This window comes from Hirundo rustica, chromosome 29 (genome assembly GCF_015227805.2).
Source record: "Hirundo rustica isolate bHirRus1 chromosome 29, bHirRus1.pri.v3, whole genome shotgun sequence".
NCBI lineage: Eukaryota > Metazoa > Chordata > Aves > Passeriformes > Hirundinidae > Hirundo > Hirundo rustica.
In genome coordinates this window covers 1,982,605-2,050,758 of record NC_053478.1, presented here as the reverse complement: position 1 = coordinate 2,050,758, position 68,154 = coordinate 1,982,605, and the positions used below count along the sequence as shown (strand labels likewise).

At 55.3% G+C, this 68,154-nt stretch overlaps 6 protein-coding genes across 6 annotated transcripts in view; 3 read left to right on the top strand and 3 right to left on the bottom strand.

Annotated features, from left to right (window-relative positions):
- Positions 1–4,652, top strand: part of LOC120764332 (coatomer subunit alpha-like) — a 13,561-nt gene extending 8,909 nt beyond the window's left edge. The window contains exons 14-20 of the mRNA XM_040088277.2: positions 42–110; positions 304–440; positions 1,071–1,257; positions 1,892–2,002; positions 2,416–2,577; positions 3,007–3,201; positions 4,214–4,652. Of these exons, the coding sequence (XP_039944211.1) occupies positions 42–110; positions 304–440; positions 1,071–1,257; positions 1,892–2,002; positions 2,416–2,577; positions 3,007–3,201; positions 4,214–4,273 (921 nt within the window). The 3' untranslated portion in view covers positions 4,274–4,652. The remainder of the gene's footprint in view (positions 1–41; positions 111–303; positions 441–1,070; positions 1,258–1,891; positions 2,003–2,415; positions 2,578–3,006; positions 3,202–4,213) is intronic.
- Positions 4,653–5,362: 710 nt separating this feature from the next.
- On the bottom strand, positions 5,363–7,914 carry LOC120764301 (protein S100-A11). Its single transcript, XM_040088212.2, has 3 exons — positions 7,616–7,914; positions 6,425–6,562; positions 5,363–5,640 (listed from the first exon to the last, which is right to left on the bottom strand). The coding sequence occupies exons 1-3, from the start codon at positions 7,616–7,618 to the stop codon at positions 5,488–5,490; spliced, it is 294 nt and encodes a 97-aa protein (XP_039944146.1). The 5' UTR covers positions 7,619–7,914; the 3' UTR covers positions 5,363–5,487.
- Positions 7,915–9,490: 1,576 nt separating this feature from the next.
- Positions 9,491–15,505, bottom strand: LOC120764201 (trichohyalin-like). Its single transcript, XM_040088005.1, has 3 exons — positions 15,368–15,505; positions 10,334–14,632; positions 9,491–10,264 (listed from the first exon to the last, which is right to left on the bottom strand). Exons 1-3 carry the CDS (start codon positions 15,503–15,505, stop codon positions 9,491–9,493), a joined length of 5,211 nt encoding a protein of 1,736 aa, XP_039943939.1.
- A 12,068-nt stretch (positions 15,506–27,573) lies between these two features.
- Positions 27,574–31,278, top strand: LOC120764200 (zonadhesin-like). Its single transcript, XM_058423760.1, has one exon. It carries the CDS (start codon positions 27,574–27,576, stop codon positions 31,276–31,278), a length of 3,705 nt encoding a protein of 1,234 aa, XP_058279743.1.
- A 6,448-nt stretch (positions 31,279–37,726) lies between these two features.
- Positions 37,727–38,167, top strand: LOC120764361 (proline-rich protein 9-like). Its single transcript, XM_040088315.1, has one exon. The coding sequence runs from the start codon at positions 37,727–37,729 to the stop codon at positions 38,165–38,167; it is 441 nt and encodes a 146-aa protein (XP_039944249.1).
- An 8,453-nt stretch (positions 38,168–46,620) lies between these two features.
- Positions 46,621–47,780, bottom strand: LOC120764199 (involucrin-like). The gene is made up of 2 exons (XM_040088003.1): positions 47,419–47,780; positions 46,621–47,353 (listed from the first exon to the last, which is right to left on the bottom strand). Exons 1-2 carry the CDS (start codon positions 47,778–47,780, stop codon positions 46,621–46,623), a joined length of 1,095 nt encoding a protein of 364 aa, XP_039943937.1.
- Between the last annotated feature and the right edge of the window lie 20,374 nt (positions 47,781–68,154).

The window sequence follows — 68,154 nt, the reverse complement described above, 5'->3', positions numbered from 1 at the left end:
CCCACCCCAATCCCACCTGGATCCCCTTCCGTCTTTTCCAGGTGTGGTGCAACAACTCCCAGCTCCCCGTGGATCACATCCTGGCCGGATCCTTCGAGACAGCCATGAGGGTGAGCTTCCCGCGGGATTTTCCATGGGAAAACGCCGCCTTTCCCGCTCTGTTCTCCCCACCTTGGCTCCGTGTCCGTTTGGGAACGCTCCATGTCCCGTTTCCCCACGGACACCACCCGGAGCGAGGCCCCGGCGCTGCCTGATCCGGCTTTTCCCGACCCGATCCGTGATTTCCTTTCCCTTTCCCGCCAGCTGCTCCATGACCAGGTGGGGGTGACCAACTTCGGGCCCTACAAGCAGCTCTTCCTGCAGACCTTTTCCCGAGGCCGCACGACATTCCAGGCGCTTCCCAGCCTCCCGGCCTTGTACGGATTCCCGCACCGCAACTGGTGAGCGCCTTCCCCGCCTCCCGGGAGCGCTCATCCCGGAGAGAATTCCCGGATTTGTGAGGCTGGGGATGAGCCTGAGCTGGGGCCGATTCCTGCCTGGGAATTCCTGGGGTGCCTCCGGGGACGGGGAGGAGCCGGAATTCCCAGTTTGTGGAGGGAGCTGGGAATTGCTGGGGGGGGGCAGAGATGGGTTTGGGGCTGAGCTTGGGGCAAAATCCAGGGAAAGTCCAGGGCTCGATCCTCGTGGAATGAGGGGCTGGGAAGTGGGAAGTGTCCAGGGAACGGAGCTGGAGCAGCGGGAGAAGGGAATGGAGAATCCTGAGGGAGCCGGGGGGGGCTCAGCCTGGGGAAAAGGGGGATCCAGGGTGGATTTGGGATCTGATCCCAGGGAACGGGGCCAGCACAAGAGGGAACGGCCTCGAGCTGTGCCGGGTTGGATATTTGGGATGATTTTTCCATGGATAAAAGGGTTGGGAAGCATCGTGAGGGACTCGGGGAGGGCTGCCTCCCATCCCTGGAGGGAATTCCCGGAGCGCTCCGGCCTGGAGCCTGCTCCTGGAATTCCCCCCCTCCCACACACCCCCCCGGATCCCTGGGCGATCCCTAAATCCCGAAACGGCCGGGATGCAGGAAGGAGGCCGGGCCCAGGAGCGCGCTGCCGGCCGTGGGGCTGCGGCTGACGGAGCTGATCCAGCGGCTGCAGCTCTGCTACCAGCTGACCACCGCCGGAAAGTTCGAGGAGGCCGTGGAGAAATTCCGGCTGATCCTGCTCAGCGTGCCCCTGCTGGTGGTGGACAACAAGCAGGAGATCGCCGAGGTGAGAAAACACGGGATTCCCGGGGGGGGAAAAACACGGGATTCCTGAGGGGAAAAACACGGGATTCCTGAGGGGAAAACACGGGATTCCTGAGGGGAAAAACTCGGGATTCCTGAGGGGAAAAACACGGGATTCCCGGGGGGGAAACACGGGATTCCTGAGGGGAAAAACACGGGATTCCTGAGGGGGAAAACACGGGATTCCTGAGGGGAAAAACATGGGATTCCTGAGGGGAAAAACATGGGATTCCTGAGGGGAAAAACATGGGATTCCTGAGGGGAAAACACAGGATTCCTGAGGGGGAAATGTGGGAATTCCTGAGTGGGGGTAAATGTGGGGATCCTGCCCTGGAAAACACGTAATTCATCAAGGGAAAATGTGGGATTTCTGAGGGGAGAAATGTGGGAATTTCTGAGGGGAGAAATGTGGGATTTCTGAGGGGGGAATGTGGGAATTCCTGAGGGGGGAAATGTGGGAATTCCTGAGGGGGGAAATGTGAGAATTCCTGAGGTGAGAATGTGGGATTTCTGAGGGGGAAATGTGGGAATTCCTGAGGGGGGATATGCGGGGATCCCACTCCCGATCCCGGGTGTTCCCAGGGCAGGGTGTGGTGATCCCGGCTTTTGTCCCAAAGGCGCAGCAGCTGATCACCATTTGTCGGGAATACATCGTGGGATTGTCCATGGAGATCGAGAGGAAGAAGCTGCCCAAGGAGACACTGGAGCAGCAGAAGAGGATCTGTGAGGTGAGGGGAACCTGAGGGGGAAAACAGGGAATTCCTGAGGGGAAAAGGTGGGGATTTCTGAGGGGAAAAGGTGGGAATTTCTGAGGGAGGAAATGTGGGGATTTCTGAGGGGAAAAGGTGGGAATTTCTGAGGGGAAAAGGTGGGAATTTCTGAGGGAGGAAATGTGGGAATTTCTGAGGGGAAAACTTAGGATTTTTGAGCAGGGGAAATATGGGGTTTCTGAGGGGGAAAAGGTGGGAATTCCTGAGGGAGGGAATGTGGAATTCCTGAGGTGGGAAAGAACTCACTGCAAGTTTGGAATTCCGCCTTCAACGCAAACCCAGCAGGTGCTGCCTGGGGAAGAGGGATTCCCTGTCACAATTCCCGTTATTCCCAAGGATTTTAACCGGCTTTTCCATGCTTTCCCTGGCAGATGGCCGCCTACTTCACGCACTCCAACCTGCAGCCCGTGCACATGATCCTGGTGCTCCGCACTGCCCTCAACCTCTTCTTCAAGCTCAAGAACTTCAAAACCGCCGCCACCTTCGCCCGGCGCCTGCTCGAGCTCGGCCCCAAGCCCGAGGTGGCCCAGCAGGTGAGACTCCAAATGTTCCTGTCCCAAAATGTCCTGTCCCAAAATGTCCCTGTCCCCAATGTTCCTGTCCCCAAACACAGCAGGTGAGACCCCAAATGTCCCTGTCCCCAAACTCAAGGTGAGGTCCTCAGATGAGGCCCTCAAGTTGGGAAACACCTTTTTTGGGGTGTCCCTGTCCCCAAACCCGACATGAGGCCCTCAGGTGTGAAGCCCCTACCATGATCCCATTTTTTGGGGTGTCCCTGTCCCCAAACCCGGGCCCAGGCTCTCACTATAACCCCATTTTTGGCCCTCACCTGTGGATCCCCTCTGTGACCCCATTTTTGGGGTGTCCCTGTCCCCAAACCCGACACGAGGCCCTCACTGTGACCCCATTTTCGGCCCTCACCTGTGGATCCCCCCTCTTCCCTTCCCGTCCCCGCTCCCCAGACGCGGAAGATCCTGGCGGCGTGCGAGAAGAACCCCAGCGACAGCCACCAGCTCAACTACGACCAGCACAACCCCTTCGACATCTGCGCCGCCTCCTACCGCCCCATCTACCGCGGCAAGGCGCTGGAGCGCTGCCCCCTCAGCGGCGCCTGCTACGGGCCCGAGTTCCGCGGGCAGATCTGCCGCGTCACCACGGTGAGGGCCCCCGGGGGAACTCGGCCTTTGGAGGGGGTTTGTGGGGTCGCTCTCCTCCTCAGGGCGGAAAAATTGGTGTTTCCTGAGGAGATTCGGGGTCTTGCCCACAAGGAAGGCCTGTGGGAGTCGGGCCTGTGTGGTGCGGAGGAGGCTGAGGGGGAATCTCGTGCATCTGTGGAAATGTCTTCAATATCCACAGAAATATTTCCTATATCCACAGAAATATTTCCTGTATCCATGGAAATATTTCCAATATCCATGGAAATAGTTCAAATATCCCCAGAAATCTCTCCTGTGAGAGGGGATTCAGGGTCTTGCCCACACGGAAGGCCTGTGGGAGTTGGGCCTGTGTGGTGCGGAGGAGGCTGAGGGGGAATCTCGTGCATCTGTGGAAATGTCTTCAATATCCACAGAAATATTTCCTATATCCACAGAAATATTTCCTATATCCATGGAAATATTTCCAATGTCCATGGAAACAGCTCAAAAATCCCCAGAAATCTCTCCTGTGGGAGGGGATTCAGGGTCTTGCCCACACGGAAGGCCTGTGGGAGTTGGGCCTGTGTGGTGCGGAGGAGGCTGAGGGGGAATCTTGTGTATCCATGGAAATCTCTTCAATATCCATGGAAATAGCTCAGATATCCATGGAAATAGCTCAGATATCCCCAGAAATCTCTCCTCTGAGAGGGGATTTGGGGTCTTGCCCACACAGAAGGCCTGTGGGAGCTGGGCCCTCTGGAGGAGGCTGAGGGGGAATCTTGTCAATCCATGGAAATATCTTCAATATTCATGGAAATATCTCAAATGTCCCCTCAAATCCCTGAAATTTCCACCCAAATCCCTCAGATTTCCAGGCAAATCCCTCAAATCCACACCCAAATGCCCCCAGGGGATCTCGGGGCGCTCCCAGCGCAGGTCCAGGAGCGACGGCCACAAACCCAACCCCCAAATCCCAAACTTCCACGCCCAAATCCCAGATTCTCATCCCTAAATCCTCTCTTTGTCCCTGCAGGTGACGGAGATTGGGAAGGACGTGCTGGGGCTGCGCATCAGCCCCCTCCAGTTCCGCTAGGAATTCTCCTGGATACGGAAATTCCCGCTCCCCCATCCCAGCTTTCACCCCACTCCCATCCTCTCTTCCCGGTTTTCCCCACCCTGGAATGCCACACTGAGGCTTTTTTCCCCACATTTAGCAGGAATCTTTGTCCCCGTTCCCAGACCCATTTTCCTGCACTTTCATCCCGGGTTTTTTCCGGAGGGGGAAAGGCGGCTCTTCCCAAATCCTGGTTGTGACACAACCACCTCTGCTCCCCTTCAAATCCCATGAGATTCCTCGGAAAACCCTGAATCCGGGGCGATCCTGCTCCCTCTGGAAGCGGCTCCGTGTTCCTTGACTCCATGTGTTGTCTTAATGAGCTGCCCTCGTTAATAAAGCTCGTTAATCGCCTGGATTTTCCTGGTTTGCAGCTCAGGAGACACAAAAAAAAAAATCTGGAGTTGAATCCCTTTTCCCACCTCTGCTTGGAGAGCTGGGAATTTTCCGGAGGGAGGATGGGATCGGCACTCCCGGAATCACTTGGAGCTGGGTGTGTTAATTAGTGGGGTGTAATTAGCGCCTCAATTAACCCCGAGGGCTGGAGTTTTGTCCTTAGGCATTCCCAGGTTTGGCTCCAAGGGCAGGGAAATGGATCCGGGATTCCCAAAGTTGGGTGGATTCCGATCCCGGGAGGGGAGAGGGGTGGGAATAGAAATGGGGGAGGATCCAGGGATGCAATTCCAGGGATTGTCCTGCTGGGAATGTCCAGGACATGGAATGAGGGGCTGGAAGTGTCCAGGGAATGGGGCTCGAAAAGGGAATGGGGGATCCTGAGGGAGCTGGGAATGTTCATCCCAGAAAAAAGGGGGATCCAGGGGGGATTTGGGATCTGATCCCAGGGAACGGGGCCAGGACAAGAGGGAACGGCCTCGAGCTGTGCCAGGGGAGGCTCAGGGTGGGAAATTTGGGAAAATCCCTCCAGGAAAAGGGTTTGGGAACTACTTGAAGGGACTCGGGGGGGGGCTGGATCCCCATCCCTGGAGGGAATTCCTGGAACTGGGAGCGGGTGCCCAGGTGAGGATCACTTTGGAATCCCTCGGGATCAGCGCCGTTTTCCCGCCAAACCTGGGGGTTTAAAACCTTTTATTTATCCACAAAAAGCAGCGGGGGGAAGGAAAAAAGGGAACGCGACCGTTCTGTCACTTCCGGCATTCCATGGGACGTTCCGGGGGGATCCGGAGGCTCTGGAGTCACGGATTGGGGGATTTGAGGAGCAGGGAGTCGTGGCAGGCCACGGCGATGCCCCCGATGAGGTTCAGGAATTCCTGGAAATCCAACTGCCCGTCGCTGTTCAGGTCCAGCTTCTTCATCATCCTGTCCACCACGCCCGGATCCTTCTGGTTCTGCGGGAAAACCGCGGGAATTGGTGCCTGGAGCCAGCGGGAATTCCCTGCCCGGGAGGGAAGGAGCTGAAACATCCCGATCCACGGGCAGGGAGGTTCCCGCTCTGCCGGCTGGGTCCAGGCTGGAATCGGGCACTTCCAGGGATGGGGAATCCATGGAATAACTTGGGGCAGGGAAGGATTGATCCCTAAAATCCCATCTGAGCCAGCCCAGGGAATCCTGGAATGGTTTGGGACGGAAAATCCTGAAATGTCCACACTGAGCGATGTTCCCACAATCCCAGCCTGCTCCAAACCCCATCCCGGCGCATCCGCAGGGCCGGGACCCCCCGGATCATCCCATGGATCCCATTCCACGGATCCCATTGCTTCCGTGGGTCCCATCTTGTGGGTCCCATCTTGTGGATCCCAACCTGTGGATCCTGTTTCTCCCATGGATCCCATGGGTCCCATCCCATTGCTTCCATGGATCCCATTTCTCCCATGGATCCCATTTCTCCCGTGGATCCCATTTCTCCCGTGGATCCCATTTCTCCCATGGATCTCATCCCGTGGATTCCGCTTCTCCTGTGGATCTCATCCTATGGATCCCCTTTCTCCCGTGGATCCCATTGTTTCCATGGATCCCATTTCTCCCGTGGATCCCATTTCTCCCCTGGATCCCATTTCTCCCATGGATCCCATCCCATGGATCCCGTTTCTCCCGTGGATCCCATTTCTCCCATGGATCCCATTTCTCCCGTGGATCCCGTTTCTCCCGCGGGTCCCGGCCCCGTTCCCGCACCTTGGTGAAGGCGGCCAGCTCGGTGTCCATGAAGGCGCGGAATTCCCGCTTGGAGAGGGTGCAGGAATCTCCCTCGCGGCCGGCGTAGCGCTGGAACACGGCCAGCAGCGACTCGATGCAGCGCTCCGTCTCCGTGGGCTGGGAACGGGAACGGCCGGATTTGGGATCGGGAAAAGGCCCCGGGAGCCTCCGGCGCCCGCTCCAGGTGAGCCAGGGACAATCCCGGGATTGTGGGGATGAGGGAAAGGGCTGGGATCGGGAGCACCCTGGGATTTTGGGGAGGAGGGAAAAGGCTGGGATCGGGAGCACCCTGGGATTTTGGGAATGAGGGAAAAGGCTGGAGGAGCCTCCTGCACCCGCTCCACGTGTGCCAGGGAGCTGAATCCTGAATTTCGGGGGAGCAGGGAAGCACCTCCTGCTCCTATCCCAGGTGTTCCAGGACCAATCCCGGTTTTTCTCGGGATGAGGGAAGGGCTCGGCCGGACCCGTTCCGCCGCATTTTTCCCTGGATTTCTCTGGCAGGGCCCGGATCGGGAGCGGCTCCCGGAACATCCCGGGGGAGGGGGAGCGGGAACGGCCGGGGCTGGATCCGCCCTTTGGATCAGGCGGAACTTTGGGGGATAATTCCGTTTCCCCCGGTTTTTCCCTGTTTTTCACCCATTTTCCCCTTTTTTTTTGGTTTTTCCCTGCTTTTCCCCATTTTCCTGACGATTTTTGCCCCTGCTTTTCCCCGTCCCCATTTTTTTTCCCTGTTTCCTCCCTGGTTTTCCCCGGTTTTTTTCCCCCCGCCCCGGTTTTCTGGATTTTTTTCCTCTGATTTTTCCCATTTTCCTCCCGATTTTTGCACCTGTTTTCCCAGTTCCCCCTCCCCATTATTCCCCCTGATTTTCCTCCTGGCTTTTTTCCCAGTTTTTCCCCCCGCCCCGTTTTTCCTTCCCTCGGGCTCATTCCCTGTCCCCTCCCCGCTCCAACTTTGGGGAGTTTTCTGGGAAAATCCCCTTTTCCCTTTCCCCCTCTGGAATCCCCTCTCCCGCACCCTCCGGACCCTTTTTTCCCCCCCTTTTCCCTGGAAAATTCCTTCCCTTGGCACCATCCCCGCCTCCCTCCCGCTCCCACTTTGGGGCGTTTGGTGGGAGAAGTCCTTTCCCCCCGCATTCCCGGGAATCCCCCGCATTCCCGGGAATCCCTCACCATGGCTGGGACGGGACAGGCGGCTCCGCTCGGGCTGGAATTGTCGGATCGGGAAGAAGAAAAGGAAAAGTTCGGGGGAAGTGGCGGGAGCCCCGCCCGGGCTGAGTCAGCGCCGGGCGCGTTGGGCAATTCCCGTTTCCAGCGGCAACCGCGGCTCCTCCCGAGCCTCTGGAATGTGCCCGGCCCCGCCCCGAGGCTCCCCCGGCATTCCCGGATCCCGCTTTGCCCCTCTGGGATAACCCCGGAGTCCTCCTGGGCCGGGGGGTGCGGGGAGAATCCCCCCAAAAAATCCGCAGGGGGAGAAAAGGGGGAAAATGGGGAAAAGGGGGTTTTCCTCCAAGAAAATCTTCCCGGAGAGGCCGGAGCTGGGGCTGTGCTCGTGTCCCTGTCCCTGTCACCGAGCCCTGCTCCGGTTCCTGTTCCTGTCCCTGTTCCTGTTCCTGCTTCTGTTCCTGTTCCTGTCCCTGTTCATCCCTGTCACTGTCACCGAGCCCTGCTCCGGTCACTGAGCCCTGTCCCTGTCCCTGTTCCTGTCCCTGTTCCTGTTCCTGTCACTGTCCCTGTCACCGATCCCTGCTCCTGTTCCTGTTCCTGTTCATCCCTGTCACTGTCACTGATCCCTGCTCCTGTTCCTGTTCCTGTTCCTGCTCCTGCTTCTGCTCCCATCCCTGTTCCTGTTCCTGTTCCTGTCCCTGTTCATCCCTGTCACTGTCACCAATCCCTGTTCCTGTCCCATCCCTGTCCCCGTGTTCCTGTTCCTGTCACTGTCCCTGTCTCTGTCCCCGAGCCCTGCTCCGGTCACCGAGCCCTGTTCCTGTCCCTGTTCCTGTCTCTGTCCATCCCTGTCCCTGTCACCAATCCCTGTTCCTGCTCCTGTTCCTGTCCCATCCCTGTCCCTGTGTCCCTGTCCCTGTGTCCCTGTCCCTGCTCCTATTCCTGTCTGTGTCCCATCCCTGTCCCTGTCCCATCCCTGTGTCCCTGTGTCCCTGTGTCCCTGTGTCCCTGTGTCTCTGTCCCTGCTCCTGTTCCTGTCCCTGTGTCCCTGTCACAAGGTGACAGCTCCGGGACAGAGCCCTGGGAGAGCCTCTGGAGGCTCCAGCGGGATGTGGGAATGGGAATGGAGGAAGTGGGAATGGGAATGGGGATCTGGGGGGATTTGGGATTGGGAGGAGTGTGTGACCTGAACTGGGAATGTGTGACCCAAACTGGGAATGTGTGACCCGAACTGGGAACGTCTGATCTGAACTGGGAATGTGTGACCCGAACTGGGAATGTGTGACCTGAACTGGGAATGTCTGACCCAAACTGGGAACATCTGACCCGAACTGGGAATGTGTGACCCAAACTGGGAATGTGTGACCCGAACTGGGAATGTCTGACCCGAACTGGGAATGTCTGATCCCAGCTGCGCCCCCCTCCCATCCCTCCCATCCCTCCCATCCCTCCGGAACGGGACACACAGAGCTGCTGCAGGAATCAGCCGTTTATTCCCATTTTCCATGCAATAAAAAGGAAGGAAAAGGAAAAGGAGGAGAAGGAGAATCCCCCACCCACCACCAGCACCCTGCGGCCGCCCCAAACTCCGGAGCCTGGAGCTGGAATTCTGCTGGAATCAAGGCTAAAAAGGGGATTTTTTTTTTTTTTCTTTTTCCCAGCCCTGATAATTTCCAGGCCCCAAAATCAGGAATTTTTTTGAGTTTTCATGGCAGAAGCCAAGAGGAGGGGCCAAGGGGACCTGAAGTGACACCCCAGGGTGCAAAAGAGGACAGAGGGACCCAAGGACTCCAATTAGAGCAGGAAAAGTGATTAAATATCGAGGGGCACCCCCGACCCTCCAAAGGACCCGCGGCGGCTCCGGGCAGAGGCAGATTCCCCTCAGGACGTCTTGGATTCATCCCTCGGCGCCTCCGGCTCGGCCTCCTGGCGCTGCTCAGCCTCCCGAGGGATCTGGGAATCGCCGCATTCCCGCCGGCTCCTCTCGCCGGGCTCCTCAGGAGCCTCCTGGGCTCCCTCTCCGGGATCCCTGCGCTCCTCATCCCGACATTCCCGAGGCTCCGGAGCCGCTGGGCAGCTCTTGGCCCAGCCGTCCTCGCGCTCTCTCCGCCGGCAGCCGGATCCGGGCGGGATCTTCTGGGATCCCGCGTCCTGGGGCCGATCCCGCCGCGCCTCGGGGGTCTCCGGGCTCCTCCGCGTCTCCCTGGATTTCACCCGCTCGCCTTTCACCGCCTCCGGCTCGGCGGGATCCCGCGGCGCCGCGTCCTTCCCCTCTTTTCCGGAACTTTCCGGGCGCTGCTCCGGAGCCTCGGGGTTTTCCTGGGATGCGGGCGCGGGGCGGCGGCACACGATCTCGTAGGCGGCGGCGCCGGCGTCGCCCGGGTTCTGCAGCACGTGCACCAGGTAGGCGACGGCCGGAGGCGCCGCGGGATCGGGGAGCAGCCGGAGCTCGGGCCGGAGCTCGGGATCGGCGGGGCGGAACCGGACCCTGAGGTCGCTGACGGCCGCCTCCCGTCCCGGGGGGCAGAGATCGGCCACCTCCAGGGTCTGGAACGGGCAGCGCCCCTGCTCCAGCTCCTCCTCGTCCTCCTCCTCCAGGACCTCCAGCCGGATCTCCTCTCGCTGGTCTCCGGTGGCCGCTTCGGCCGCCCCGGCCTGTGTCCGGCGGCTGCGGCGCTCCGAGACCTCCAGCTCCAGCTCCTGATCGATTCTCCTCTCCCTCACAGCCTCTTCCCTCTCTCTTTTGGTGCAAATTCTTCTGTCCTCCTCACACTCACGAGGTCGTTCTCTCCTTCCCAGATCCTCTCGTGGTTCCCGGATCTCCCGGCGCACTTTGACATCGGCTTCTGCCGCAGCCACTGAGATCTCTCTGTCCCTCTCGTACCTCACGGATTCTCTCTGTCTCCTCCCATCAGCTTCAGCCTCACGAATTTCACGCTCTCGTCTCTCCCGTGTCTCTCTCCGGCCGATGGCAGCCACTTCTACTTCTCTTTCCCTTGTCCGACGCCCTGAGACCTCCAGCTCCTGATCCTGATCCCGATCGATTCTCCTCTCCCTCAGGGACTGTTCCCTCTCTCTGACCCGGGAAATTCTCCTCTCTCCTTCCTCCTCCTCACACTCACGGGGTCGTTCTCTCCTTCCCAGCTCCTCTCGTTGTTCCCGTTCCCGGATCTCCCGTCGCACTTTGACATCAGCTTCTGCTGCAGCCACTGAGGTTTCTCTTCTCCTCTCATAGATTTCTTGTTCTCTCCTTGCATCTACTTCAGCGTCAACCTCACGAATTTCGCGCCCTCGTCTCTCCCATGTCTCTCTCTGGCCGATGGCAGCCACTTCTACTTCTCTTTCCTTTGTGCGGCGCCCTGAGACCTCCAGCTCCCGATCCCGATCGATTCTCCTCTCCCTCAGGGACTGTTTCCTCTCTCTGACCCGGGAAATTCTCCTCTCTCCTTCTTCCTCCTCACACTCACGGGGTCGTTCTCTCCTTCCCAGATCCTCTCGTTGTTCCCGGATCTCCCGGCGCACTTTGACGTCGGCTTCTGCCGCAGCCACTGAGATCTCTCTGTCCCTCTCGTACCTCACGGATTCTCTCTGTCTCCTCCCATCAGCTTCAGCCTCACGAATTTCGCGCTCTCGTCTCTCCCGTGCCTCTCTCTGGATAACAGCAGCCACTTCTTCCTCCCTGTCCCGTGTGCGGCGCTCACAGACCTCCAGCTCCTGATCCCGATCGATTCTCCTCTCCCTCAGGGACTGTTCCCTCTCTCTTTTGGTGCAAATTCTTCTCTCCTCCTCACATTCACGGGGCCGTTCTCTCCTTCCCAGATCCTCTCGTTGTTCCCGTTCCCGGATCTCCCGGCGCACTTTGACGTCGGCTTCCGCTGCAGCCACCGAGGTTTCTCTTCTCCTCTCATAGATTTCTTGTTCTCTCCTTGCATCTACTTCAGCGTCAACCTCACGAATTTCACGCTCTCGTCTCTCCCGTGCCTCTCTCTGGTTGATCACAGCCTCTCGTTCCTCCCTGTCCCTTGTCCGACGCTCTGAGACCTCCAGCTCCAGCTCCTGTTCCTGATCCCGATCGATTCTCCTCTCCCTCAGGGACTGTTCCCTCTCCCTGACCCGGGAAATTCTCCTCTCCGGTTCTTCCTCCTCACACTCACGGGGTCGTTCTCTCCTTCCCAGATCCTCTCGTTGTTCCCGTTCCCGGATCTCTCGGCGCACTTTGACGTCGGCTTCTGCCGCAGCCACTGAGATCTCTCTGTCCCTCTCGTACCTCACGGATTCTCTCTGTCTCCTCCCATCAGCTTCAGCCTCACGAATTTCACGCTCTCGTCTCTCCCGTGTCTCTCTCTGGATAACAGCAGCCACTTCTTCCTCCCTGTCCCGTGTGCGGCGCTCACAGACCTCCAGCTCCTGATCCCGATCGATTCTCCTCTCCCTCAGGGACTGTTCCCTCTCTCTTTTGGTGCAAATTCTTCTCTCCTCCTCACATTCACGGGGCCGTTCTCTCCTTCCCAGATCCTCTCGTTGTTCCCGTTCCCGGATCTCCCGTCGCACTTTGACGTCAGCTTCTGCTGCAGCCACCGAGGTTTCTCTTCTCCTCTCATAGATTTCCTGTCCTCTCCTTGCATCTACTTCAGCTTCGACCTCACGAATTTCACGCCCTCGTCTCTCCCGTGTCTCTCTCTGGTTGATCACAGCCTCTCGTTCCTCCCTGTCCCGTGTGCGGCGCTCACAGACCTCCAGCTCCTGTTCCCGATCCCGATCGATTCTCCTCTCCCTCAGGGACTGTTCCCTCTCCCTGACCCGGGAAATTCTCCTCTCCGGTTCCTCCTCCTCACACTCACGGGGTCGTTCTCTCCTTCCCAGCTCCTCTCGTTGTTCCCGGATCTCCCGGCGCACTTTGACATCGGCTTCTGCCGCAGCCACTGAGATCTCTCTGTCCCTCTCGTACCTCACGGATTCTCTCTGTCTCCTCCCATCAGCTTCAGCCTCACGAATTTCACGCCCTCGTCTCTCCCGTGCCTCTCTCTGGATAACAGCAGCCACTTCTTCCTCCCTGTCCCGTGTGCGGCGCTCACAGACCTCCTGTTCCCGATCCCGATCGATTCTCCTCTCCCTCACAGCCTCTTCCCTCTCTCTTTTGGTGCAAATTCTTCTCTCCTCCTCACACTCACGGGGCCGTTCTCTCCTTCCCAGATCCTCTCGTGGTTCCCGTTCCCGGATCTCCCGGCGCACTTTGACGTCGGCTTCCGCTGCAGCCACCGAGGTTTCTCTTCTCCTCTCATAGATTTCTTGTTCTCTCCTTGCATCTACTTCAGCTTCGACCTCACGAATTTCGCGCCCTCGTCTCTCCCGCGTCTCTCTCCGGCCGATGGCGGCCACTTCTACTTCTCTTTCCTTTGTGCGGCGCCCTGAGACCTCCAGCTCCTGATCCTGTTCCCGATCCCGATCGATTCTCCTCTCCCTCACGGCCTCTTCCCTCTCCCTGACCCGGGAAATTCTCCTCTCCGGTTCCTCCTCCTCACACTCACGGGGTCGTTCTCTCCTTCCCAGATCCTCTCGTTGTTCCCGTTCCCGGATCTCCCGGCGCACTTTGACATCGGCTTCTGCCGCAGCCACTGAGGTTTCTCTTCTCCTCTCATAGATTTCTTGTCCTCTCCTTGCATCTATTTCAGCTTCAACCTCACGAATTTCACGCCCTCGTCTCTCCCGTGTCTCTCTCTGGTTGATCACAGCCTCTCGTTCCTCCCTGTCCCGTGTGCGGCGCTCACAGACCTCCAGCTCCTGATCCCGATCCGGATCCCGATCGATTCTCCTCTCCCTCAGGGACTGTTCCCTCTCTCTGACCCGGGAAATTCTCCTCTCTCCTTCTTCCTCCTCACACTCACGGGGTCGTTCTCTCCTTCCCAGATCCTCTCGTGGTTCCCGGATCTCCCGGCGCACTTTGACATCAGCTTCTGCTGCAGCCACTGAGATCTCTCTGTCCCTCTCGTACCTCACGGATTCTCTCTGTCTCCTCCCATCAGCTTCAACCTCACAAATTTCACGCCCTCGTCTCTCCCGTGCCTCTCTCTGGATAACAGCAGCCACTTCTTCCTCCCTGTCCCGTGTGCGGCGCTCACAGACCTCCAGCTCCAGCTCCCGATCCACCCTCCTCTCTCTCACTCTCCCTCTTCTTCTGGGATCATCTCTTTCCCCCCTCTCCTGCTCGTACCGGATCTCCCTTTCCCTTTCCACAGATTCCAGCTCCCTCCTCGTCCTCCCGCATTCCCCGAGGTCGATCTCTAACGGTTCCTCCAGGTACGCCTGGTGCGGCCGCCTGCACTCCGGGCGTTCCTGCTCCTCCGCCCGGCAGCTTCTCCCTCCCAGCGCTGCCTCTTCCAGCTCCCTCCGGCGGTGCCGGTTCCTCTCCTCCCGGAGCTCTCCGGCTCCCCGCGGCCGCTGGGATCTCTCATCCCGCTCCGGCCGCGGTTCCCAGCCCATCCTCACGTCTGCCGCTTCCTCCTGCCGGAGCCGCTCCCGCTCCTCTCCTCGTCCGTCCGGCTCCGGGAGCTGCCGCCGCCTCCGGCTCTCCTGCCGCTCGCACGGGTCCCGGCCCGCTTCCCGGTATTCCCGGGGGATCGGCTCCCCCGGCTCCCCGCGCGGTCCCGCGTCCCTCCCGCTCCGCCTGCGGCATTCCTGATGATCCCTCCTCCTCTCCTCCAAGATTTCCACCTCCCCTGAGACCCTCAGGTCTCGCTGCAGCTCAGCTTCACGCTTCCTCTCCCACGTTTGTTCCTCCTCCTCCTCCTCCTCCTGGAGCTGCCGGCGGCTCCCTCTGCTCCTCAACTCCGGCTCCCGGAGGGATTTTCCGCAGGTCGGGAGCTTTGTCCTCTGCACCAGGAACGGCGCCCTGGGCTGGAAGCAGAAGCAGCACTTGGCCACGCGGAACACCAGGAGGAGGAACTCGTTGAAGTCGATGTCCCCGTCGCCGTCCCACTCCAGGAACTGCAGGATCTTCTCGACGGTCTGGGGGTCGTGGGGTTTCTGCAGGGAAAAAACGCGGGGCGGGGGGAAAAGGGGATTTTTGTCTCCCTGCTCCTTGGGGGAGAAATGCAAGGAATGGGAGGAGCTGCAGGAATTCTCCTTCCACCTCTCATAATTTCCCTTTCTGGGCTCAGCACCAGCTCTGGGAATTCATCCCCGTTTTCCCGGCTGTTCCCCGGCGGCCGCTGAGCAGCTTCTTGTTTCTGGGATTTCTCCTTCCATAGGATAAATTCCCACGAAGGAAAACCAAACTTCCCCCGGTTCATTCTCAAGCTTTTGCCCTTTTTTGGTGGCAAAGCGCGTCAGAAGAGTCGTGGGAGCAGTCGCAGAATCCCAGGATTGGGAAAGAACTCCAAAATCAATGAGTCCAGCCTGGAATCCAACACCCAAACCAACATCCCTGGACAATTCCCTGGACAGGAATTCCCTGGACACCTCCAGGGATGGGGATCCAAACCTCCCTGAGCCCCTTCTGAGGCCTGGCCGCCCTTTTCCAGGAGGGATTTTCCCAAATTTCCCACCCTGAGCCTCCCCTGGCCCAGCTCGAGGCCGTTCCCTCTTGTGCTGGCGCCATTCCCTGGGATCAGATCCCAGATCCCCCTTTTCTCAGGATCCTCCATCCCCTCCATCCCCTTTTCCCCGGCGGTGAAGGACCCCAACCCTTGGTGGATCCCTGCCCGTTCCCTTCCCAGGGGAGATTTCCCATTCCCACGTCCCAAACCCCTTCCCGCTCACCGCGAGGGCGTCGGCGAATTCCCGGAGGATGAGCTCCCTCAGGGTCCCGCGGCTCAGCCCGGAGCCGCTCCCGGCGCCGCGGGCGTGCCGCTGGAAGACGCCGACGATGGTGGCGATGCTGTCCAAGAGCGGGGACATCCTCGGATCCGAGCGAGCCTGGACGGAAACGGGATCCAGCGTTATCCTCACCGGAATTCCCTGCGGGAAAGGCGCATCCGGGCCCGAGCCTTGGATGGAGGTGCAGCGGGGAGAGGGAGGAGGCGGGGACAGAGCGTGAGCAGAAAGGTGATTGGATGGAAGGATGGATGGACAGTGAGCAGAAAGGTGATTGGATGGAAGGATGGATGGACAGAGCATGAGCAGAAAGGTGATTGGATGGAAGGAGCCAGGGACAGTGAGCAGAAAGGTGATTGGATGGAAGGATGGATGGACAGAGCATGAGCAGAAAGGTGATTGGATGGAAGGATGGATGGACAGTGAGCAGAAAGGTGATTGGATGGAAGGATGGATGGACAACGTGTGAGAAGAAAGGTGATTGGATGGAAGGAGCCAGGGACAGTGAGCAGAAAGGTGATTGGATGGAAGGAGCCATGGACAGTGTGTGAGAAGAAAGGTGATTGGATGGAAGGACGCGTGGACAGTGTAGGAGCAGGAAGGTGATTGGATGGTAGAAGGCATGGACAGCGTGTGAGCAGAAAGGTGATTGGATGGAAGGACGAGTGCGCAGAATAGGAGCAGAAAGGTGATTGGATGGAAGGAGCCATGGACAGTGAGCAGAAAGGTGATTGGATGGAAGGACGCGTGCACCCCAGCCCTGAGCTGGGCCAGCCAATGGGTGCCCTCTTTCTGTTGAGGAGAATTCCCGGCTCCACGCTCCCCACCAGGAGCGCATTCCAGGGTTTCAGTGGGATGGGGAGCGGCCTCTGGCCTGGCCACGGACGCGTCAGGGTGACGTTGGAGCGGGGATGGTGACGCGGATGGGGCCGTGGACGGCGGGGACGGATCCTGCTCCGTGGGGTTGTCCCGTGGGATATTTCCTTGGAATGGACCCTAAAGATGACCCAATCCAAGCCCTCTGCTCTCCAGGGAGGTTCTCCTCTCCAGGTGAACCCCTCCAGCTCTCCCAACCTTTCCTTGGAGCATCTCCATGGCCTCATTCCGGGAGCTCCTGGTGTTTCCAAGGATCCGTCCCTGTGAGCCCGGAGCTTTAACCCGACCCAAGACAAGATCTGGGGCCGAGACCTCAAAAGCTGCGCCCGGAAACCTCGGAGGCCTCCTCCTTCCCTCCTTCCTTCCTTGTGGGATCCCTCCGTGCCCGATCTGATCCCGGGGAGCCGCGCCGTGCCCGATTCCCGCCTCCGGAACGTGCCCGGGCTCACGAGCACTCCCTGCCCCTCAGAAATCCCGGGATTTCCGTGGGAAAGGAGCCGTTTCTCCAACGGCTTCCCCAGCTCCAGCCGGGAGCTGACCCCACACCGGAGCAAATCCCTGAACCTCTCCCAGACTCCCATCCCTCACCGCCAACCCAACCCAACAACTCCAAACGGGAGATTCCCAAAAAAAACCCCCGCTCCTGTCCACGGCAGAGAAACGGCGATATTCCTGGCAAAGGGAACATTCCCGGCAAAGGGAACGTTCCCGGCAAAGGGAATGTTCTTGGCAAAGGGAACGTTCCCGGCAAAGGGAAGATTCCCGGCAAAGGGAACGATCCCGGCAAAGGGAACATTCCCAGCAAAGGGAACATTCCCGGCAAAGGGAGCGTTCCCGGGGGAGCCACTCACCCAAGTCACCGGCGGGATCAAGCGGATTCCTGGGAAGCCGTGCGGGGCCTGGGGAGCGCGGCGCTGCTTTTATCGGGTCCCGAAGGGCCGGGAGCGGAGCCGCCCCTTGTGGACGTTGTCCTGATTCATCCCGGGCCCAGCCCGGCCCCAAACGGGTTATTTGGCTTTATCAACCCTTCCCTATCATTTTCACCCCGAAATAGCAGCGGCTCTTCGGGGCCGGTTCCGCCTAATCCTGGAAAATCCTGGCTGTAAAATCCTTTTACGGTCGCATTTCGGGGTTTTGTTTTGTTTTGTTTTGTTTGATGGGGGGGAAACATCTGGGCGTAGATGGGAGGGAGGGTGGATTTCAAGGTAAATATTTGTGTTGTGGGTGGGAGTTTGTGCCTTTAACGCACGCGGGAAAAACCACATCAAAATAGGAATTAATATTTAAATTGAATTAATTAAACCCATTAAATTAATTTAATTAAATTAATTAAATTAATTAAAGAGAAAATCCAGGTGCTGACGGCGACAGAGCTCAGGACGAGCAGATCGGGGACAACCAGGATCTTTACGAGCCACAAAAATGGTCCCGCAGTTCCAGGGGGGAATTTTGTCTCTTTGTTTTTGGTGCTTTTCCTTCAGAATTCCAATCCCGAGGTCGCTGAGGTTCGGATCGGGCAAAGGGAAGAAGATTTAATCCCTAAAACCTGGGCGAGATCCCCAATTCCCGCTGATTTCGGCCCGTGGGTCGGGTTTTATTCCTTGTTGGGTTTTATTCCTATTTTTACTCCCTATTAATGAGCATTTGGCCGCATTATCCAATTAAAAAAAAAAAAAGATAAATCAACCAGAACCATTTTTAAATGATTAAATGAATTTTTATACAAATTTCTGAACGAGGAAATTTGAACCCACTGACGACTTCTCACTGAGGAAAAACCACGGCAAAACTTCTGATATTAATTGGAGGGTTTTAATTTCAGCTTCGCTCGATTTTAATTAAAAACAAAAGCAGAAACCTCTGCCGTGAGGTCGATTAATGCCGAATTCTCTCCGGCTGCCCTCGGGCCGTCATCACCTCACAATCTCCTCATTTTTAATTTTTTTAATTTAAACCTCCGAACGGCGAATTAATGAACTATTCCTTTATCCCCCCAGGAGCTCTCCCAGCGCTTGGAGGGAATCAGGAAAATTCCAGAGCCTGGATCTGGGGTTTGGAAGGGGGGGGGACGAGGTGACGGGGACATCCCGGGGAGCAGGAACTCGTCCCGCAGCCTCGCCCCTGGGCGTAGGAGCCCAATTAATTACCGCCGGGTAATTAATAACCTCAGGGACACTCAGCCCGGGGATTGTCCCCAACCTTCATTTTTGGGCTTTTTTTTTCCCCCCCGGATTGAAATTATCCCGGTTCAAAGGAGGCCCCGCCTGGGCGCTAATGACACCCTTGGGAGGCCGTAATTCCCGGGTGGATTTGGGGCTCATTATGCAAACGAGGGGGGGTTGGTGGCCTCTAACTGTCGGGGATCCCCACCCCAGGGGCCGCCGCCTCGGGAACCCGCCCTGGAAGAGGCCCCCGGCCTCGGGAAGCGCTTTCCTGGGATTTGGTGACGTCCCTGGGAGGAGGCAACGAGGATCCAGGCACGTCCTGGCTGTGCTGAATCCCATTGTCCTGATGGAGTTTTCCCAAAATTGCTTTTCCTGAGGTTCCAGGCACATCCTGGTGCTGCTGAATCCCATTGTCCTGATGGAGTTTTCCCAAAATTGCTTTTCCTAAAGCTCCAGGCACATCCTGGTGCTGCTGAATCCCATTTTCCTGCTGGAGTTTTCCCAAAATTGCTTTTCCTGAGGCTCCAGGCACATCCTGGTGCTGCTGAATCCCCTTTCCCTGATGGAATTCTCCCAAAAATGCTTTTCCTGAGGCTCCAGGCATGTCCTGGCTGTGCTGAATCCCCTTTTTCTGCTGGCTTTTCCCAAAAATTGCTTTTCCTGAAGCTCCAGGCACATCCTGGCTGTGCTGAATCCCCATTTCCTGCTGGAGTTTTCCCAAAATTGCTTTTCCTGAGGCTCCAGGCACATCCTGGTGCTGCTGAATCCCCGTTCCCTGATGGAATTGTCCCAAAAATGCTTTTCCTGAGGCTCCAGACTCGTCCTGGCTGTGCTGAATCCCATTTTCCTGATGGCTTTTCCCAAAAATTGCTTTTCCTGAAGCTCCAGGCACATCCTGGCTGTGCTGACCCCCCTTTTCCTGCTGGAGTTTTCCCAAAAATGCTTTTCCTGACCCACCAGCAGCAGAATCCGCGCCATGCCTTGGGCTGGATCCAGAGGAATTCGGGCAGGAGGGTGAGGAAGGGGATTCTCCCTCCCAGCTGGGCTCTGGTGGGATCCCACCGGGAATTCTGTGCCGGGTTCTGGTGTCCCCAACAGAAAAGGGTTCCAGACCTGGAATTGTTGGAGCGAGCCCAGAGGAGGCCATGAAGTGGATCCAGGGGGCTGGAGAAGCTTCCCTGTGGATCCAGGCTGGGAATGTTGGGAATGTTGGAGCCTGTGGAGAGCTCAGAGCCGCTCCCAGGATCTGCAGGGGCTCCCGGGAACCGCGGGGACAGGGCACAGGGAAAATGGGGTCGGGGGGACAGAGGGGGAATTGGGAGAAATCCCCAAATGGGAACACAGAACGAAATCCAGAAATCCCAGAGCAGGAACCCAGAAATCCCAAAATGGGAACCCAAAAATCCCCAAAACTCCCAAAACCTCTGTCAGGAACTGCGCAGGAACGGAGCAGCAGGAAAAGGTATTTTTGTGATTTTTGTGATTTTTGTGATTTTGGTGATTTTTGGTGATTTTGGTTATTTTGGTGATTTTGGTTATTTTTGGTGATTTTTGTGATTTTGGTTATTTTTGGTGATTTGGGTTATTTTTTGTGATTTTGGTGATTTTGGTGATTTTGGTAATTTTTGTGATTTTTGTGATTTTTGTGATTTTGGTTATTTTTGGTGAATTTGGTGATTTTTTGTTATTTTTACCACTCCGGGGTTGGGGCGATGCCGGAGCCGCGCCCGGGGCTGGGAACGGGTTTGGTGGGAAGGGAGGGGAAACAAAGGAATGAGGAACGAGGAAGATGATGAGGAAGATGAGGAAGATGAGGACGTTGGGATGGGAATTGTGCCGGCTCCGGGGGGCTGGAGCGGGGCCAGGGATGGGAACAGGGAATGGAGAATCCTGAGGGAGCTGGGAATGTTCATCCCAGAGAAAAAGGGGGATCCAGGGGGGATTTGGGATCTGATCCAGGGGGATTTGGGATCCTCCAGGGGGGATTTGGGATCCTCCGGGGGGGATTTGGGATCTGATCCAGGGGGATTTGGGATCCTCCGGGGGGATTTGGGATCTGATCCAGGGGGATTTGGGATCCTCCAGGGGGATTTGGGATCTGATCCCAGGGAACGGGGCCAGCACAAGAGGGAATGGCCTCGAGCCGCGCCAGGGGAGGCTCAGGGTGGGAAATTTGGGAAAATCCCTCCTGGAAAAGGGAAAAGGTCTCGGGAGGGGCTCGGGGAGGGCTGGATCCCCATCCCTGGAGTGCCCCGGGAATTCCTGGAGACTCCTCTGGATGACCAAGGCGGGATCGAGCCCAGGCTGGACTCGGTGATCCCGGGAATTCTCTTGGAAATCTTCTCCCGCAGCGCCCCCAAGCGGCTCCGGGAGCGCGGATTCCCGGGGATTCCCGGGAATGTTCCCGATGCGGGATCCCGGTTCCGCGGGAAGTTTTCATCCCCTCCTTAGGGATGTTTTCACCCAGTTCCTCAGGAGGTTTTCATCCCATTTTTTTGGGATGATTTCCTCCCATTCCTTGGGATGTTTTAATCCAATTCCTCAGGACAATTTCATCCCATTCCTTGGGATGTTTTGATCCCATTCTCAGGACATTTTCACCCAGTTCCTTGGGATAAATTCATCCATTCCCCGGGATGTTTCCATCCCCTTCCCCGGGATCTTTTCACCCAATCCCCCAGCTGGAATTCTTTCCATCCTTAGCCCGGATTTCCCACGGAATTACGGACTCCGCGCTCCTGCTTTCAAACCCCGGGTTATTTATTGATTTATTTGAAAATTTGGAAGCCGATTTTTTTTTTCCCGGAGGTTCAGAAGGAGGCGGAATCCCTGCTAATTCCATGGAAACCGGGGAGGGAGCCGCCGGGGCGGGGAGCGGGGAGCAGCTCAGCCCTGCTGGACGCGGAGGAATCCGGCCCGGACCAGTTCTCCCAGTGGCCTGCCCGGTTTTCCAGCGGCATTTCTGGCTGCTGACTCCGGGCACGGAGCTGGGACGGGCCCCGGAACATTCCCAAACATTCCCAGGAGTTCCTTATCCTGGATTTTGGAGCTCCCGGGCCAAACCCACCCCGCCAGGGGGTTCTGAGGGGTCCCTGGGCAAACTGGGAGCTGCTGGTTTAACTGGGATTCTCCGTGCCTGGAGGAGCCTCTGGGGCTGGGGGCTCATCCCAGGAAAACGTGGATTCCAGGCTGGATTCCAGCTCCAGGGATTTGCTTCCCCCCAAAAAAACAAACCCCAAAACCAACCCAAGAGCAGCCGCAGCCCTGGGGTGCTGCTGGTGGTCCCCAAAGGCAGATCCAGCCCAGAATTCCCTAAAAAAAAATGTTCTGATCCGTGGGGAAGGAGCTGCTCGGGTTCTATTTCCCAGGAAAATTTGCTTTCCTCAGGATTCCCGTGACTTTAGTGGGAAAAGCCATCGGGAAAGAGGATTAAAAATGCAAAGACGGATCCACAAATGAATTAAGGCGGGATCCGAACGTCCTCGTTCCTCCGTGGGAAGCGAAAAGGCGCCGGGTGGCGAAACAGGACCCCGGCTGCAATTCCCACCTGGATCACTTTCCCAATTACTTATTGCGCTCCTGGTTGGGCAATCAAAATGAGAGACTAATGAAGAGACGATTGAAAAGCAGCTTTTTTTTTTGGTTTGTTTGTTTGTTTTTAATCTCACGTGAAGCAATTTGGGAAAATTCCTCCTGGAGAAGGGAAAAGGCCTCGGAAGAGGCTCAGGGGAAGCTCGGAGTCACGGGAGCCGGGCCGGGATCCCCTTCCCTCATCCCCCCAATCCCAATCCTATTTCTTGCCCCGGAACCAGCTCTGGCAGCGGGAAAGGCAGCGCTCCACGATGCTGGAAGTGCAGGAGTCGAGGCGGAACGGGCTCCGAGGGGACGTTTGGGATCCTCCGTCCTTGGCGGGATCCTCGATTCCCTGGGACTGGGAAATCCCGCTTTGGGAAGAGCAGGGATCCACGGAAATCCCGCTTTGGGAAGCGCAGGGATCCACGGAAATCCCGCTTTGGGAAGCGCAGGGATCCACGGAAATCCCGCTTTGGGACACACAGGGATCCACGGAAATCCCGCTTTGGGAAGCGCAGGGATCCACGGAAATCCCGCTTTGGGACACACAGGGATCCACGGAAATCCCACTTTGGGAAGCGCAGGGATCCACGGAAATCCCGCTTTGGGAAGCGCAGGGATCCACGGAAATCCCGCTTTGGGAAGCGCAGGGATCCACGGAAATCCCGCTTTGGGAAGCGCAGGGATCCACGGAAATCCCGCTTTGGGAAGCGCAGGGATCCCCCGGGATCGTGCCCTGGGCCCGGCAGAGCTCCTCCGCTCCCAGATCCAGCACCTCGAGGGTGCAGGGCTCCGGAGCCGCCAGCGGGAGCTCCGGGGGGAGCTTTTCCAGGGAAATCTTTTCCATGTTGTCCAGGCAGGCGTCAGCGGGACACAGCTCCACGGTCAGGATGGATTTCTGGAGCGGGAACGTCATCACGCACATCCCGGGAGTCTCGAAGGTGAAGGGTTCCTCTCCGGAGCTCGGGATTCCCGCGGGATCCGCGCAGGATTTCCCGGAGGGAATCGGGGGGGGACAGGAGGGACAAACGTCCTGGCACGGGCAGGGATCCACCCGGGAATTCTGCTCCGGGGCCACCGCGGCAGCGCTGGGATTGCTCTGGGCAGCCACTTCCAGGCAGGAGCAGGGCGAGCGCTGGGAATTCATCTCCCTACGGAGAGCTGGAAGGTAAAAGAACGGCTTCACACCCAATCCCGCGGGAAAACCGGGAAAAATTCCGCGTTTTTTCCAGCTTTTCAAACCCCCACACTCAGCTTTTCTCACTAAAATCTGCTCCCAGCCAAACAATTCCCAAAAATTTGCCAGATTTTGGGGGGGGGTTAACAAAGGATTTGGTTCCCGTTTTCAGGTTTGTAAATTTCAAGGGACTCCCTTCTCCCGTTGTTTTTCCCTTCTCCCGTTGTTTTTCCCTTCTCCGGTGGTTTGGAATGGATCCTGGATCTGTCAGGACGGGGTTTTATCCCTCTAAACCCAGTGCTGGAGCAACAGGAATTTCCCAGAGCATCCCCGGGAATTCCGGAATTCCAGCCAAGCCAGGGCCAGGGGAAGACCTTTGCCCTTCCAAGCATTAATCCCAGAGGAAATCGAGCACCACAAATCCCCTCTTCCAGCTTTCCCAGGAATCTAATCCGGAAAATCATCTGTAAGGATCCCAAGGAGACTCACCTGGGTCAGGAATGGCAGGGCAGGGGCGGCCGCGTTATCCCGGGATATTCCTGGGGTATTCCTGGGATATTCCTGGGGAGTTCCTGATGTGTTCCCGATGTGTTCCTGGGGTGTTCCTGGGATACTCCTGGTGTGTTCCTGGGGTATTCCTGGTGTGTTCCTGGGATATTCCCGATGTGTTCCCGGGATGTTCCCGATGTGTTCCCGAGCCTCCGGAGCCGGGGAGCCCCAGGCACCCCGGAGCTCCACGGCCTCGCTCCGCCTCTGCCCCGCCAGGGATGATTTGCCTAATTATTTTTAATGGAAAACGCCGGAGCCGGACCCGGAGCTCGGGAATTCACGTGGGGCCGCAGACGCCAGGGAGGAATTTGGGAAATGAGAGGATTCCCATAATCAGCCGGTGACGGGGCAGGATTTCGGGATGCTCCCGCAGCCTCCAGCCCGGCGCCGCGTGAGGTCCATTAGGGGCCGGGATGGGATGTGGGATTTGGGGAATTCCTTCATTTTGAGCCACGTCCGACCCCCTTTTCCAGCCTGTTTTTTCCACGGAGCCACTGGAAGCTCTTCGCTCGCCGCTCTCCTCGTGGTGTTTTCCGCCTGCTCCCGAAGTTCTGACTCAAATCCTGTCTCCGTGAGGAGCAGGCAGGTGACCGGAGGAGTGACCGCCGCCCTTTCCCCCTTCATTTCATCCCGAACCAGCTGAATTCCACCCAGCCGGAAATGCAGGAACCCCCAAAAATCCTGAATCAAATCTGTTCCCGTCCCCACCTCCCGGAAAAACCTTGGCAAACCATTGGAATTGTTTGGCTGAGGACAGATTTGGGCAAAGGAGAACTCCTTTCTGGGGAGAGGCGGAACAGAAAAGCCAAAAAAAAAAAAGCAGGAATTTTTTCCTGCGGTCAGCAGCGAACTCCCAACCCTTGGAGGGAGCTCACGAACCCCAAATTTATTTACTTCCAGGAAATTAAAAAAACAAATCAAAGCCCCATCCCACACTGGACACCCGAATCTGGAGGGAGAAGAGCCAAGGCCCGTTTCGGGGGGAGCGGCCCCGGCCCTGGCGCGATCCCTGCTGGCCCCGGCCGCGTCACCGGTGGAATTCCGGAGCCTGGGATGTCTCGGGGGAGCTGCTTGGGGCTCTCCTGCTTCTTTTCCAGGATTCTCCGTGGGGGACAAAGCGGCGGCTGCGAGCTGCCACGGCAGCGTGGAGTTTGTCACCTCCTAGAGCTGGGTGTCACCTCCTAGAGCTGGCTGTCACCTCCTAGAGCTGGCTGTCACCTCTTAGAGCTGGGTGTCACCTCTGGAGCTGGGTGTCACCTCTGGAGCTGGGTGTCACCTCCTAGAGCTGGGTGTCACCTCTTAGAGCTGGGTGTCACCTCTGGAGCTGGGTGTCACCTCTGGAGCTGGCTGTCACCTCTGGAGCTGGCTGTCACCTCCTAGAGCTGGGTGTCACCTCAGGCTGGCTGTCACCTCTGGAGCTGGGTGTCACCTCCTAGAGCTGGGTGTCACCTCTGGAGTTCGGTGTCACATCAGGCTGGCTGTCACCTCTTAGAGCTGGCTGTCACCTCCTAGAGCTGGCTGTCACCTCCTAGAGCTCGGTGTCACCTCCTGGCACCAGCAACGGGCACAAGGATGGGCCCAAAGGCCACCGAGGCCGAAGGCTTCCTCCTCTTCCTCGCCCCGGCTGTGCCCTGGGGCCGGGAGAGGCCCTGGAAGATCCCGGAGATCCTCGGAATGTGAAGAATTCCCTGGAGGCCGAGGCGGCCAAAACCCCGACCAGATCAAATTTGTGTTAAGGAAGAAAATCAGAGAATTGTGGCAGAAAAATGTCCGGAGGGGCCCAGGGCAGGGATGGGAATGGGAATGACCGGGGCTGTGTCCAGGTCTGGACAATCATGGAAAGATGGGAACGGGGCTGGAAAAGGGAATGGGGGATCCTGAGGGAGCTGGGGGGGGGCTCAGCCTGGAGAAAAGGGGGATCCAGGGGGGATTTGGGATCTTCTGGGAGGGATTTGGGATACTCAGGGGGGATTTCAGGATCCTCCAGGTGGGATTTGGGATCCTCCAGGGGGGATTTTGGGATCCTCCAGGAGGAATCTGGGATCTGATCCAGGGAACGGGGCCAGCACAAGAGGGAACGGCCTCGAGCTGTGCCAGGGGAGGCTCAGGGTGGGAAATTTGGGAAAATCCCTCCTGGAAAAGGGAAAAGGCCTCGGGAGGGGCTCGGGGAGGGTTGGATCCCCATCCCTGGAGTGTCCAAGGAATCCCTGGAGCACATCTGGAGCTGTGCCCTGTTTGGGTCCCACGGCTGGAGACCGACCAAGGCCACCAGACATTCCAGGGACCTGCAGGAAAAGGCTGAAGGATTTTCCCACCCCAGAAAGGACTTGGGGACAATCCCGGGGCCTCTTGGAGCTGCCCAAAATATCCGTGGAGGGGCTCTTCCCACTGAGGGATGGAGGGAGAACTGTGATTATCGGGAACAGCATTCCCAGAAGGAATACTGTGAGCGAGCCCAGCTCCTTCCAGAGCCCCGTCCCAGCTCTGCGAGGAAATGCACCAGAACAGCTTTGGTTTGTTTTGATCGTTTTGTTTGTTTTATTTTGGTGTTTTTTGTTTGTTTTGTTTGTTTTGATCGTTTTGTTTGTTTTATTTTGGTTTTTTTGTTTGTTTGTTTTGTTTGTTTTGATAGTTTTGTTTGTTTTGTTTTGTGGGGGTTTTTTGTTTGTTTTGTTGTTGTTTTCTTTCCAGGAGTTTAATCCCGAGGGTGATTTTTTCCAGGCTGTCTCACCCCCTCCGCATTTCCCAGTCCCTAGGAAATACCTGGACTGGGAATTCCTCGGGAGCCTCATGTCCCACCTCGGCGACATCCAAAAAATTACAGCATGGAGCGAAGTAATTGAAGGATTGGAGCCGAGCAGGTCTGGATTATTAAATATTTGATTCCCATACCCCTGAGGTGTCTCACTTCCGGAGCCACGGACACCCAAATCCTATAAAAGGATTTCTATTTTCCTGCTCCTCAAGCCAGTTTTGGTTTCATTTGGCGCTCGCCGGTGGAGAATCGGGTGAGTCCGGCCCGGTGTCACCTCCTGGCCGGGGTTGGGTTTCTTGGTTTGGTTTTTTTTTCATTTTGGAGCAGAGCAGAAGGAAATTAAAAAGCTTTTAAAGCGTTTCTGCTCAGGGACGCCGGGGTTGGGATTCCCGAGGGTTTTTAATTCCGTCCTCCCCGGGGTTTGGTTTGCTTGCTGCGGGTTTTGCTCCTTCTCCATCCAGGAGGACAGAATTCCCTCTCCTCCTCTCTCCTGGTTTCACCCGGGGAATTGTGGCGCTGGGAGAGATCAAAAGGCCGAGCTGGGACTTCAAAGGGCAGCCGTGGGAGGGCCGGGAAGGAGCGGAGGCTCCGGGGGACGCCCGGCAGGAAAAACCCGGGTGGGAAGAGCCGGGCGGATCCTGCGGGGAACCCTGAGCCTCTCCTTGGGGAGCTTTTCCCGCACGGAGCCTCCGGATCAGGGATCCGAATCCTTCTGGGTGGGATTAGGGAGGGAATGGTGCAGATTCCTCCCGGAGCCAGGGGAGGTGCGGGCAGCTGGAGGCTTCAGACCTTCCAAAAACCCCGAGGAGCCCAAAGGATTTTTGCTTCCCGCCTTGAGAGGAAGTTGGCGGAAAACAGCCACAAATTTATCCGAAATGCTTCCACGCGGAGCCACTCCCTCGCCACGGCTGTTTTCCCGGTTCAGGATCCCCTGGAAAAAAAAACAAGGAAATTTAACTTAGCGTACCAAACTGCCCGGAACCTTTTCACACCTCCTAAATTTTATCCCTTTCCTGCTTCCAGCCTCCCGCCTTCCTTCCTTCCTTCCTCCCCAAAAATGCGTCGCGCCACCGGCTGCCCGCTGAGCCAGATCTGCCTCCCGCCTCCCGCCGTGCTGGTACGGAGCTTCCCGGTGGCTTCCAGCGCGGATCCCTGCGGCTTCCAGCGCTTCCCGGCCCTCGGGAGCTCCCGCTGCCGCCCCGGCACCGCCGCCTTCGTGGGCCTGGGCTCCGGCGGCGCGGGTCCCTGCGGCCTGGCGGCCACGGTGCGCGTCCCCGCGTGCTGCCAGGGCCCGGGCGGGTGCTGCGGCAGCGCCGCGCGCCGCAGGCCCTGCTGCTGCTGCTGCTGCTGCTGCGTGACCGAGAGCGGCACCGCCAGCCGGGAATACTGCCGGGAGCTGGGCCAGAGAGCCACGGCCGCCTGCCGGGAGCCGTGTCGTCAGGAGGTCACCAAATGCACAACCACGTGTCAGGATCAGTGTCGTCAGGGGGTGACCGCGTGTGGCACCGCGTGTGTGGATCCCTGCTGCCAGGAGGTCACCAAGTGCACAACCACGTGCCAGGAGCCGTGTGGTAAAGAAGTCACCAAGTGTGTCACCACGTGCCAGGATCAGTGTCGTCAGGAGGTCACCAAATGCACAACCGTGTGCCAGGATCAGTGTCGTCAGGAGGTCACCAAGTGTGTCACCACGTGTGTGGATCCGTGTTGTAAAGAGGTCACCAAGTGTGTCACCACGTGTGTGGATCCGTGTCGTCAGGAGGTCACCAAATGCACTACCACGTGTCAGGATCCGTGCTGTCAAGAGGTCACCAAGTGTGTCACCACGTGCCAGGAGCCGTGTCGTCAGGAGGTCACCAAGTGTGTCACCACGTGTGTGGATCCGTGCTGTCAGGAGGTCACCAAATGCACTACCACGTGTCAGGATCCGTGTTGTAAAGAAGTCACCAAGTGTGTCACCACGTGTGTGGATCCATGTTGTCAGGAGGTCACCAAATGCACTACCACGTGTCAGGATCCGTGCTGTCAAGAGGTCACCAAGTGTGTCACCACGTGCCAGGAGCCGTGTCGTCAGGAGGTCACCAAATGCACTACCACGTGTCAGGATCCGTGCTGTCAAGAGGTCACCAAGTGTGTCACCACGTGCCAGGAGCCGTGTCGTCAGGAGGTCACCAAGTGTGTCACCACGTGTGTGGATCCATGTTGTCAGGAGGTCACCAAATGCACTACAGTGTGTCAGGATCTGTGTTGTAAAGAGGTCACCAAGTGTGTCACCACGTGTCAGGATCCGTGCTGCAAGGAGGTCACAAAATGCACTACAACGTGTGTGGATCCGTGTTGTAAAGAGGTCACCAAGTGTGTCACCACGTGTCAGGATCCGTGTCATCAGGAAGTCACCAAGTGTGTCACCACGTGTCAGGATCCCTGCTGCCAGGAGGTCACCACATGCGTCACCACGTGCCAGGATCCGTGTTGTAAAGATGTCACCAAGTGCGTCACCACGTATCAAGATCCGTGCTGCCAGGAGGTCACCAAGTGTGTCACCACAACGTGCCAGGACCCCTGTTGCAAAGAAGTGACCAAGTGTGTCACCACGTGCCAGGATCCGTGTTGTAAGGAAGTCACCAAGTGCGTCACCACCTGCCAGGACCCCTGTTGTAAGGAGGTGACCAAGTGCACCACCACGTGCCAGGATCCGTGCTGCAAAGAAGTGACCAAGTGTGTCACCACGTGTCAGGATCTGTGTCGTCAGGATGTCACGTGCACAACCACGTGTCAAGATCCATGTTGCAAGGAAGTCACCAAGTGTGTCACCACGTGTCAGGATCCCTGCTGCCAGGAGGTCACCAAGTGTGTCACCACAACGTGCCAGGACCCCTGTTGCAAAGAAGTGACCAAGTGTGTCACCACGTGTCAGGATCCGTGCTGCCAGGAGGTCACCAAGTGTGTCACCACGTGTCAGGATCCGTGTTGTAAGGAAGTGACCGAGTGTGTCACCACGTGCCAGGACCCCTGCTGCCAGGAGGTCACCAAATGTGTCACCACGTGTGTGGATCCGTGCTGCCAGGAGGTCACCAAGGGCGTCACCACGTGTGTGGAGCCGTGCCATCAGGATGTCCCCGCGTGTGTGGAGCCGTGTGGCACGAAGGTCCCCGGGGGCCTGACGCCGTGTTACGAGCCGTGCTGCAAGAAGGTGACCAAGTGGAGCAGCCCCTGGGTGTTCCCGTGGTGCCGGAAAGCGGCCAAGGCCAGCGCCAGAGGCGCGGACCCCTGCTCCAAGAAGGGGGCCAAGTGCAGCTCCAGATGTGCGGATCCCTGTCACAGGAAGGTGCCCAAGGGCTCCAGCCCGTGCCAGGATCCGCGCTGTGTGACCGGGTGTGACCCCGCGTGTGTGGTGGATCCCTGCTGCCAGGAGGTCACCAAGTGTGTCACCACGTGTCAGGATCCCTGCTGCCAGGAGGTCACCAAGTGCGTCACCACCTGCCAGGATCCCTGCTGCCAGGAGGTCACCAAGTGTGTCACCACGTGTCAAGATCCCTGCTGCCAGGAGGTCACCAAGTGTGTCACCACCTGCCAGGATCCCTGCTGCCAGAAGGTCACCAAGTGTGTCACCACCTGCCAGGATCCCTGCTGCCAGGAGGTCACCAAGTGTGTCACCACGTGTGTGGATCCCTGCTGCCAGGAGGTCACCAAGTGTGTCACCACCTGCCAGGATCCCTGCTGCCAGGAGGTCACCAAGTGTGTCACCACGTGTGTGGATCCCTGCTGCCAGGAGGTCACCAAGTATGTCACCAGGTGTGTGGATCCGTGTTTCAAGGAGGTCACCAAGTGCAGAACCAGATGTGTGGATCCGTGCTGCCAGGAAGTCACCAAATGTGTCACCAGGCGCCAGGATCCCTGCTGCCAGGAGGTCACCAAGTACAAAACCAGGTGTGTGGATCCCTGCTGCCAGGAGGTCACCAAATGTGTCACCAGGCGCCAGGATCCGTGTTGCAAGGAGGTCACCAAGTGCAGAACCAGGCGTGTGGATCCGTGTTGCAAGGAGGTCACCAAATATGTCACCAGGTGCCAGGATCCGTGTTGCAAGGAGGTCACCAAGTACAAAACCAGATGTGTGGATCCACGCTGCAAGGAGGTCACCAAGTGCAGAACCAGATGTGTGGATCCGTGCTGTCAGGAGGTCACCAAATGTGTCACCAGGTGCCGGGATCCGTGTTGCAAGGAGGTCACCAAGTGCAGAACCAGGTGCCGGGATCCCTGCTGCCAGGAGGTCACCAAATATGTCACCAGGTGCCGGGACCCCTGTTGTGTCACCAGCTGTGTGGACCCGTGCTGCGGCAGAGTCACCCAGTGTGTCACCACCAGGTGTGTGGACCCCTGCTGCCAGGGGGTGACCACGTGCCCGGGAGTGACCACCTGCCAGGGAGTGACCACCTGCCAGGGAGTGACCGCGTGCCAGGGAGTGACCACATGCCAGGACCCCTGCTGCCAGGACGTCACCCAGTGTGTCACCACGTGCCAGGACCGCTGCTGCCAAGGAGTGACCACGTGCCAGGGAGTGACCACGTGCCAGGGAGTGACCCCGTGCCCGGGAGTGACCCCGTGCCCGGCGCCCTGCCGTGTCCCCAGCTGTGCCACCCCTCAGGGCGCCCAGGTTGTCACCAGGTGCGCCGACTCCTGTCCCACCACCTGCGTCACGCAGACGTGCCCGCTGTGCGGCCAGCTCCGCTCCGTCTCCTGCTGCCCCAAATCCGGGGCTCCCTGAGGGGGGCTCCGGGCTGGGATCCCAAGGAGACCCCGCTGCCCGTGGGGGGATTCCCGGTGGGATCTCCCAAGGAAGAGGAAGTCCTCGTTTTCCCGGCGTTCTGCCCCGTTCCTGCCGTTTTTAACCCCAAGAGAAGCGCCTTTCCTCGCGGGATGTAACCGAGCGATTTTTGTGCCCCCGGGGTTTTTCCCCCCCGCCCCGGGAGAGAGAAATCCGCAGCTCCCCCTCGCACCGAGTGCGGCTGCAGGGATTTCCCTTTTCCAGGAATTCCCCTCTTCCAGGGAGGATTTGGAGTCCCTCCTCATTCTTCCTTATAAACCTCTTCCTTTCCGTGTCTGAAACAATAAAAGAAACGATCTCGGCATCAGCCTCGCCCTTTATCCTTTCAACTCCTTTCCTAAAATCCCCATTTTTATTAAAAGAAAAAAAAAAAAAGTGCTTGGGAAAATCTCACTGGGATCGTGGAAAGCCCTGGGATGGAAGGAGCACGCTGGGATAATCGAACCCAGCTCCCGGCCCTGCCCAGGACACCCCAAAATCCCTGGGAGCGTTGTCCCGGAGCTCTGGTGGGTTTGGGATCGTGACCTTTCCCCGGGGTCGGCGCTCTCGAGTTCCGATGGGATGAAACTTTTCCCGAAATCCGCCCCAATTCCCACCCCCGGCACAGCTCTGGCCCTTCCCTCAATCCTGACACCGGCCTGACATCCCAGATCAGTGTCCGATATTCCAGATACACCAATGTCCAATATCCCACATCAATGTCTGATATCCCAGATCAATGTCCGATATCCCACATAAATGTCCGATATCCCAGATCAGTGCCTGACATCCCAGATCAGTGTCTTATATTCCAGATAAATCAATGTCTGATACCCTGGATCAGTGTCTGATATCCCACATAAATGTCTGATATTCCAGATAAACCAATGTCCAATATCCCACATAAATGTCCGATATCCCAGATCAGTGCCTGACATCCCAGATCAGTGTCCAATATTCCAGATACACCAATGTCCAATATCCCAGATCAATGTCTGATATCCCAGATCAATGCCCGATATCCCACATAAATGTCCGATATCCCAGATCAATGTCCGATATCCCAGACCAATGTCGGATATCCCAGATCAATGTCGGATATCCCAGATCAATGTCCGATATCCCAGATAAATGTCTGATATCCCGGCTCAATGTCTGATATCCCAGATCAATGTCCGATATCCCAGATCAATGTCTGATATCCCAGATAAATGTCCGATATCCCAGATCAGTGTCCAATTTCCCACATAAATGCCCGATATCCCACATAAATGCCTGAAATCCCAGCTCATTCCCAGGGGCTGGACAAACCCCTGGAAACCCCAAGCCCGAGAATTTTCCAAGCTCTCCTCCGTCCCCCCCCGGCTCCCTCCCGATCCCAGATCCCCGGGCTGAGCCCGGGCCCATCCCGGGAGATTCCCGAGGCTGAGCTCGGCCTGTTCCCGGCCCGGGGAGGGTTCGGGGAGCAAATCCCGCCTGGAATGCGGGCGGGGGCGGCGGCAGACGGGGCGGGAGCGTCTGGGAGCAGCCGCCGGCTCCTCCAAGGATTCCCCAAGGCTCGGGAACAACCCGCGAGCTCCTCCGCTCCCCCAAAACTCCTCTAAAATTCCTTGAAATTCCTGCTCTCCTTCTCCCGAACCTGGGAGGTAAAATGTAGGTGGGAACAACAAAAAAAAAGAAATAATGGGTTTTGTGTTTGTTTTTCCCTTCTGGCGGGGTGTTTAATCCTTCACGCGTCCCTAAAATCAGGATATAAATCATCTCGGAAGCAGCAGAGAGCAGGAAAATAATTTCCAGGGGAAAAAAATCCAAACCAGGTGGGAATTCTTCCTGCGCGAGCACCTGGATGTTAAAGCAGGCAGGAAATCGCTGCTCCTTGCAGGAAAATGTCGCGGAATCCTCCAGCTTCCTCCGTCAGGTGGAGTGCTCCGAGCCCTAAAGTTTCTAAAAATAATTTTATCCAATAAAATAAAATAAAATAAAATAAAATAAAATAAAATAAAATAAAATAAAACAAAACCACCAAAAAAACCCAGAAAAACAAAAACACACCCCCCCCCCCCCAAAATACCCCGAACAAACAAACAAACAAAACCACCAAAAAACAAAAACCAAAAAACCACCTGGAGGAAATCCAGAGATTTTTTTTTTCCTGGGAAAAAAAAAAAAATTTGAGGAAATCAAAGAAGACAAAGAGATAAAAGAGGTGAGGATTTTTTTTATTATTATTTTTTTTTTCCATAACCACATCCAGTTCCTCCTGCCCAGATTTAATTACTCGGGTGCTAATTGTCATTCTTCCCCGAGCACTCACCTTCCGGAGTAAACAGGAAAAGAGGCCGGAGCAGTGGGATTTGGGTTCCTCCGGGAATGGCTGGATCCAAATTGTCCCTGGGGCACCGACTCAAGTCCATGTGAGCCTCAGTGTCCTCTCCTCTCATCCTCCCGGCATCCCAAAAATTCCAGGATTCCCGGAGCCGCCTGGACACTGCCCCGGAGCCGGGTCGGATGCTCCCAACTTCCCTTGGGAATGAGGAGAGGGGAAAGTTGGATCTAATTGTGCCGGGGTGTGGAGGGTCTGGGCAGGAAAACGGGGAGAATCCCGGATTTCTGTGAGGATCGATGGAAAAGGCGGGAAAAAAAAATCTCGGGAAAATGGGAATTCTGCCCAGGGTTGGAGGGGTTGGACCTCGACCCCGTGTCCAGGTCTGGACAATCATGGAAAGAGGGAAATGGAGGAGCTGGAGAATGTCCAGAGATGGGAACGGGGCTGGAAAAGGGAATGGAGAATCCTGAGGGAGCTGGGAATGTTCATCCCAGAGAAAAGGGGGATCCAGGGGGGATCTGGGATCCTCCAGGAGGGATTTGGGATCTGATCCCAGGGAACGGGGCCAGGACAAGAGGGAACGGCCTCGAGCTGTGCCAGGGGAGGCTCAGGGTGGGAAATTTGGGGAAATTCCTCCTGGAAAAGGCGGCCAGGCCTCGGAAGGGGCTCGGGCAGGGTGGTCCGGGGAATCCCTGGAATTCTGGGCGAGCAGCTGGGGATCAGGATTCGAAGCTCTGGGAGATCTTTCCCAGCCTCCGGGATTCTGGGATCCTGGAAAACCTTTGTCCCTTCAGCTCAAGATGGGACTGGACCCTTGGAGCTGGGTGGAATTCCCTCGTGGAATTCCCTCCGGACGCGCTCCGGGAGGAGTCACCGGAGCCACCGGAGGCTGTGGGGTCCTGACTCACCCGCCCCGTGACGACTCCGGTGACTCCGGCTCCCCACAAACGCGATGGAGATTCCCAAAACAAGCGCCAATTAGGGATAACGATCCCAGCCCCGTGACGCTCCCGGGAGCGCGGATCCGCTTACGTCCCCCGAAACAATTCCGCTGGAATTTCTCGCTAATCCGAGTTAACGACAGGGCGTAAAACCACTCGGGGTGGAAAGGACCGGCCCTCGGAGATGGCTTCGAGGTGAGCCCGGAGCATGAGGGGATAATGAGGAGCTGTTCCAGCCGGGATGTGGGATATTCCTCGGGAAGGCGCCGGCTGGGAGCTGCTCCGGGGGGGAACATTTCCACACCCGGCAGCTCCAGGGGGAGAAAACGAGGAGGGATTCCGTCTGCCGAAAAAAATTCCGGCTCCCAGATCCGAGCTCTGCCGGGAGCGGTTTCTCCTCCCGAGGAGGTGTTCAAGCAATCCGCACTCCGGGAATCCCGATTTATCCCCAGGGAAGCCTCCGGGCCAGCGGAGCCTCCGGAGACGAGGGGAGCTGAGTGGGTGGAAAAGCTGAGACACCCCTGAGGTGGCAAAATCCGTGAGGATCCGTCAGCTCCGCGCGGAATTCCTGGCTCCCGGAAGGAACCGGAGCTGACGCCCGGAATTCTCCGGAATTCTCCGTGTTTTGGGCGTGAGCAGGACGTGATGCTCGTGCCGGGCTGGTTGGTTTTGGGGTGGGTTTTTTCCCCCCTTTTTGGGATTTTTGTGATGGTCACGTTCCCACCTCCGTGTTGGGAATATCTGGGAGAAAAATTTCCGTAATCAGCAAAAGTTTAATAAAAGATTGTGTCCCTAATTCCCGCCTAAACCGGAGCCTTTTGCACTTTTCTGGGAGGGAAAAAGCATCTTTACAATGCCGATAATTCCGCCTTGGACGGCTCAAAATGCTCCTCAAAGGGCCTGGAGCTGTGTCCCCGTTGGAATTCCCAAGCACGGGGGGTGTTAATCCATGGAAAGGAATGGATTGGATGGATGAAATAGTTTATTCGGCAAACCCAGTAAATGATTCCCTCAAGGTTTTGTGGGAGTGCTGGAGGACTGGTTGTGCCTTTCCGTGAGAATCGGGACGGGCAATTCCTCATAGCAAATCCAATTAATTATCCACCTTCCCTAATAACAGCCATCCCGCCTCGGAAAAACCCCAGCCATCAAAAACCCGACGTTTATGGAAATAAGGCCCTGGAAATAAGCGAATTAAATCTGAAAACCAATTAATCCAGCGCCCGCCGCTTTCTGTTGCTGTCGGTGTTGATTTTTTTCTCATGACTCCGTTGGGAATGACCGGGGTGGGAGCGGGGCTGGCTCAGCATCACCTGCTTTCCTGGAAGAGGGCTTCCACCAAAAATTAGGATGCAAACAAACATGCAAAGCACGTGGAGGTGGAGCCTGCCGGGGCGGTTTGTGGTCAGCGCTCCATCCCCCTGGGCTCCCGCGCTTCCGGAGCTGACGCCACTCCGGCCGGGATAAAAGGTTTGGATTCGGAGGCTCCCGCCAGTTCCTTTGGCTCCTCCGTCGCTCGCCAGGACCGGTGACCCGGTGAGTCCACCTCGGCTTTATCAGGGGATTTTTCTATCGGGATATCTCGTGGAACAGAGAGTTCAATCCGGGGTCGCGGGAGAGCTTCGGTCCCGCCTGGCTCTTCCGGGATTTCTCCTGGAATTGGGGATTTCATTTGGGGTTTGCTCTGCCTGGAGGAGCTGGGAGAAGTCACCTCCTCCAAAACCGTGGCTGCCTCTCCTCCTCCCTCCTGGTTAATTCGTTCCTGCCTCGTTAAGGCCGGGAGTTAAATAAATTAATGGATCTTGTGGAGCAGCTCCTGGGACTTCAAAGAGGATGGGTGGGAAGGAGGGAGCTGCAGGATTCCTGCGGGAGGAGCCGGGGACACCTCTGGGAGAAGCCAAGAGGAGGAAATGGGCTGGAAATGGGCGCTGCAGCCGCTGGGCCAACCCTTCCCTCACGGAAGGATGAGCCCCATCAATCCCCCCCCCCCAAAAATATTCCAGTGACATCCCAGGAGCTGGAGGATCATCGGGATGGGAGAGCTGGGAATGTTCAGCCTGTGGAGACCTCGGAGCCCTTCCCAGGATGTGCCGGGGCTCCAGGGAAGCTGGAGAGGGATTTCTCCTCAGGAACTGGAGAGACAGGGAACGGGGGAATGGGTTTACACCGAAATCCGGGAAATTAAGTTGGATATTGGGAAGAAACTGAGGGCGGTGAAGCCCTGGCCCAGGTTATTCCGGGGATTCCCCATCCCTGGAAGTGTCCGGGGCCAGGCTGGACAGGTCTTGCAGGAATTTGGCCTGGGCTGGAACGAGATGATCTTTGAGATCCCTCCCAGCCCAAACCATCCCGTGATTCCATGGGATAATGGCGGGATTCGTGGCCTCTGGCCTCTGTGGTTGGGAATTCCCAGCACGGGAGGATCTGATGAGGAAGAGGAAATCCCGGGAGCGTCTGCTGATGGAGCTGACTACAGAGGGAGTTGAAGTATTTTTGGGTTATGGCTTCTGCAGAGTTGGACTCTGGACAATCCCATAAAATTCAGGATTTACGGGGCGAGGCCTCCTAAAGGGAAGGGAGGAAGGGATTCCCCAGCGGCGTTAATTCCATAAATTCCTGTAGTGGCTTGAGTGTTTGTGGAAATAATATCAAAACTTTCAACGATTCAAACTAATTTCAACAACTGTTAATTCGTTTTGCTATAACCTTCCTAAAAAAATCACTTCCTTCCCAAACGACCACAATTCCATAATTCTGTGAACACCCCGGGATTAGCCCGGAGCTGACGCCGAGCTCATGGATCCGATCCCTGCCAGGGCCATTCCCTGAGGATCTGGACTTGGCGATCCTTGTGGGTCCCTCCCAACTCCAGAACCCAGGAATCCTGGGCACAGGCGGCTTTTCCTTAAATTCCTTAAATTACCTTAAATTCCTTAAACTCCTCAAATTCCCTCAAATTCCTTAAAATCCCTCAGATTCCTTAAATTCCCTCAAATTCCTTCCCTCAGCCCAACACGAGGCCTCGCACCGCGAGTCGCGCTTCGGTACTCGCAGGCCGATACCCTGATAATTTTATTTTTTTGTCTCTCTCCCAGCTTTTTTCCCAGTTTTTTCCCAGCTTTTTCCCCAGCTCTCCCCAAGGATGTCCTACTACTACGAGCAGTGCAAGCAGCCCTGCCTGCCGCCCGCCTTCCTGGCGCAGAAATGCGCCAAGTGCCCGCAGCCATGCGCCGCAAAATGCGTCGAGGTCTGCCAGGCCCCATGCGCCTCCCAATGCGTCGAGGTCTGCCAGACGCCATGCGCCTCCCAATGCGTCGAGGTCTGCCAGGCCCCGTGCGCCTCCCAATGCGTCGAGGTCTGCCAGACGCCATGCGCCACCCAATGCGCCACCAGCTGCGTCACCCAGTGCCCGGAGCCCTGCGCCACCCAATGCGCCAGCTCCTGCGCCCCGCAATGCGTCGACGTCTGTCCCGCCCAGTGCCCCGAGCCCTGCGTCACCAAATGCGTGGAGCAGTGCCAGGACCAGGTTTGCACCACCAAGTGCGTGGAGTCCTGCGAGACCGTGTGCCTGAAGCCCTGCTGATCCCAATCCCGATCCCGATCCCGATCCCGGCGCCCCGCGGCTCCGGTGACCGGCGACCCGACGAGGCTTCTCCCGCTCCGATCGTCCCGCGTTTTCTTCCTGGAAAAATGTCTCCTCTCTGAGTGCTCCCCGCGTTTCCACTCCCGCTCCTGCCCCGCCGGGGTTTTTTCCCGATGTTTTCGCGTCGAGGATCTCGGGAAGAGCTGCCGGCGGCGGGTGGCGGGAGACGCCGACGCTTTTCCCCTTCCCTTCTCCTCTTGTCTCTTCTCAGCCTCGTGAATTCCCCGTGCAGCAATAAAAAAATACGGCCGTCGATGGCACCCAGGCGTCTTTTGTCTTTCTTCTCCCCGTTTCCACCTCCCCCCTCCACAAAAAATCTCCCTCAATTTCCTCTCTCCAAAGTGGCTGGGGAGGAGTTTGTGCCTGAAGTTAAAAAAAAAAATATTAATACAGAGAAATTCCTTCTAATCCCACAAGGAAATCATCGTCTGGTCAGCTCCTGTCTGAGGGTCGCTTGAAAAAAATTATCAATTTTTAAAAATTATTAAGTTATTAAAAACCAACAGGAATTTGATTTTCAGATGGAATTCCGCTCTCCACTGCTTGGGATTTTGCGGGCAAATCCTGGGAATGGCTGGGAGGGGAATTTAAGGGGGAGAAAGCCTTAAGTTAATGAAGAGGAAACTGAACATCGGGAAGGCGCAATTTTAAATAAATATAAATGCCCCTTTATTCTGGATAAGCTTGAGGCTGTCCGGAGGGAGTTAAACCCATAAAAAACCCAAAATTCATAAGTAGGAGGGAATTAAACCCAAAAAACCCCCAAATTTCGGAGGTCAGAGGGAGTTAAACCCATGAAAAAAACCCCAAATTTGCGATGTAGCAAGGAATTAAACCCACAAAAGCCCCAAAAATTCGGAGGTAGGAAGGAGTTAAACCTATTAAAAAAAAAAAAAAAACAAAATTTCAGAGGTAGGAGGGAGTTAAACCCATAAAACCCCCCAAATTTCGGAGGTAGGAGGGAGTTAAGCCCATTAAAAAATCCAAATTTCAAAGGTAGGAAGGAGTTAAACCCATAAAAACGCCCCCAAATTTGCGATGTAGCAGGGAATTAAACCCATGAAAAAAACCCAAATTTCAGAGGTAGGAGGGAGTTAAACCCATTAAAAAACCCCAAATTTGTGATGTAGCAGGGAATTAAACCCATGAAAAAACCCCAAATTTCAGAGGTAGGAAGGAGTTAAACCCATAAAAACGCCCCCAAATTTGCGATGTAGCAGGGAATTAAACCCATAAAAAAACCCCCAAATTTCAGAGGTAGGAAGGAATTAAACCCATGAAAAAACCCCAAATTTCAGAGGTAGGAAGGAGTTAAACCCATTAAAAAAACCCCAAATTTCAGAGGTAGGAGGGAGTTAAACCCATTAAAAACCCCCAAATTTGTGATGTAGCAGGGAATTAAACCCATTAAAAAACCCCATTTCCAGGAGGTAGGAGGGAATTAAACCCATGAAAAAACCCCAAATTTCAGAGGTAAGAGGGAGTTAAACCCATGAAACCCCCCAAATTTCGAAGCTAAGAGGGAGTTAAACCCATGAAAAAACCCCGAATTTGGGAGGCGGCGCTCCCCCGTGTCCCGGCTTTGCCTTTCCCCGCCCCTGGCTCGGCGCCGGCCGCGCCATTCCCGTGTCTGGGAATGCCGAAATCCTCGGCTCCTACCCCCTCATTAGGGGAAGGGTGCGAGGAGAGATTCGCGTTCGGGGCGTGCCGGCGGCGGCGTTTCCACATCGCCTTTCCCGAGGGTGGGGAGCGCAGCGGCAGGTGACACCCACAGAGAGGTGACACCCGCAGAGAGGTGACACCCAGAGCGAGGTGACACCCAGAGGTGACGGCAAAAGGGGGCACGGAGAGGTGACACCCTCAGACCGGGATGACGGGAGGGAGGAAAAAAATCCCAAAAATGTGTCCGGGGAAGGCACCTGGGCACAGCTGGGCACACCTGAGCACACCTGAGTACACCTGAGCACACCTGAGCAAAGCAAGGAGCACACCTGAGCACAGCTGAGCACACCTGAGCAAAGCAAAGAGCACACCTGGGCAAAGCAAGGAGCACACCTGAGCACACCTGAGCACACCTGAACACATCCGAGCACAGCTGAGCAAAGCAAGGAGCACAGCTGGGCACACCTGAGCACACCTGAGCACACCTGAGCAAAGCAAAGAGCACAGCTGAGCAAAGCAAGGAGCACATCTGAGCACATCTGAACAGGCCTGAACACACCTGAGCACACCTGAGCACACCTGAGCAAAGCAAGGAGCACACCTGAGCATGTCTGAACATGCCTGAGCACATCTGAGCAAAGCAAAGAGCACACCTGAGCAGAGCTGAACACATCTGAGCACACCTGAGCACACCTGAGCAAAGCAAAGAGCACAGCTGAGCAAAGCAAGGAGCACATCTGAGCACATCTGAACAGGCCTGAACACATCTGAGCACACCTGAGCACACCTGAGCACACCTGAGCAAAGCAAGGAGCACACCTGAGCACACCTGAGCAAAGCAAAAAGCACAGCTGAGCAAAGCAAGGAGCACACCTGAGCACATCTGAGCAGGCCTGAACACACCTGAGCACACCTGAGCACACCTGAGCACACCTGAGCAAAGCAAGGAGCACACCTGAGCATGTCTGAACATGCCTGAGCACACCTGAGCAAAGCAAAGAGCACACCTGAGCAGGCCTGAACACACCTGAGCACACCTGAGCAAAGCAAAGAGCACACCTGAGCACACCTGAGCACACCTGAGCAGAGCAAGGAGCACACCTGAGCACACCTGAGTACACCTGAACACACCTGAGCACACCTGAGCACACCTGAGCACACCTGAGTACACCTGAACACACCTGAGCACACCTGAGCACACCTGAGCAGAGCAAGGAGCACACCTGAGCACAGCTGAGCACACCTGAGCACACCTGAGCAGAGCAAGGAGCACACCTGAGCACACCTGAGCACACCTGAGCACACCTGAGCAGAGCAAGGAGCACACCTGAGCACACCTGAGCACACCTGAGCAAAGCAAGGAGCAGGAATTCCCTCCCCAAAAAAGATGGATGGGGAGAGGAGGAATTCTCCGGGGCCCAGAATTCCGTGAAAACGGATGTGGGGAAATGAGGAATTTGCACCTGAAATTCCCCGCCAGGAACACCGATCTCCGAGGAGCCGAGCTCTGCCTCCGAGGCGCCGCTGCTGGGGCGGAATTTCGGGGGCACGGAAAAGGTTTTAGTGGGGAATCTGGGAAAATCCACGAGCCCTGCACTCGGACACACCCGGGCTGGGCATTCCCGGGAAAACGGACAGGGAAATGAGGAATTTGCGCCCCAAATCCCTCCGAACCTTCGGGGATCCGGGCTCTGGAATTGCCGCCTCTGTGGGGCCTGGGGAAGGTTCCGGCCGCGAATCCTGGGAAAAGCAAGGTTTAAACCGGGAATCACGTGGAGCTCCTCCGTGAGCCGCCCGGTTCCAGAGCGTCCTCATCCCGCCCGCGTCAGCCACTGGAATTTTTCCATTTTCCCTGGGAACAGGGATCACGGGAGCGCCCGGGAAATCCGGAGGCCAAGGCCTGACGCGCCGGCTGTGGTCAGCGCCGGGAATTGCTGGGATTCCCGGGATATTTGCAATAAATTGGGGATATTTCATCAGGGTGGAGGAGGAGGAGCCTGGAACATCCTCCTGATTCCTTATGGGTGGGGAGGGAAAAGCTTCATCCCTGTTTTGGGGGTGGGAAACGGCAAAATCCCGTTCCCAACCGGGATCCCAGGAGCTGGGGGAGATTCCCAATCCCACTGGGAATTCTGGAGATCGCTCCGAGCGCTCTGCAGCCAAAATTCCCCCTAAAACTCACTCCCGAGTGGATGCGAGCGATCCCAGCTCCTGGTTTTTTGTGGGATCTCTGCCCGGGATGGGGCAAAATACTAATAAATTGATAATAAATTGTTAATAAATTTTCAACAAATTATTAGTGAATTGCTAGAAAATTATTAATCAGATATATAAAAATTATTACTAATTAAATGAATAAATAATAAATTAAATAAACAATAAATTCTATTTAAAAAAGAAAATATTTCTATATTTTATTATATAATACTATAAAATACTAGACTAGACTATAATGTAATGTAATGTAATGTAATGTATTATATTATATTATATTATTTTATTTTATATCATTTTATATCATTTTATATCATTTTATATCATTTTATAATGTTATGTTTGTCATGTTATGTTATATTATATTATTAAAATATATTTATAAATTATATATGTAATTTAAATAAACAATAAAATACTAAAATGGATTCATTTATATTTATTATTAATATAAAAATAGTAAAAATTTTATATTGCTATAGGAGCACATTATCAGCAATCTATTTAAAACAAGGGATAAAATACCAGCCGGTCATTAATGAAATATTCCCGAGGGAATTATCCCGGCTGTGCCGCGCCCCGATCCCCCGGGGCCGGGACGGGATGGAAATCTCTCCCGGGTTTTGACCCGGCTCCAGGAGGTGGGAGCGGAGCCGGTTCCGGTTGTGAAAGATTCTGGTCACCGAGTTTATTCCGGAGCGGTTGGGATATAAAACGCGCTCCGCCGGGAGCTCCGCGCCCGCTCCTGAGCTCGCTCCTCCAGCAGGACGCTCCCGGTGAGTCCTCCCCTGCCCGGCCCCGGGGCTGCGCCCGGGAAACTCGGGGTTTGGCGCCCTGGCCTTTCCCAGCCCGGGGCTGCCTCCCCCAAAAATTCCGCCTGCAGCAGGTGGAAATGATGGAATTCCGGGCCAGAGGTTTGGGATTCTTCCGGTCCTAGAACGGGGATCAGGGGTAAAACCCAGCCTAGCAAAGCGAGGAAGCTGCCGGGATTAAATCCCCGAGGGTGCTGCAGCTCAGAGCGGGTTTTTGGGGAGCTCAGCTTCCCGCCCCTTGTAGGGTTTGTTTTTTTGGGATCCCAGCCCATTCCCTGTGGGATCGGGGAATAGCTGTGCCTAGAACGGGGATCAGGGGTGAAACCCAGCCTAGCAAAGCCGGGAGGGGGCTGCAGAGCCGGGGGGGAGACAAACGGCGCCGCGCGTTTTCCTTCCCTCCTTCCCTCCGCTCCTTCTCCTCCTGGGAATCGCGACTTTAAAAAGATCGGGGGGAAAAAATACGTGGGTTTGGAGGAAAGCTGAGCTCGAGGAGAAGCTCCAAGAAAAGCAGCCAAAGAGGAGAGGAAAAGCGGGAAAATCTTGGGATTGGGAGCTTTGACAGGGAAAAATCCTTTGGTAACGATCCCAGCGTTGGACACCAAGCCCAATATTTGATAATGTTCCCATATTTGATAACATTCCCAGTATTTGATAACATTCCCAATATTTGATAACATTCCCAATATTTGGTAACATTCCCAGTATCTGATAATATCTCCCAGACCGATAAGGATCCCATGGATAACCCAAGGTTGGCATCCGTGGGCAGGGGGTGGAAGATCCTGGATCCACCTGAATTCCCAGGCCCCAGGCCTGGCTCCTGCTCTGGGGGTCTCAGGGAGATGAGGAGAGACGTGGTGGCTCCAAAAATTGGTGTCAGATACAGGGAAAGTTATCAAATACTGGGAATGTTATCAAATACTGGGAATATTATCAAATATTGGGAATATTATCAAATATTGGGCTTGGTGCCCAACGCCAGGATCGTTACCAAAGGATTTTTCCCTGTCAAAGCTCCCAATCCCAAGATTTTCCCGCTTTTCCTCTCCTCTTTGGCTGCTTTTCTTGGAGCTTCTCCTCGAGCTCAGCTTTCCTCCAAACCCACGTATTTTTTCCCCCGATCTTTTTAAAGTCGCGATTCCCAGGAGGAGAAGGAGCGGAGGGAAGGAGGGAAGGAAAACGCGAGGCGCCGTTTGTCTCCCCCCCAGCTCTGCAGCCCCCTCCCGGCTTTGCTAGGCTGGGTTTCACCCCTGATCCCCGTTCTAGGCACAGCTATTCCCCGATCCCACAGGGAATGGGCTGGGATCCCAAAAAAAACAAACCCTACAAGGGGCGGGAAGCTGAGCTCCCCAAAAACCCGCTCTGAGCTGCAGCACCCTCGGGGATTTAATCCCGGCAGCTTCCTCGCTTTGGGCCCGGGATTAAATCTAAATCCGCGGTGGGGAAAACTGGGGCACGGCCGGGGGCAACCTCGACGCCCCCGAGGAGGCGAATCCCGAGTGAAAACCCCGGCGGATTGTGAATTCCAGGCGGATCCAGGATGTCCCAGCAGCAGAAGCAGCCGCAGCAGATCCCAGCGCAGTGCCTGCAGAAATGCGGAGCCGTGCCCAAGGGGGCCAAGGAAAGCCCGGCCTCCAAAGGCCAGGCCAAGGCGGGCGTGAAGAGCCCCCGCAGCAGCAGCAGCAGCAGCAGCAGCAGCAGCAGCAGCAGCAGCAGCAGCAGCAGCAGCAGCAGCAGCAGCAGCAGTGCTCCAAGTAGAAGCAGGAGCCACCCCAAATCCGCCCCCCAAAAAAATTCCCGCTTTTCCCCGGGAGCATCTCCCGACCTGCAGCCGCCTGCTTTGCCTTTGCCTGCCAGCAGAAATTACCTCGTGGAGAGACGGGTTTAATTAGGCTTTAAAAAAATTAAATAAATAAATTTATTAAATGATGAATGCATCAGCGTCGTTAAGGACGGATGGCTTGGCGGGGCCGCTCGTAATTCCGAGTTTAATTTGGGATGTGGTGCAATAAAACGATGGAATGATCACGCGGCTGCTTCCTGGTGCTTTGTTTTGTCTCTCGTCTTTCCTCCTCCTTCTCTTTTATTTCGGTCCACCCCCCAAAAAAAAATCAGCTTTAAGCACACAGAGAGCCCGGCTTTTGCAAGCTGAGCCTCCTCTCCGTCTTTTCCGGGAGAAGCCATAGTAAATCCCCGAAACTTTGAACAAAAATCCCCAAAACTTGATAAAAAAATTTCCCACTCTTTGGTATAAAAATCCCCAAAACTCAGTAGAAAACTTCCCAGAACCTGCTATAAAAATTCCCACAACTTGATTTTAAAAAAAAATCCCCAAAACTTGGTATATAACCGCCCCAAACTTGGTACAAAACCCCCCAAAATTTGGTATAAAACCCCACCAAACTTGGTAAGAGAATCCCCAAAAATTAGTATAAAACCCCCAAAATTTGGTATAACCCCACCCAAACTTGGTATAAAAGCCCCCAAAAATTGCTATAAAACCCCCAAAACTTGGCAAAAGGATCCCCAAAATTTGGTGTAGAACCCTCAAAACTTGGTATAAAATCCCCCAAAACTTGGTACAACCCCCCCCCCCCAAATTTGGCATAACCCCCCCCCCCCCAAACTTGGTATAAACCCCCCAAAATCTGGTATAACCCCCCCCCAAAACTCGGTACAAAATTTCCCAAAATCTGTCACAAAAATTCCCCAGAACCGGGAAGAAAACCTCCCCAAACTCAGTACTCAAATTCTCTTTTATTGTGGGATTTCCACAGTGAAATAAATCCTGGATCCAACAGCAGCCGAAAAGAATCCCGAGGCAAAAGTCCCAAACACCGACGGGTGGCGAAACATTCCCGGCTGGAATTGCTCCTTTATCCCGTCTGCGCCACGCCCGGAGTTAATCCCTTCCGAGACATGTCTGGAGTGGAGTTAATTATCCATCAATCCGGATAATTAGGGAATATTCTCGGCCCGAGCTGTTCTTTGACACCTCCGAGGAAATTCAAGGGGAGAGCGAGCTCGGATCTATCCTAAAAATTTTCCTTTTCCCCCCCTGGATCCCAAAGGATTCTCTTTAATTCCACCAAAATCAGGTCTATCCTAAAAATTTTCCTTTCCCCCCAGCCTCGATCCCAAAGGATTCTCTTTAATTCCACCAAAATCAGATCTATCCTAAAAATTTTCCTTTCTTCCCGCTGGATCCCAAAGGATTCTCTTTAATTCCACCAAAATCAGACCTATCCTAAAAATTTTCCTTTCCCCCCAGCCTCGATCCCAAAGGATTTCTTTTTAAACTCCACCAAATATTCAAATATTCGGGAAGTTTTGGGGGCAGATTTTTAATAATCTGATTATTTCTTGGGGGGAAAACTTCCAAAATTCCAGGTGGGAGCTGGAATCCAGGGGAGAAAGGCAGGAAAAGTGGGATGACGGTTTTTATTTTATTTTATTTTATTTTTTTTCTGTTCCTGGGCATTCCAAAACCGCGGGATTGGGGAGAAGGGCAGGAATTTTGGGAACTACAACCCTGCTGGGATTCCCGGCGGGAATTCCCCTGCTGTTAGTAAAAGGAGGACGCGTTAGGCTGGAAGGAATTCCCGACAAAAGCTCTGCAAGGGTTAAAAAAAACGGGGAGGGGAAAAAAGGTTTGGAAAAACCTCTGGATGCGGGGTGGGAATCTCCGGGATCGGGATTTTCCCTCTACTTCTGCCACGGGCCGGGCTGCTCCAGCTGCTGCTCCAGGGGAGGGAATTTCTCGGGAAGGGAGCGCTGCTCCGGGATCTCCTGGAATTCCTGCTTTTCCTGGGAGCACGGGGCGGGCACCGGGATCTCCTGGAATTCCTGCTTCTCCTGGGAAGACGGGACGGGGTCTGGGAGTGGGATGGGGACAGGGGTGTCCTGGAATTCCTGCTGTTTTTCTGGGACGGACACCGGGATTTCCTGGAATTCCTGCTTTTCCTGGGAACACTGGGCGGGTTCGGGGCACGAAACTGGGGTCGGGACTGGGGTGTCCTGGCATTCCTGCTTTTCTGGGATGGACACCGGGATTTGTTCGCATTCCTGCTTTTCTGGGATGGACACCGGGATTTCCCGGCACTGCTGCTTCTCCTGGGAACACGGGACGGGGTCAGGGAGTGGATCAGGGACGGACACCGGGATTTCTTGGCATTCCTGCTGTTTTTCTGGGATGGACACCGGGATTTCCTGGCATTCCTGCTGTTTTTCTGGGACGGACACCGGGATTTCCTGGCATTCCTGCTGTTTTTCTGGGATGGACACCGGGATTTCCTTGCATTCCTGCTGTTTTTCTGGGATGGACACCGGGATTTCCTTGCATTCCTGCTGTTTTTCTGGGATGGACACCGGGATTTCCTTGCATTCCTGCTGTTTTTCTGGGATGGACACCGGGATTTCCTTGCATTCCTGCTGTTTTCTGGGATGGACACCGGGATTTCTTTGCATTCCTGCTGTTTTTCAGGGATTTGTTTGCATTCCTGCTGTTTTTCCGGGATGGACACCGGGATCTCCTTGGACTGCTGTTTTTCTGGGACAGACACCGGGATCTCCTGGCATTCCTGCTGTTTTTCCTGGACCGGGATCTCCTTGGCCTCCCTCTCCTCCAGGATCCCTTCCCGGCCGGATTTCTCCTCCTCGGCCTGGAATGTCGGAGGGAATTGGATTTGCTGCTGCTGCTGCTGCTGCTGCTGTGCCAGCGGAGCTTCCCCTTTCCCGGTCTCTGGGATCTCTTTTCCCGGGATTTGGGGGTGCGGCGGGCACGGGCCGGGTTCAGCCAGGCCGGGTTTGGCCAGGCCCGGGGGCAGCGTCAGCTCCTGCTTGATCTGCGCCTGGTCCAGGGACATCTCTGCGGGACAGCGGGATCGCCTGGGGAATGGGGAAAACGGGAACACGGCGTTACCGGGACGGGGGGACTCAGTTATGGATTATATTGTGTTGTGTTGTGTTGTGTTGTATTGTATTGTAATATATTGTATTGTACTGTATTGTATTGTATTGTGTTGTATTGTATTGTATTGTATTGTATTGTAATATATTGTATTGTATTGTGTTGTATTGTAGTATATTGTATTGTAATATATTGTATTGTACTGTATTGTATTATATTGTGTTGTATTGTATTATATTGTATTGTACTGTATTGTATTGTATTATATTGTATTGTATTGTATTGTACCGCATTGTATTGTATTGTGTTGTGTTGTGTTGTATTGTATTGCATTGCATTATATTATATTATATTATATTATACTCTTCTATACTATACTATACTATACTATACTATACTATACTATACTATACTATACTATACTATACTATACTATACTATACTATACTATACTATACCATACTATATTATACTACATTATATTATATTTATGATATAATATATAATATATAGTACACAGTACATAGTACATAGTATATAGTATATAGTATATAGTATATAGTATATAGTATATAGTATATAGTATATAGTATATAGTATATTGTAAATAGTATATAGTATATAGTATATAGTATATAGTATATAGTATATATCTATATATAGAAAGATGAAAAGAAAGAAAGAAAGAAGAAAGAAAGAAAGAAAGAAAGAAAAGAAAAGAATATAAAAGTGGTGGGGCCAAGGGGGTTTTGGGACTGCAAAATCCCAAATAATTCCGGCTTTTTTCCCCTGGATTTTCGGGTTTTCCTTGGCGCGAGGCTGCGGCGAGCTGAGGGTTAAATCCAGACACAGCCGCTCCTCCCGCTGCGCTCCCAGCGCGGCTCCTCCCTGGGAGGGAATTCCCTGAGAATTCCTCGGGATGAAACCTCCCCGAGCTCGGCCATTGGGAATTCCCTGGGACGAAACCTCCCCGAGCTCGGCCATTGGGAATTCCTCGGGACGAAACCTCCCCGAGCTCGGCCATTGGGAATTCCCTGGGATGAAACCTCCCCGAGCTCCGCGATTGTCGCCTTTGTCGCCTCCCCGAAAATTTGGGGACAAATTTTGGCCCCGGACCTGAGAATTCCCGAGCCAAGGTGAGAATTCCCGATCCAAGGTGAGAATTCCCAAAGTGGGACCGGGAGGGATTTGAGCTCCTCCTCCCTTCCCCGGGGGTTTCCCAGCTCCTCTCGCGGCCGATTCCTTCCTCTCTTCCCTTTTTTTTTTTTTTTTTTTTAAATTCTGATAAGATCTTAATTAATATTAATTAATTAATCAGGATTCTCGCTCCTGTCACGGAGCAGGGGGCACACGGGGAATATTTGGGGAATATTCTCATCCCTTGTCTGCAGCGCCCTCGTGCTCCCAAATTTCCTTTTTTTTTTTTTTTTTTTTTTCTTTCTTTTTAAATTTTCCCTCCCCGAGGAATTCCCGGGTGATTAAAAATAAATTGCTGGGTGAAAAATGGAATTTAAAATAAAAATATTTCTGTTATAAAATCACAGGAGAACGGATTGGGCAGGAGAGGGTTCGGAGTCCTTCCCCTGCAGGGAGGAGACTCGTCCTTAAACCAACGGAATTCCATCTGATCCCTGCCTCTGGAAAGGTCTAATTTAGGATTTAATTACCCCCAGATTTAGACTCGGCCTTAATTTGCCTCCCAGAGCCGTTCCCAGGCCGCCCCAACGCCCACAAATTCCCTCCTTTCCAGGAACCCTCCGCGTATCCCGGGGCACAAATCCAACCTTTCCTGAAAGGCTGTGCCCAGGGCGGAGCAGAACCCCAAATATCCCCCCAAAATCCCGGGATTCTCAATCCCAAATATCCCCCAGAAATCCGGGGATCCTCAGCCACAAATATTCACAGAAATCTCAGGATTCTGAATCCCAAATCTCCCCAAAATATCAGAATTCTCAGTCCCAAATATCCCTCAAAAATCTCAGGATTCTGAATCCCAAACCTCCCCAAAACCCTCAGGATTCTCAATCCCGAAGCTCCCTGAGGAACCTCTGGATTCCCAACCCCAAACCAGCCCAGAAATCTCTGTATCCTCAATCCCAAATATTCACAAAAATCTCGGGATCCTGAATCCCAAACCTCCCCCAAAAACACCTCAGGATCCTCAGTCTCAAACATCCCCACAAAAATCTCGTGATCCTGAATCCCAAATCTCCCCGAGGAGGCTCCGGGATTCCGGGACTCACCCAGCCGGCGCCGAGGGAGCAGCGGGAGCGGAGCGGTGCCGGAGCCGGGGGATTTGGGATCTTTTATAGGGTTTGGGAGCCCTGCCCTGCCAGTCCTCGGGCCGATGAGCTCACTCTTTCACAAGAGCCCTGCCCGGCCGGCTTTCACACGTAGGCACTTCCAGAGACGATCCCGAGTTCATTCCCAGGGCTAATCCCGTGGAATTCCTCCCTGGATAAAGCTCGGGGGATTTCTCCCTGGATAAAGCTCGGACCCTCGCGTTCGTGGAGCTGCTGAAAATCCCGTGGGAGGTTTGGGGGGATTGGTGGGGTTTGGTGCTACCTGAACTCATCCCAGGGTAATTCCACAGCTAAACCCCCCCGAAATTCCTGGGATTTATTGGGAATTCTCACCTCAACTCATCCCGGGGTCACTCCACAGCTAAATCCCCCCTGATATCTGAAATTCCTGGGATTTATTGGGAATTCCCACCTGAACTCATCCTGGGGTCATTCCACAGTTAACACCCCTCTGGTGTTCCTGGGATTTATTGGGAATTCTCACCTCAACTCATCCCAGGGTATTTCCACAGTTAAAACCCCCCCGATATCTGAAATTCCTGTGATTTATTGGGAATTCCCACCTGAACCCATCCTGGGATCACTCCACAGCTAAAACCCCCCTGATATTCCTGGGATTTATTGAGAATTCTCACCTGAACTCATCCCGGGGTCACTCCAAGGCTAAATCCCCCCTGATATCTGAAATTCCTGGGATTTATTGGGAATTCCCACCTGAACCCATCCCGGGATCACTCCACAGCTAAAACCCCCCCTGATGTCTGAAATTCCTGGGATTTATTGGGAATTTGGGATAATTTGTGCCTCTCTGCTCTTCATCAGTGAATCCTCTAAAGCGGCTTTATTGGGATTGTAGAAAGCAGGGAGGAGTTTTCCTGGGAAGAACTTCCTGGATTTCCTTCAACTTTCATCTCAGCTTGGAATCACCGGGAGGGATTTCCTGGAAATTCCAGGAATTTCCTCCTGGAAAGGGCCGTCAGGGGCTGCCCAGGGAGGTTTTCCAAGGAATTCCTGGACACACCTCAGGGCTCTGGAAGGGTGTTGATCCATTGGAAGTTGGACTCGATGATCTTGGAGGGTTTTTCCAACCTCAGTAATCCTGGAATTCTCTGGATAAATCTCATTTTCCATGGAGATGCAGCTCTCACCCGCCCAAATGCGATTTTTAAAAATATCCAAGGTTTTCCCCACCTAAAATGGAGTTTGGGGAAATTCTGGCCCGACGGAATTCCTGAACGGAATTAAAAAATGCGTTCCAGCCTAGGTGTGAAATAAAGGGAATTTTGTTCTCAGGATTCCCAATCCCAAAGCTCCCTGAGGAATCTCTGGATTCTCAACCCCAAACCTCCCCAGAAATCTCAGAACTCTGAATCCCAAACCCTCCCCCAAAAAAATCTCGGGATTCTCAATCCCAAATCTCCCCGAGGAATCTTGTGTGCCGTGCATTCCCTGAGGATTATTCCAGGAAAAAACACACAAACATTTCTGGAGGTGGGAAAAACCGATCCCAATCCCCCAGATCTGCGGGATCCATCGGGAGCTGCCAGGGGAGGGCGAATTCCCGCCCTGGAGACGCCGTGTCCCAGCCCAGACGGGAATTTCATCACCTTTGGTCACCCCGGGGCCGCTCCCGGCCTCGTCTCCGCGGCTTTTCCGCGGATTTTATCGGATCGGGATCGCGGCGCCGCCGCTTCCAGCCGCCTGAGCTGCTCCCACCTCTCCTCCCGCAATTCCTGGGCAGCGCCTGGAAGCGCGGAGCAGCTTCCCCCTCTCAGCCACCCTCCGGCAGCTCCAGGCCGGAAAATTCCGGGATTTTCTCCCGCCCGTTTTCCGCTTGCTGTTCCCGCTGGGATAGGCTCGGGTTTAATCTCCGGCTTTGGAGAGCTCCGGCGCTGCCGGCTGCTGGGATTCCCGGCTGGAATGAGGGCGCTCCCCAGACCCGCCCGGCCGCTTTCCAGGCAGGGCTGGGAGCGCAGATTAGCTCCTGGAGTCGTTCCCTTCCCGCCGGGAGGAGCAGGGAGGGAGATCGGAGCGCTAAAACCCTGGAGCTCGCTCCTGGAGGTGTCCGGGGAAAGGTGGGATGGGGCTTGGAGAAAGCTGGGGTGGTGGGAATTGTCCCCGGCCGTGGCAGGGGCTGGGAACGGGACGATCCCGAGGGTCCTTCCCAACCCAAACCGCCCCGTGATCCCTGATTCCCTGATCCTGTTATCCCGTGATTATTTTGTGCTTCTGCAATTCCGCGATCCTCTGATCCTCTTATTCCGTGACTTTAGGATTCCGTGATCCTCTGATTCCACGGTTTTCTGATTTTCTGATTCCACAGTTCCAGGATTCTCTGTTACCCCACGATTCCGTGACTCTGCAATTCCACGACTTTACAATTCCCTGGTACTCCACGATTCCCTGATTCCATTGTTCCACCATTTGCTCATTCCCTCATCCTGGTTCTTGCCCCGCCGGGGCCGGAGCAGCCGAGGACGGGGAATTTCACCACCTCCAACCTTCCACCCGGATTTTTGTGCAATATTCCCGCGGGAATTCTCCTCCTCAGGTCGGAGCTGGGAGCGGGGAGGGCGCAGGACTCCTCCGCCCGCTCGGGACGTTTTAATTTCAGCAATAAATAAAAGATTTCTGGAATATTTCGGTGCAAAATTTAAACCCTGAACTCGCAACAGCCGGGAATTAAACACCGGCGCTTCCCATGGGCGGGAGAGACCTAAACCTAATCCTAAACCCAATCCTAAACCCAATCCTAAACCCAATCCTAAACCCAATCCTAAACCATGTCTGGAGATCAAGGAGATGCAGCCTGACCTTAAACTGGTTTGGATCCAGTCTGGAAATGCTCCGGAGGTCACAGGGCAGCAACCTCAGCACAAAAACTGCGGATATTCCCTAAATCCTGACCTTAAACTGGTTTGGATCCAGTCTGGAAATGCTCCGGAGGTCACAGGGCAGCAACCTCAGCACAAAAATTACGGATATTGCCCCAGGAGGCTCCGGAGTCAGCCCCTGGAAAGGGAGGGAACGTTTTTCCCGGAGGAGACAGAGGTGGAATTGCTTCTCCCATCCCCGGGAATTGCACAAAAATCTATTTTTAGCGGCCGGAGCGAAACCTTCGGGAGAACGACGGGAGAAACGTGAGGGAACGGAGGGAACGTGGAGCTCCCAGTTCATCCCAAACCAATCCCAGGGGGAAGGGAATTCCCAGCCCCAGCATTCCCGATGGGAATCACTGCTCCAGATCCCACAAACCCCCAGTTTATCGGGGACCTCCCGGGTGATTCCCAGGAGTTACGACATTTTTTCCATCCAGGATTTGGGGAAAGGATCAGAATTCTGCGGGAAGCGAGGAGCCCTCCCTCAAGACTCCACAGATTCTCCCTGGTTTTTACCACCAGGATTTGGGGACCTTTGTCCAGGGATCCGATTTTTTAGGGGGGAAGAGAGGAGCCTTCCCTCATGATTTCAAGGATTCTCCTGGATTTTTTTTCCCCCTGGGATTCAGGATCTCTGTGCACAGAGGGGAGGATCCCCGGGACCTTTTTCCCAGCTGGATTTCAGCTTTTCCTCATGATTTCATGGATTCTCCCAGATTTTTTTCCCCCGGGATTCGGGATCTCTGTGCACAGAGGGGAGGATCCTTGAGAAGTTTTTCCCTGCTGGATTTCAGCCTTCCCTCATGATTTCATGGATTCTCCCAGATTTTTTTCCCCCTGGATTCGGGATCTCTGTGCACGGAGGGGAGGATCCCCGGGACCTTTTTCCCTGATGGATTTCAGCTTTTCCTCATGATTTCATGGATTCTCCCGGATTTTTTTCCCCCCTGGATTCGGGATCTCTGTGCACGGAGGGGAGGATCCCCGGGACCTTTTTCCCTGCTGGATTTCAGCTTTTCCTCATGATTTCATGGATTCTCCCCGATTTTTTTTCCCCCTGGATTCGGGATCTCTGTGCACAGAGGGGAGGATCCTCGGGACCTTTTTCCCGGCTGGATTCCAGCCGTGACTCAGGAGCCGCCGAACCGGCCCGGCCTCTCCCGGGGCTCCCCAGGGCTCGGCTCACGCCCATCCCATTGTTGTGTCCAGCCCCATCCCATTGTTGTGTCCAGCTCCGGGCTGGACGTGGCGTGAACTCATCAAACAAAAGGCGTAATTAGCACCTGCAGGATGGGCTAATTAACACCTCCGGCATCTCCCGGTATCGGTCTGGGGCCGTCCTGGAGCAGCTCCGCTGCTGGACGCTGCCGGGACCCTGGAAGTGTCCAAGGCCAGGCCGGATGGAATTCTGGAGTGGGTTGGAAGGGAACTTAAAGCTGGGCTTTGGAATTCTGGTTGGGAATTCTGGAATGGTCTGGGTGGGAAGGGACCTTAAAGCTCATCCAGTTCCAGTTTGCACCTTGACCTTTTTTTTCCAAATCCAGGGTTTGGGGAAAGGATCAGGATTTTGGGGAGTTTGGAACCGGATGAGCTTTAAGGTTTGGGATTCTGGTTCGGAATTCTGGAACGGTCCGGGTGGGAGGGGACCCTAAAGCTCATCCAGCTCCGCTCCAGGGGCAGGGACACCTCCCACCATCCCAGGTCACTCCAGGGCCTTGGATCCACCTGGGAGGGTGGGAATTGTGGCACGGGATGGGAATTGTGGCACGGGATGGGAATTGTGGCACGGGATGGGAATTGTGGCACGGGATTGGAATCGTGGCACGGGATGGGAATTGTGGCACGGGATTGGAATCGTGGCACGGGATGGGAATTGTGGCACGGGATGGGAATTGTGGCACGGGATGGGAATTGTGGCACAGGATTGGAATTGTGGCACGGGATGGGAATTGTGGCACAGGATGGGAATTGTGGCACGGGATTGGAATTGTGGCACAGGGTGGGAATTGTGGCACGGGATGGGAATTGTGGCACGGGATGGGAATTGTGGCACGGGATGGGAATTGTGGCACGGGATGGGAATTGTGGCACGGGATGGGAATTGTGGCACAGGATGGGAATTGTGGCACGGGATGGGAATCGTGGCACAGGGTGGGAATTGTGGCACAGGGTGGGAATTGTGGCACAGGATGGGAATTGTGGCACGGGATGGGAATTGTGGCACGGGATTGGAATTGTGGCACGGGATGGGATTTAAACACCAGCCCCCCCCCCCAAAATAAAAAACCTGGACACCCCCAAATGCTGCAGGATCCAGGGCTTGGATCGGGAGGTTCCCACGGTTTTTTTCTGGGAATGTTGGAGCCTGTGGAGAGCCCAGAGCCGCTTCCAGGATCTGCAGGGGCTCCAGGGAAGCTGCAGAGGGATTTTTCCTCAGGAACTGCAGGGACAGGGCACAGGGAATGGGGTCAGGGGGACAGAGGGGGAATTGGGGTGGGATTTTGGGAGGGAGTTGTTCCCTGGGAGGGAATCCTGGTGTTTCCATGGATTCCCCATCCCTGGAAGTGCCCAGTTCCAGCCAGGAGCTGCCAGGGCCAGCAGAAGCTCCCATCCCACGGCTGAGGTCCTAATTTTAGTCCCGATTCCTTCCCCTCTCCTTGAAAACCTCTGCTAACTCCCAGCCTGAATTTAGTCCTGATTTCTTCTCTCCTTGAAAACCTCCTGCTAATTCCCGGCCTAAATTAATCCCTAATTACTTCTCTCCTTGAAAACCTCCTCCTAACTCCCAGCCTGAACTTAGTCCCGATTTCTTCCCTGCTCCTTGAAAACCTCCTGCTAATTCCCGGCCTGGATTTCCCCCTGGTTTCCCCCGCGGGGCCCCGATTGCCTCACCGAAACGCCACAACCTTTCCAGCAGCCATCCCATCCATTCCCGGTTGCTCCATTCCCCCTCCGGAGCTCGGGGATGAACTCGCTGCAGTTCACCGAGTTCAGCCTCCCCCGGGATTTTCCAGCACCTGCTGGAAACTGGAGCAGCCTTGGGATCACCCAAGGAGGAGCTGGAGAACCGGGACGCGGCTCAGCCTTCCCCAGCCTCTTGGAAAAGGATGAAATCCCTTTTTTTTTTTAAATGGAATATCAACCCCGTGCCGCTGGGAAAGGCAACCATTGGTCTCTGAGCTCCAAAAAAAAAAATAATAATAAAAAAGGGATTTATCAGGGATTTCCTCCTTTCCGTGAGCGAGTTAATTATCAAAATAATGAGAATAATTAAAATCACAACCCCGGGCTCGCCGTCCCCATCCCAGGGCTCTGCTCCCCTGGGAATCCCAGCAGAGGGATGGAGCCCACAGGGAGCTGAGCCTGGAGAAGTCACCGAGGTTCTCCTGACCCTAAAGCCAGGCTTAACCTCCCCCGAGCCCGGCCCAGAACAAAGAGCTCCTAATTAGCGAAACCAAGAGTTAATTAAGCAATAAAACCCTTTCGGGCTGAGGAGTTTCATTCTCTTTTCGCCCCGAGCGCTGTAAAATCGCCAAAATCGGGAATTTGCTCCTGTAATGAGAGGAGTTTTCTCGTCCGCAGCTCTTTAATTAAGGATTAATAATTAAGAGCAGCCTGAGGTCCCTGCTCGTCCCCTCACGTCCCCTTTGGTCCCTGCCCTTCCCTCCCTGCCCCATGCCCGGGATCCTGGAATGGTCTGGAAACGTGGAATGGTTTGGAATCATGGAGTGGTTTGGAATCGTGGAATGGTTTGGAGCCCTGGAATGGGTTGAAGCCCTGGAATGGGTTGGAAATGTGGAATGGTTTGGAATTCTGGAGTGGTTTGGAATCGTGGAATGGTTTGGAAACGTGGAGTGGTTTGGAATTCCGGAGTGGTTTGGAGCCCTGGAGTGGTTTGGGGTGGAGGGGATCCTGAAGCCCACCCAGCTCCGCTCCAGGGGCAGGAACACCTCCCACCACCCCAGGTTGCTCCAAGCCCTCTCCAACCCGGCCTTGGACACTTCCAGCCATGGAGAATCCATGGAATCACCTGGATTCCCTCCCAGGGATCAACTCCTGCCCCCAAATCCCACCCCAATTCCCCCTCCGTCCCCCTGACCCCATTCCCTGCGCCCTGTCCCTGCAGTTCCCGAGGGAAAATCCCTCCCCAGCTTCCCGGGAGGGGCACGGAGGGGTTGGACCGGGACAAATCCAACCTTTAAAATTTTCCTGGAGTCGCGGAGAGGGAGGGAGAATCCCGAGGGAGGGAGGGAGGATCCCGAGGGAGGGAGGGAGAGTCACAAGGGAGGGAGGGAGGATCCCGAGGGAGGATCCCGAGGGATTTTCCCGGTGCCAGGAGCGGGCCGATGCTGCGCTCTGCTGGCTGGGGACAGCCGGTCCCGTGTCCCCTCATGGAAAAGGGACCTGGAGGGGCTGGAGAGAGCCCAGGGGTGGGAATGGAGAATCCTGAGGGAGCTGGGGAGGGCTCAGCCTGGAGAAAAGGGGGATCCGGGGGGGATTTGGGATCTGATCCCAGGGAACGGGGCCAGGACAAGGGGGAACGGCCTGGAGCTGTGCCAGGGTGGGAGATTTGGGATGGTTTTTCCATGGAAAAGGGGTTGGGAAGCATCGGGAGGGGCTCGGGGAGGGCTGGATCCCATCCCTGGAGGGAATTCCCGGGAATCCCTGGGATTTGGGAATCCCAAATTGGGTTGGGACTCGATGCTCTGGGAGATCTTTCCGGGATTTTGGGATTCTTTTCCCCTCACCTGGAAGCCAGGTGACGGAGCAGGGGAGGAGCTCCAGCAGGGCCCTGGAAGAAGGAGCTGGAGGAGGGAAAAGATCCCAAAAAAAGCCCCGGGAGGAGGAGGCAGGTGGGAGCTGGGGGAATTCTCCAGCTCAGCTTTAAGGCGGCAGGAACGCGGTTTTGGGAGGGCGAGGCCGCAGGAATGCAGAGAGCTCCCAAAATAGAAACCGCGGCAGCAGGACAAAGGGAGAGCGGAGGGAAGGAGAGGGAAAAAAGAAAAAGGAAAAGAGAAAAGAAAAGGAAAAGAGAAAACAAACGGAAAACGAAAAAAAGGAAAAGAGAAAAGAAAAGGAAAAGGAAAAAACAGGAAAAGATAAAGGGAAAAAAGGAAAAAAAAGAGTGAATTTTCCAGGTGAATTCCTGCTGCTGTCACACCTGGACAAATCGACATCAGTTTCTGTGGACAATATCTGTTTATAATTTATATTTATAGAAATGCCAACTGCCGGTCGGACCCCCCGTGCTTTCGCCTCACCCACCCTGCCACACCCGGCTTTTGGGGGTGTCTGGCCAAATTTTGGGCCTGGATTTAGAGCTGCTGAGGGAAAACATCATGATGAACCCATGAAGGTGCTGAGCAGATTTTCACTGAGTTAAAAAATCTCATCTCCATTTTTTTGGGTTATTTTGTGCCACGATGAACCCCTGGAGCCCATTTCTTCTCCCGTTTTTCTGAGGTTTTGTTTGGTTTTGTTTTTTCCCCAGTCTGGGTGAGATAAGGAGTCGAACCGCTGAGAAAGTCCCAGGAGGTTTTTTGGAGGATATTTATTTTGGGTTGTGCAAGAGCTGCCGCTCTGCCCGGCCGTGCCTCAGCTCTGCCGGTGTCACCTGAGAGTCACCGGTGCCGAATTCCAGCGGCTCGGGGACAGGTGACAGCCCCGGGACAACCCCGAGGTGACAGAAACCTCCGGAGCTGATAAACTTCCTCCGGCCCCGTGTGACTTCCCCAGTCATCACCTCCTTATCGCCCAGAGATTAACACGCTCCGAAAAACAGGGGATTTAAATTTTTTTCTTCTTCTTCTTTTTTTTTTTTTTTTTTTTTTGGTCACTAAAAATTTGCTCAGCATCTTCCTGTGTTCATTAAAAAATAAAAAAATAATAATTAAAAAAAAAAAAAGGAAAAAAAACACCCTACACCACCAAACACCAACCCCAAAAAGCAGATGAGATTGTGAGATTTTTAAGTCACTAAAAACCTGCTCAGCACCTTGGTGGGTTCATCATGACACAAAATAACCCCAAAAACCAGGAGATGAATTTTTAGGTCACTAAGGAACTGCTCATCACCTTCGTGTGTTCATTTTGAACAAAAAAAAAGCCAAAAAACCCAGGAGATGAATTTTTAAAAATTCACTAAAAATCTGCTCAGCATCTTCTTGTGTTCATTAAAAAAAAAAAAAAAAAAAAAAGGCAGGAGATGAATGTTTAAAACTGCACTGCGGCTCCGCTCAGCACCTTCCCGGTTCATTTTGAACCAAACCAACCCAAAAAACCAGGAGATGAGATTTTTAACTCACTAAAAATCTGCTCAGCGCCTCCAGGGGTTTGCCGTGACACAAAATAACCCCGAAAAGCAGGAGATGAATTTTTTAAAAACTCCGCTGCGGCTCTGCCCAGCGCCTTCCCGGTTCATTTTGAACCAAACCAACCCAAAAACCAGGAGATGAGATTTTTTAACTCTTCTCAGCGCCTCCAGGGGTTCGCCGTGACACAAAATAACCCCAAAAACCAGGAGATGAATTTTTTAAAAACTCCGCTGCGGCTCTGCCCTGCGCCTTCCCGGTTCATTTCCACCCAGACCGAGGCGCAAAGGCCGGGTTGTCCCCGCCGCGGTGACCCCGGCCCGGAGCCCGGGGCCCCGGGAGGGCGGCAGCCGCCCGGAACCGGGATTTCTTTTTATTAAAAGCTGTGGTTTGCCGTCAGCTGGGAGGAAGGGCCCCGCCCGTGCCGGGAGAAAGCGTCCCGGAAAACCCGGGCACCCCAAAACGAGCTGCTATTTTTCCTAAAACCACCCCGGATTTCTCCCTGGAATTCCCCAATCCCACCCCAAAATGAGCTGCTATTTTTCCTAAAACCACCCCGGATTTCTCCCTGGAACTCCCCAATCCCACCCCAAAATGAGCTGATATTTTTTCTAAAGCCACTCTGGATCTCTTCCTGGAAAACACCAATACCACCCCAAACCGAGGTGTTATTTTTTTTCCAAAGCCACCCCGGATTTCTCCCTGGAATCCCCCAATCCCACCCCAAAACCGCCGGGAAGTTCGGGACCCGCCGGGGAATTGGGTCCCACACGGGGGAAGGAGCAGAGAGGGCGAAATCCTGCTGGAATTCTGGAATTCTGCGCGGGGAAGGGATGCAGGAGCCAAGGCAGAGGCTTCCTGCTCGGCCGAGTTCTTCCCGGGGATCCCGAGGAGAGCAGAGAGGAGCCGGGACGGAGCGCTCGGAGAACGGGAGGTTCCTATTGAAAAATTCACCTTTTGGTGGATAACGAGCTGCCCCCAGCACACGGCGGGGCGGGATTTGTTTTCCTGTTTTCCCTCAGTGTCACCGTAAAACACAAAGAAATCACACGCAGACAAGAGATTTCAGCAGAGGTTCTTCTGATCCAGCTTCCAGCTGAGAGGGCGGAGAGAAGAAGAGACCCCTTTGTTTATTTTTTACTTTTTATACATTTCTGGGTCTAGCAGAAGATTGGCTTTATTGGGGTTTCCACCCCTCAGCCTCAGTGGCCAGACCAATTGTCAGTTACAATTGTTTTCAGGTTAGAAATACGCAAACAAAGGACAGAGAATGAAAAACAAAGGATTTGTTTATGTTACATCTGTGGGAAAGGTAGAAAACTGCTCTAATATTCTACAGTAACTAAAAGATGTGACTCCACTTATGAAAATCAAAAGGCTAATAAAGAAACTCAGAAAAACCAGGGTAACACCTCAGCAGCTCTGAATCCAGGCCCAAAATTTGGCCACACGCCCCCAAAAGCCGGGTGCGGCAGGGTGGGTGAAGCGAAAGCACGGAGCGGGAGAACCCCATGGAAAAACCCATCCCAAATCCAACAGCTGGCACAACCTCTGAGACCATTCCCCATGGAAAAACCCATCCCAAATCCGACAGCTGGCACAACCTCTGAGACCATTCCCCATGGAAAAACCCATCCCAAATCCAACATCTGGCACAACCTCTGAGACCATTCCCAGGGATGGGGGACAAAAAAAAAAACAAAAAACCTGGAAAAGCCATCCCAACACATCCAGGGGTTCAGGCCCCAAAAACAACCCCGGGGCTGCTGCTGGGAATGCCGGGGAGGATTAATTATCCCGAGGTAATTATCCTGGGAAGCTGCCGTGGAACCACTCATTGTCCGGGGTGAGTCACGCCAGCAGGGACACGGGAGCTGGGACCCGGCCCTATAAAAACCCTGCTGGAGCCGGGATGTGCTGGCCGCCGCTGGAAGCTCTTCCCACCCCCGGGAGCTGGGTGAGTCCGGTCCCGAGCCTCTGGAGGCGCTGGGATGGGGAATTCCGAGGGAATTCTGGATTCTGGGAGCGGGGATGGGGCTGGATTGGGCGGCTCGGAGGAGATTCCCCATCCCAAAGTGTCCGAGGGTGGCTCGGGCAGGGTTTGGGATTGGGGTTTGGTGGAGATTTGGAAAAAAACAGCGGCGGTTTTGGGGTGGGATTGGGGGATTCCAGGGAGAAATCTGGGGTGGGTTTGGAAAAAACAGCATCTGGTTTTGGGGTGGGATTGGGGGATTCCAGGGAGAGATCCGGGGTGGGTTTGGAAAAAACAGCATCTGGTTTTGGGGTGGGATTAGTGGATTCCAGGGGGAGATATCCGGGGTGGCTTTGGAAAAAAATAACACCTCAATTTGGGGTGGTATTGGTGTTTTCCAGGGAGAGATCCAGAGTGGCTTTAGAAAAAATACCAGCCCATTTTGGGGTGGGATTGGGGAATTCCAGGGAGAAATCCGGGGTGGTTTTAGAAAAAATAGCAGCTCATTTTGGGGTGGGATTGGACATTCCCAAGCAGAGATCCAGGGTGGCTTTGGAAAAAAAATACCAGCTCGTTTTGGGGTGGGATTGGGGAATTCCAGGGAGAAATCCGGGGTGGTTTTAGAAAAAACAACCGCTCATTTTGGGGTGGGATTGGACATTCCCAAGGAGAGATCCAGGGTGGCTTTGGAAAAAAAAACCAGCTCATTTTGGGGTGGGATTGGGGAGTTCCAGGGAGAAATCCGGGGTGGTTTTAGAAAAAACAACCGCTCATTTTGGGGTGGGATTGGACATTCCCAAGGAGATTTCCGGGGTGGCTTTGAAGAAAACACCAGCTCTCTTTGGGGTGGGATTGGTCCCTCCCAAGGACAGACTCGAGGTGACTTTAGGAAATCCAACCGCTGCTTTTGGGGTGGGATTGTTGTTTTCCAGGGCGACCTCCGGCCTCCGACCCCGTCCTCGTCCCCAGGATGTCCTGCCACCTCCACCAGCACCTCCCTGCGCTCCACCAGCGCCCGCTGGCGCTGTCCCCCGGCGTCCCCTCCCCGGCTCCGCGGTGGCACTCCACCTCCTGCATCCCCCAGGCCGCGCCCGGCCCCGCGCCCCTGCAGCGGGCCACGTCCTCCGGCGTGTGCCACCAGCAAAGTGTCACCTGGGCCGCGCCCCGCCGGCTCCTGCCACCCCCCTGCGCGCCCCGGGTCGTCCCTGGGCGGGTGACAACGTGCCAGAGCGGGGTGACGCAGCGCGTGCCGCAGCAGCTGCGCGTGCCGCAGTGGTGCCCACCCGTGCAGCAGCAGCAGCAGCAGCAGCGGGTTGTCCCCAGCTGTGTCACCACCTGCGCGCCGCAGCAGAGCGTGGCGGGTGTCACTGGTGTCACGGGTGTCACCGGTGTCACCCAGTGTGTCCCCCAGCAGCAGCGGGTTGTGCCCAGCTGTGCCACCACCTGTGCACCGCAGCAGAGCGTGGCGGGTGTCACCAGTGTCACCGGTGTCCCTCAGCAGCAGCGGGTTGTCCCCAGCTGTGTCACCACCTGTGTGCCGCAGCAGAGCGTGGCGGGTGTCACCGGTGTCACGGGTGTCACCGGTGTCACCCAGTGTGTCCCCCAGCAGCAGCGGGTTGTCCCCAGCTGTGTCACCACCTGCGCGCCGCAGCAGAGCATGGCGGGTGTCACCGGTGTCCCCCAGCAACAGCAGCTTGTCCCCAGGTGCGTCACCACCTGCGTCACCCGGGCTGTCCCGCCGCGGCAGAGTGCCACCAGGTGTGTCCCCCAGCAGCGAGTGGCCCTGTGTCCCCAGCAGGGTGTCCCCAGGTGTGTCACCTCCTGCGTCCCCCAGCAGCGCGCCGCCCAGAGCGTCTCGTACCGGTGGGTGACGGCGCCGGGCCCCCGGCAGTGGCAGAGCGTCACCGCCGGTGTCCCCCAGCAGCGGCACGACGGCAGGTGTGTCACCAAGAGTGTCACCAAGTGTGTCCCGCAGCAGAGTGACAGCGGCGTCTGTGTCCCACAGCAGCAGCAGAGCGGGACGGTTTGTGTCCCCCAGCAAGGTGTCACCACAGGTGTCCCACAACAGAGTGTCACCAAGTGTGTCCCTCAGCAGGGTGTCACCAAGTGTGTCCCCCAGCAGGGTGTCACCAAGTGTGTCCCTCAGCAAGGTGTCACCACAGGTGTCCCACAGCAGGGTGTCACCAAGTGTGTCCCACAGCAGGGTGTCACCACAGGTGTCCCACAGCAGAGTGTCACCAAGTGTGTCCCTCAGCAGGGTGTCACCAAGTGTGTCCCTCAGCAAGGTGTCACCACGGGTGTCCCCCAGCAGAGTGGGACAATCTCTGTCCCCCACCAATCTGTGACCAAAGCTGTCCCCCAGCAGTATGGGACAATCTGTGTCCCTCAGCAGAGTGCCACTAAATGTGTTCCCCAGCAAGGTGTCACCAAGTGCATCCCTCAGCAGTGTGGGACAGTTTGTGTCCCCCAGCAGAGTGTCACCAAATGTGTCCCTCAGCAAAGTGCCACCAAGTGCATCCCCCAGCACTGTGGGACAGTTTGTGTCCCCCAGCAGAGTGGGACAGTTTGTGTCCCCCAGCAAGGTGCCACCAAGTGTGTCCCTCAGCAGAGCATGATCAAAGGTGTCCCCCAGCGGAGTGTCACCAAGTGTGTCCCTCAGCAAGGTGTCACCAAATGTGTCCCACAGCACTGTGGGACAGTTTGTGTCCCCCAGCAGAGTGTCAGCTGTGTCCCCCAGCACTGTGGGACAATCTGTGTCCCCCAACACGGTGTCACCAAGTGCATCCCTCAGCAGAGTGTCAAGGGTGTCCCCCAGCAGTGTGGGACAATCTGTGTCCCACAGCAGAGTGTCACCAAGTGTGTCCCCCAGCAGGGTGTCACCAAGTGTGTCCCCCAGCAGTGTGGGACAATCTGTGTCCCTCAGCAAGGTGTCACCAAGGGTGTCCCCCAGCACTGTGGGACAGTTTGTGTCCCCCAGCAAGGTGTCACCAAGTGTGTCCCCCAGCAAGGTGTCACCAAGGGTGTCCCCCAGCACTGTGGGACAGTTTGTGTCCCCCAGCAGGGTGTCACCATGTGTGTCCCCCAGCAGTGTGGGACAATCTGTGTCCCTCAGCAGAGTGTCACTAAGTGTGTCCCCCAGCAGAGTGGGACAGTTTGTGTCCCCCAGCAGGGTGTCACCAAGTGTGTCCCCCAGCAGGGTGTCACCAAGGGTGTCCCCCAGCAGGGTGTCACCAAGTGTGTCCCCCAGCAGGGTGTCCCCCAGCAGTCGGGCGCAGTGAAGCTCTCCAGCCACTCCAAGAAATACTGCTCGGCCCCCAAGTGGCCCTGGTGACAGGGACAGGGACAAATCGGGATTTGGGATCTTCCTCTGCTCCGCTCCCGCCCGCCTCATCCCGCTTTTCCAGCCTTTCCCTCCCTTCCCCTGGTGCCATCCCAGCTCCTCTGGCTCCTTCCTTGACCTGCTGCGAGGCCTTGGTGGGATGGGACCAAATTCCCACCGAATTCCCACTGAATTCCTACAGAATTCCCACCGAATTCCTGCAGAATTCCCACCGAATTCCTGCAGAATTCCCAAGAACTGTGATAGTGTTTTTTTTTTATTTTGGAGCAACAATAATGACAATAAAACTATTTTTAAATAGAGATGTTTGTTTAATATGAAGTATTTGTCCGTTTAATCCAGCAAAATCCAGGCTGGGAAAAAGGACAGAGGGACAGGAGGGGACAGGAGGGGACAGGAGGGACAGAGGGACAGAGGGACAGAGGGGACAGAGGGGACAGAGGGACAGGAGGGGACAGGAGGACAGGAGGGACAGAAGGACAGAGGGACAGAGGGACAGGGACAGGAGGGGACAGAGGGGACAGGGACAGAGGGACAGAGGGACAGAGGGACAGGAGGGGACAGGAGGGGACAGAGGGACAGAGGGACAGGAGGGGACAGAGGGACAGAGGGACAGAGGGGACAGAGGGACAGGAGGGGACAGGAGGGGACAGAGGGACAGGAGGGGACAGAGGGACAGAGGGGATGGGAGGGGACAGAAGGGACAGAGGGACAGGAGGGGACAGGAGGGGACAGAGGGGACAGGAGGGGACAGGAGGGGACACAGGGGACAGGAGGGGACAGAGGGACAGAGGGGACAGGAGGGGACAGGAGGGGACAGAGGGGACAGAGGGACAGGAGGGGACAGGAGGGACAGAGGGACAGGAGGGGACAGAAGGACAGGAGGGGACAGGAGGGGACAGAGGGGACAGAGGGGACAGAGGGGACAGAAGGGGACAGAAGGACAGGAGGGTGTGGCCGGGCTGGGGACGCTGCCCCACATCTCGTCCTGCCCCTGTGACCTCCTGGTGCCACCTGGAGCCGGGCAGGAGCTCCTGGAAGTGCGGGGGGATCCCGGGAATTCCGGGTTTTCATCCGGCAGGGAATGGGCTGCTCCCCACATCCCACCCCTCCGGATCCCCGAAAACCGAGGGACAAAATCCTGGAATGCTCTGGGTTTCAGGGACATCAAAATCATCCCATTCCATGGGCAGGGACATTCCCCTGTCCCAGGTGACACTTCCCGGGATGGGGAATCCATGGAATTCCTGGGCCCAGGCCATCCCAGGGAACAACTCCTGCCCAAAATCCCACCCCAATTCCCCTCTGTCCCCCTGATCCCATTCCCTGTTCCCTGTCCCTGCAGTTCCTGAGGGAAAATCCCTCTCCGGCTTCCCTGGAGCCGCTGCAGATCCCGGGCTCTCCACATTCCCAACATTCCCAGACCCTCCATGACCTTTGGACGTGGCCTCCTGGCTTTTCCCACGGAATCTTCCAGAAAATCCTGCTGGCTGGCTGCGGGGGGCGGGGCGGATCCCGGATTTTAGGGTCACCGGGATTCGGGGATGTTTTGGGTTGTGCTGGAGGAGCCTGACTCAGCTGTGCCTCAGTTTCCCCGGCGTTTAATTGGGAATAATGATCCCCCCCTCAATATCCCTGTCCGGGAGATGAAAGGGACTCGCAAATGTTAATTAAGGGACATTCGGGTGCTAATTAAGGACGTTTTTAATGCCAGGTCACTGGTGTTAATGCTCAGCCGGGAATTAGCCGCTCTCCTTGATCCCGGAGCTTCCCAAGGAATCGGGATCACGGAGCCCATAAAACCCGGATTGCCCCACGCTCCGACGCCTGTTTATTCCCGAAAGTTTTAGGTCAGGGAATTAAAAAGTTCGTTGCTGTTGTTGTTCAGGGGAGGGAGAATCCGTAAAAGTGAGAGGAATCCGGGCGGGAGTCGGGATTGGCCTTGGGGTTCCTCCCTTGAGCCCTCGGAATGTTGGGATCCGCCTGGAAAAGAGGCGTCCGTGTCCCTGTTATTTCCCAGGGAGCCGCAGGAAGCCGGGAAATTAAATGGGAATCACGGGGCTGCTCCCGGGCTCCTGGGAAAGCAGGGAATTAAGTGGGAAATTGAGGTCGTGGGTGGTGATTGGGAGCTCGATATTCCAAATATTCCGATATAAAAATACACCAATATCCCAGTATTCCAGCATTCCAATATTAAAAAATCCCGTTACTCAAATGCTCCAATATTCCAGTGCTCTGATATCCCAACATTCAAATGTTCCAAAATCCCAATACTCCAGTATTCCAATGTTCAAATATTCCAGTATTCAAATAACCCAATATCCCGACACCCAAATATCCCAAACTTCCAATGCTCCAAACATTCCTACGCTCCAATACTGCAGTGCTCCGATAGCCAAATATTCCAGTATTTCAATATCCCAGTGCTCCAAATATTCCAGTATTTCAATATTCCGATATTCCAGCCGTGGAATTCTCATGGCTGGAATGAGAATTCCACGAGCCATGGGATGATCACATTCCCAAGGCTCCAGGAGCGTTTTCCCAGGAACAGGGCGGGATTTTGGGAATTCCGAGCCGGGCCCGGAGCCGGGTTTGATCCTTTCCAAGGAGGACATTCCACGATTCCTGTCTTTTTCAGGCACCTCACCTGATTCCCTGGAATCCAAAAGCGTCGGATTCATATTAAAGGGACCAAAAAAAAAACCAAACCAAAAAACCCCCAAAAACCTCCAGGGATAAAAAAATTCCCCAAACCCCCCCAAAATCCCGGATTCCTTCCCTGGTGCGGAGGTGACTCTCCCAAAATGGGAATTCCCAAAACAGCCACCGCTCGTTTTCCCTGGGTGTTTCAATTTTTTTGTGGGATAAACAGGGAACAAAGGCGGGCACGGGGCAGGAAATGGGAATTTGGGGTTTTTTTGGATGGAATTCGGGATGGGCCCGGCACCTTCTCCCCTTTGTGGTGCCGGAGCGGCGTCACCTCCCTTTGTGACCGGGAATTTCTGGGAGCTGTCCCAAGGGCTCCTAATGATCCCTCCTCTCTCCCCTGGACTCCCGGGAAGGAATCCGCGTGTCCCACTAATTATGGGATGCCCCGAGTCCTTCCTGGATGGATTTTCAAAGGGATTCCCGCCCGCTCCCATGGGAATGAGGAATTCCTCCTCCATTCCCTTGGCTGGGTTTTTTTGGGGGGGTTTTTTGGGGGGGGGAGCAGGAATTTTGGGAATTTCGGACATCCCTGAGGATCCCTGGTTTTCCAGGGTGGTTTATTTTCCTTTTTGCCCGTCCAGCCTCCGTGATCCCGGTGATCCGGGACATCCGCCGGGATCGGGGCGCAATTACAGCGTGGCCCGAGCCAAACCCAACCTCCGGAATTCCCCGGGGCAATTCCCGAGCTCCATAAAAACCCGGCCGGCCCCGGCCTCTCCCGGGCGCTTCTCTGCGGCTCCTCTCCCTCATGACCTGGGTAAGTCCTGGAATTCCCCAAATCCCGGGGTTTATTCCCGAATCGCTCCCCCAGCG

Excerpts from the sequence above, each read along its gene's own strand:
- LOC120764301 (XM_040088212.2), bottom strand. Across the intron at positions 5,641-6,424 it reads AGCTGGCCGCCTTCACCAAG|AACCAGAAGGATCCGGGCGT; the intron begins GTGCGGGAACGG and ends GTTTTCCCGCAG.
- LOC120764201 (XM_040088005.1), bottom strand. The coding sequence starts at position 15,505 with ATGTCCCCGCTCTTGGACAGCATCGCCACCATCGTCGGCGTCTTCCAG. Across the intron at positions 14,633-15,367 it reads AATTCGCCGACGCCCTCGCG|AAACCCCACGACCCCCAGAC; the intron begins GTGAGCGGGAAG and ends TTTTCCCTGCAG. Across the intron at positions 10,265-10,333 it reads AAAGAGAGAGGGAAGAGGCT|GCCGGGGCGGCCGAAGCGGC; the intron begins GTGAGGGAGAGG and ends CGCCGGACACAG.
- LOC120764200 (XM_058423760.1), top strand. The coding sequence starts at position 27,574 with ATGCGTCGCGCCACCGGCTGCCCGCTGAGCCAGATCTGCCTCCCGCCT.
- LOC120764361 (XM_040088315.1), top strand. The coding sequence starts at position 37,727 with ATGTCCTACTACTACGAGCAGTGCAAGCAGCCCTGCCTGCCGCCCGCC.
- LOC120764199 (XM_040088003.1), bottom strand. The coding sequence starts at position 47,780 with ATGTCCCTGGACCAGGCGCAGATCAAGCAGGAGCTGACGCTGCCCCCG. Across the intron at positions 47,354-47,418 it reads GTGTCCATCCCGGAAAAACA|AAAACAGCAGGAATGCAAGG; the intron begins GCAGGAATGCAA and ends TGTCCATCCCAG.